At 46.1% G+C, this 60,948-nt stretch overlaps 2 long non-coding RNA genes across 2 annotated transcripts; one reads left to right on the top strand and one right to left on the bottom strand.

Moving 5' to 3' along the window:
* Nucleotides 1–6,145: 6,145 nt before the first annotated feature.
* LOC149337209 (uncharacterized) lies at nt 6,146–16,207 on the bottom strand. Its single transcript, XR_016284387.1, has 3 exons — nt 15,637–16,207; nt 9,898–9,992; nt 6,146–6,456 (listed from the first exon to the last, which is right to left on the bottom strand). It is a non-coding gene; the product is annotated as an uncharacterized LOC149337209 (long non-coding RNA).
* Nucleotides 15,542–23,654, top strand: LOC149337208 (uncharacterized). The gene is made up of 3 exons (XR_016284386.1): nt 15,542–16,513; nt 17,772–17,879; nt 23,486–23,654. It is a non-coding gene; the product is annotated as an uncharacterized LOC149337208 (long non-coding RNA).
* Nucleotides 23,655–60,948: the final 37,294 nt, after the last annotated feature.

The following is a 60,948-nucleotide window of genomic DNA, read 5'->3' as shown; positions in this document are numbered from 1 at the left end:
GGCGAATTACTCAACCACTGAATAGGAGTGCCTAGCTGTTGTGTGGGCGATAACGAAGTTTCGACCTTACTTGTATGTTCGCCCGTTTCGGGTCTTCAGTGACCACCACTCACTGTGTTGGCCCGCGAACCTTAAAGACCGCTCGGGCCGGCCAGCTCGTTGGAGCCTTCGCTTGCAGGAATTTGATGTTACCGTTGCCTAAAAGTCCGGCAAAAAACACAGCGATGCAGACTGCTTGTCCCGTGCTCTTATCCCGTTCAGCTCTGATGACCTCGAAGATGACCCTCTATTTATTGGTGCTCTGACCACATCCGCTCTCGCTAAACAACAGAGGGACGACACGAAATTGCGGCCACTCATTGATTATCTCGAAGGTACCGCCTCGTTACCACCTCGCCTATTCACGCGTGGCTTGTGGTGGTTTTGCTTGCTGGATGGCGTCCTTTACAAACGAAATTACGGCCCCACGGACACCGGATACCTGCTCGTGGTTCCAATGGCGCTCCGCACTGACGTTTTGCAGGCATACCACGACGAGCTTCCTTCCGGCCACCTCGGATTTTCTCGAAAGATGGCACGAGTTCGTCACCGTTATTACTGGCTCAGGCTTTATGCGGCTTTCAAGCATCGACACCATTTCAAACGGTTCTATCAGATGCTTCATTGGTGCTAGGATCGAAAATTATTTCACGTAACTGAAGCAATTGACAACCTTAAGGCTCCTTAGTTCTTGTTTGAACATCCTGTCGCCATGTGCCAGCAGGTAAACTATATCGAAGTGTAATGCTGTCACGGTTCTTGCGGCCGAAAGCAGAAGGGACTGTTTCTGCTGAGACAAACGGGAGTAATCTGAAGCATTCCTCTGTCTTGCGGTGCCAGTTTGGTTGGCCAAACTGGTCGCTGTATAAATGTTAGGTTGAAGGAGCATTGAAGAAACCTGCGACACATCTGCGTGCAAAGAAAGCTTCAAGACCACTGCCACAAGCGGAAACCTTTCAAAAAACTACAACCACACTTCTAAAAGACTCGCATTCTGTTGACGGGCAAGGATAGAGTTGGCAGGTAGATAGTGGCTGCTTTTTGTATAGCAAACACGCATGGCGGTTTTGTCATCACGCCTTCAACAGCGCCAACGTCGGGTAACACGCCATTAGTTGGTGAACAGCGAAAGCAGTTGATAATCGAAAATGTGACACGTGTGGCACCCTTTTCTTTATTATGCGTTTCCTTCTCAAATATCATTTCAGTGGAAAGTTGCTGAACATAGATTTGTGTATATACTGTGGTAAGGTAGCTATGTTCACTAAATAAATTTTTATATTATCTACTTTTATCATGCATTGCTCTTTGGTTTTACAAACGCATATCGAAGTAGATGCGCGAAATTGAATAGATTTTTTTCGAAGAGGTGGCAAAATAGAAATTACAATTCTCTAAAATTTATGCACGTGTTGTGGCAGCTTGCGATGCAGTGGAAATTTCGGTTATAGTTTCAGACAAACTGGTTAATGCTTTCGGCTTTAAAGATGCATTTGCAGGAACAAACGAAATTGAGAGGGCAAAGTTGCTGCACAGGCGCACAACTCTTTCTGAAAAACATTTGTAAACTTATCTCAAATGTTTGCTGTAATCGCAACGCCCACTCTTATACTAGCGTCTTCGGTTAAAGAAATAGAACACATCACCGGATGTAGTCGTTGTCGAGAACTTCAAGGGCCCTGGAAAGAGCAATAGAAAGAGTGTAGCCTGGATTACAAGAAGTAATCTTGGTCTCGGAGAATGCAGCACTTCTTCGCTCACAATCAGGCACCACTTTACCTGACCCTTAAAGTTTGATCTGCTCTTTCATAAATAGGATAGGCTCTTTCTAGCAGTGTAACTTACGGGCTCTCAGGGGTGAGCATGTTAGAAGCGAGTAACACCGATGAAAGCTGGAAACACACGTTCACCTACAACATTCTGCTAACTGAGCAGCGAAGACATCAGCTGCCCATGGAAGGCAATGAATAACCGTCACATCCAATTTTAACATGTGGCTACAAAGTCCAACCACAAAGCAAAGACCTATAAGCAGTCGTTTTAAGTAACAGTAAAAAAACATGAAGAAGAAGGCATTTTTACGGTCGGTGTTCTGCCTTCTTCTTCATGTACACCACCGACCAGACGGGTTTCCGTCCCACCATCGGCTTTAGTAAAAAAAAAAAAAACAGTAGCAGGTGATGTGTTCCCACTGCTTACAAGCACAATACTTATTTCTATGTTTGCGAAAACAAGGGTCTTGGCTACGCTGCCAAGTTTAGCTGTTTGGGGAGTGTTCAATATCTTAAATATATAAGGTAAGTAGCTTAAAGAAGAGTGTTCTGGCAGTATAGGGCAGTGGAAAGAGCGGTGGTGTCATCATGCTGACGTCACGAAGCCCGCTAGAAGCGCTGGTATCATCCTCCCAAGGAAATAACACCGACCGCTGGGTACCACGCTACGCCGTGCACAGTTCTTTGGAGGAGTAAACTGCTGATAAGTTAATTTCTTGCCGATCAAGTTATGAATGGTATCAGGCTGCAAAATGTATTGCCCTAGTGATTCCCTCTTCTGGATTCAGCACAGAAAAAAAGAACAAACACTGCTATTCTCCCAAATGCGAGAAAGACGGCCCTGGATTTTCGACGTAGTTCGACGTGAATTGTCTTTCTTTTGTACAATGGAAGTAGTACTATAAGGAAATTAACTGTTCTACATTGGCGACTGTGTGTTACCTGCGAAATTCCATGAGCTGGACGGTTAATGAAATATTTTATAGAAAGTACACAACGTCAACTGCGGCCTGAATGTGACTGAAGTGAATATAAGTTATAAATGGGTAGGTAACGAACAAAATATGCAGAATAAAACAGAACTCATTCCGCGTAAAGTTTTTTAAAGGACCTCGTTGTTTTATTATTTGAACTGTCAACCATTATATGCGGACACTGAGTACGACTTGATCCAGTTTTGCTTTTTGTAGAAATAATTCCTCTGGCGCTTTCTTGGCATTTTGTTGTTTGTGGAGCTGCAAAAAGGCATTTACCAGCAAAAAATGGCATTAAGAAATTATTTCAGCAGTGCATTCGAGCCTTCTACAGTATAACCACAAAGGATGGGTGGTCACCATTTCGGAGTGTATGGCGACGCGCCGTAGTCATTGTGATGCGTGTCAAACACTAACATCATTCTATTTGGGAAATCAGACAGGGATGGTTACAATAAATTTGTAATTTGTTATTTTCGAGCTTATAATAACGCCAGTTTCGATAGCGGTGGTCTAATTTCGGTGCAAACGCTAAACCCTATACAGGCCAACTTCTTTTCGTGATCATTGCTCTTTTAGGAGATACACAATTTTAAAGTAAATATATCCCAAGTAAACTCTGCATGATTAATTTTTACCCGTGCGGGAACGTCTTTATGCTTGCAAATCTTTAATTTCACGATAGATTTTCCAGGTTATTACCGCATTATTATTATTAGCCTGCATCACCGCCCAACTATTACCGAGCATTATTACCGTGCTTATATTTGTTTATTGCAAATCTGCATCTGGTGACAGAACGAGCTTACTAGCCATGAAAAATCGAAGAAATATGCTCATTTCATGCCACCTATATGCGTTAGGTACTGCAGGTAGTGCAGCCTGTATTCCTAGTGCATATCTGATGCAATCTTCATCATTGCATCGTGGTTTGGTTTGGTTTGGTTTATGGGGTTTAACGTCCCAAAGCGACTAAGGCTATGAGAGACGCCGTAGTGGAGGGCTCCGGAAATTTCGAAAACCAGGGGTTCTTTAACGTGCATTGACATCGCACAGTACACGGGCCTCTAGAGTTTCTCCTCCAAAGAAATTCAACTGCCGCGGCCGGGATCGAACCCCCGTCTTTCGGGTCAGCAGCCGAGAACCATAATCACTGAGCCACCGCGGCGGCTCATTGCATCGTGAGGCAGAGATGGGTCACGTCATGTATTCTTGCTGTGAGGGACGGACACCGAGGTACGGAAACAAGCAGTGGGAGCGAGAAGGTTTTCCCGATAGCCATCGGAAACATACATGCCAGGTTGCTGTTGGCATATATTGTCGTTTCCTTTAAGTTGGCTTTCGTGGGCGCTAACTACTGCGTAACACCGTACACAGGCACACCTAAGGCTGGTGCATATGTAGGCCACGACGCAGAGGGACTAGGGCTTACAAAATTTCTGTACCAAAGTATCGCGCCTCGATAATTGCGTTCCTAGAATTCATCTGCATTGATGTGACGTCAAACAAAGATTCCAACTGCCATGGAGTGAGGCGCTCTGAAACAGGGTGCTTTTCCAAGCGGCTGAGGTAAACCCAGGATTCTTGGACATCGTGAGGCAACTGTGGAATATTGTATCATACCGCTATGAAAATAATGAAGGCGATAGTCCAGGCTTCCGATGAGGAACAAAACCTTTCTTTTATAGTGTGCATCATTCGTATCGAGTAGTTACGAGTGCCATATAAAACGAATGGCGGACGCTTATGACGGTAGGAAAAACACCGAAAGCAAAAAATAAAAGCTTGTCATGTGGAAATCTCGGAATGTATTTATTGTTAGAGTACAATCTTATCCCATATAAAAAAATTGGATCATAAACCAACTGAAGATAAACACAGCTTTCGCAACCCATCACATCTTTAATTACATAGTAGAAAACTGTGCCACGTCTAGAGCTCGATTTCTGGAGATTGTATTCCAGGAATTACTTGACCTCGGAGTCTTACGCGAGCAATCGAAAACTGCAAATGAGGTCTCGGTTTAGAAAAGTTATGGCAAAACAAAAATCATCAACTACAGGCTAATATCCCTCACCAGTGTTTCATGCAGTGTTTCGTGCATTGTCCACGAACCGACATCCTCTTATGACAATGCTTTGCCAAAGCTTTTTTTCAGAAAGTGTCATGTAACCTTCTTTTTCCTGTATGCATCATGTACCTGCTGAGACGTGTGTAATAATAATATTCACATTCTCGTAAATACGTTCCAAGGTTAAACTCCGTCACATATGTACGCTCGAGAAGGATAAACTGCATTCCGATGTGACGTATTTAACATTCATGTTGAAAAAGCAGATGAACAGGTCAAACAAAATGCCTCGTATGTTTGTCCTGGGAGCGAAGATCCCCGAAATTCTCTCCATGCAAAGAGTATAACACTTCCTTCCTTCCTTCCTTCCTTCCTTCCTTCCTTCCTTCCTTCCTTCCTTCCTTCCTTCCTTCCTTCCTTCCTTCCTTCCTTCCTTCCTTCCTTCCTTCCTTCCTTCCTTCCTTCCTTCCTTCCTTCCTTCCTTCCTAATTCTTGACACATTATGCTAAAAGCTAATTAAATAACGAAGCTATGAGCGCTAGTTCTTATCTTCCAAAAAGAACATTATAGCTTCTTAATGTCGCTGTCCTATGTATCCCAACGCTGAGTGGTGATTTGCGGTTGCACTGAATTTTCATTGGAAACTCAACGTTCCTGCACACAAACGCGCCATTTAACTAGCTGTGCGACATAGCACATTTGATGCTGGGGAGAGAACACTCGTGCAAGTGAAAATAAGCATGTATTTAAAAACTGAATTGTGAGCATGCGCACTTGCTGCGGCCGCGACTCTGATTCGAAGGTAGTTGCCCGTGGGGTCGGAAAAGACCTCGAAGCTGATGGTCGGAGCACCATCTTTGAAAAAAAAAAATGCACCACCTCTTTCTCGACTTTTATTCTAGGTACGACTTCAGTGATTAGAGAAGTTCTGAAATGTATAAATATATTGGCTTCATCGTTAAAGTTTCTTTCATGAGTTAATCAAATGAATAATAACCGAGGCAATATGAAAGTTCGAACGAGATACTTTAGATGAAATCGATATGCCGTGAAAAAAAGCCCATTCTGTCTGTACTGAACACGCCATTCTGTTGCTTTGATTAAAAGACAAGACTTCCTCATGAATATTCACAATAAATATTACAGTTGGCTTTGTAGGACAAATTTGAAATGTAATGCGCTGCGCCTATCAAAATCGCTTAAAACCGTTACGGGCGTTCTCTTTGCTCACATAGATTTGGTATGTGTCGTTTGTAGGCTTTCGGACGACAAAGTAGAGCCTCTTTGCATGAATGCGATAGCCATGAGGGTTTGGCGTCAGATCGAAATATAAAGGTGTCATTAGGACAAAAACCTACTTCAAAGCAGTTAAGGACCACCAATATACTAGCTGGCTATCGAATGTCTATTGGAGCAGGACAAGCTGTATGACTAGTTAGTATTGTCTTTTTGTGTTCTGTCCTCTTGCTGCTACGCGATGCTGAAAACTACCATTGGAGCACTTCACACCTATCGCAGTGCTGATACACATAGCAGAGCATACTGAAAACGCATTAAAAATCCTCACTAGGTGTAGGCGGAGATTTCCGAATCAGGAATTCTGGAAAAAAAGAGAGAAATAAACATTTTTCACTGCAACATCGATTCCTGAACGCGAAAACAAAGATTTCTTTTGGAGCTCGAAATCATTTTCTAGTAGCGAAGAAAGTCAGAAAAAAAAAGTCCATATTCAGTGGAGAGTGCAGTCTCTCGCAGGAATTTATTCAATAAACCACCCCAGGTGGTGATGATGGATGAGAGTAACACACAGAAAGCTGGTGCACATACACTTAAAAGCTTCTTGTCCGCACGGAGAGCAAAATGGGCCTTGAGCGTTGCCTCAATGTCCAACTGCTACAAAAGTGAGGGTTACGTGTTCCGATCTGCCGTAAATCCCAAAGCTACCAAAAACGGGACAAATTATGATTTCATATTACAGATCATTACCAACAGCAGACTCTGTATGCTACCCGCAATAATGTGTCACTGCCGCGCGGCCAAGACAAGTTTGTTAAGGAAACTTCTCTTAGTAGAAAATTTAGATATAAAAGGATAGAAACTTGAAAGAGCAATTTTGTTTTCGCCCCGGAATGCTCCATTTCTTCCAACCGGAATCCAATAGGAATCCAAGAGTGAGCCTTGGCACTGGAGGCACTTTGGCCTGTGTTCGTTGCCATCTTTAAATGGAGGCCAGTAGCTTGTGTCAGCTTGCTTAAAATTAATCCCCGCGACACAACATGGAGAAATCTCACACAAAGATTCGAATTCCGTCGTAATCCTTCTTTATGCTCGAAATGTATCATGAGGCAATATGGGTAACGCTCCCAAGTCATGCGCCGGATATCGGGGTGCTCCCGTGCACAGCAATATTGAGGGGAAGGGGGGCTGCCTTCTCAAGCATATACTGTTTATGAAGCGCAGAAAAACGGTTTATCCGGATACCGTACAACTCACTATTAGTCATGGGCCGTGGTTTCGACAGCGAACGAGTACTGACGAAGTTTTAAGGCGTTGATCGTCACGCACCCTAAACTCCAAAAGGCGTAGAATTTCCACAGTGGTGTCTGCGTGGGTCACGACAGTGTTGTCAGCTACTGCCTCTAATTAACTCAAAAGTCACAAGACCTAGGGCAAGGAAACATCATCTGCCGGTCTATGTTGATTTCCGGAGATGGAAAGAATCAAATGAAGTTAAACCATTCAACTGTAGGCATTTGTATGGCACACTGTTTTATAATAGTTGCGTTAGCAGCGTTGTTATGCTGAGAAGACCTTCTTCAAGCCCCAGTCACAATGGGCATGCTTGAAACAATATCTTTTCACGCTCTTTCTAGGCCGGTGCGCCAAAGGTGAGCCAGGAACGTTGCTTTCAGGGATTGCAGTCAGGCGGCGTGGAATGCAAAGCAGGTTATCCGAAAGTGCAGCTATCCACTGGAACGTAAAAATTACAGCTACGCACAGAAGTGCCTTTTTATCTTCAAATGGTAGCAACGATGTCATAACCATTTCCGGTCTACCTATGGAGCACATATCTCTCCCGGACGGTTAGCGAATTATTTTTGTCGGAACACTCTCGCGTTGTGCAGTTGGAATTTGAGTAAAGGCGGAGATAGGAAAGAGTAGTGACGCGCAAATGGCCACGTTATCGCCGGCGACGCCACTAAAGCTACCCGTTACAATTTCGGTAACATCAAAAAGTATTCGATCTAAAATTATTTCGTCCTAACGACGGCAAGGTGCTCCCCGCCACTAACCCGTTGATCATTTATGATAAGGCGGAAGATTAAGTTATCTCGAAGAGCATGAGCAACTTAGCAGACTCAAGGCAAGAAATGAGTGCTGTTGGGACTGAGTAAACTGCATCTCCATGCGCTGTGATAAAGGAAACGTAACAAGGACAATCATAAAAATGACAATGAACAGGCTCCTCTCACGAAAATTGCATCGCGCTATCAATTTACTTCGTCCGACAAATCGCTTTCTTGTAAATAGGTCCTAACGCAAGGTTAGGGTGGCTTCCGCTACGATATATCGACAAAGTGCAACACAGTTCGCCTTGCGTGACCTTGCTTCATTACCTGGTCTAGCTGACCTTACACAATGGCCTGCGTTTTCCTCTGACATCCAAGAACATGCTCTATAAGGTCATCCGTTCCTACGATAGGTAGCTACTCTGTTCTTTGCTACTCTGTAGTGTCTGACGGCCAGGTGAAGACCAGGGTAAAACCGTTAAGGACACCTGAATGAGGCGAAAAGGTGTGGATCAAGAACTGTTTTTACTTTTTACTCCGTGCCGTACTCAATGTTCTTACAATAAAGATTGCAGTTGAAGTCTACGGTGTGCACGAAGTGGATGAAACGCCCCTTCTAATCCTTCCCTGTCGGGGAAGCCAAACGCCACGCGCGCTGAGTCGTTTTGCCCATTGAAAATGCCAAGACACCATGCGCCAGTGGGGATTTCATTCCAAAGCGTTGTAATGTGAGCCGAAACCTAAGTCACTAGGACAATACAGTACAACAGCGACCTTGGCCATGAAGATTTTCGCCTTATTACACTTTCTCATTAAACTTTGGAAACAATTTTCTAAAATAAGTCAGACATTTCATGACGTCAAAGCCTAACTGCTTTGTCCTGACACATTTCTCGCAAAGCGAAGCAGCATGCTATTCGTATGCTTGTTTTAACCAACGTGTGTGTGGCAGCTTTAAAAGGCACATATCCGCTTCCCGGCCACATCGCGAGCTGCGTGGAAAGTTTTCAGTCGTTCTTAAATAGAGCTTAGAAGAGAGCGATGTATTCTGGTATTTACCATCAGAGTTTAGACGCGCACCGTTTAGTTCCGCCTTGCGGTTGTATTTCACGGGCGCAGACTAATTCCAAATAAAGTTGTTTGAGCAACCATGCAAGCTCTCACTATGCGCATTCGTCAGCTCTGTGTAGTATCTCGGGTAAGTGCTCGAAAGTATAGGTTTTTTTGCATGTGAAGGACCAATGTTGCGTAATGTCTAGAGGGGGCTGCCTAGAGCCGCATCAGTATAATATTCTGCTGTGGCGGTGTACGATTCCAACACCCAGTAAGCTTCAGTGGCAAGGGGCAGGATTGCATACTCGGAGCTCCAGATTGGGAGCGCGGGGCTGTTGAGGGGTTGAAAGAGTACATCGCCATTAACAGAGATCGCAATGGAGGATCCATATCCACGCTACTGCTCTAGCCATTAAATAGTTGTTTTCGTTGTTTCTTCGCATAAAGGGAATGAAACAGGTTTTATAACCTTCAGAAGAAAAGGAAACGCGAGGTGATTGAAATTATGCACATAGTTCCTGTATCTTACTGCAAGAGAAACCTTTGAGGATGATGCGCCGCCTATCAAAATTGAAAGCCAACGTGTTTTTCTGGAAGTGAGTAAAGCGGATTAATTTATCTCGTTCCTTCAATTGCTCAACTATATAATTTTATTTCTTTCACAACCTAACACTGTCACATGCAGCAAGCATACTCACCTCGACCAATGTAGAACATGGTGGTATAAAAGACGACAATGACGACTACGCTGGTGATTCCTATGACGGCCCATACTCGCACAGTGTCGCCGATTCTACTGAAAAATAGGTAAAGATGTACAGCATTAACCGCCTTTATCCTTATCGCACTGAATATGAAACTCGTTTCAAGAAAGTTATACGCACTTTTGAAAAAACACCTATAAATTCATTTTTCTTTTAACTTGAAGGATACACCTGTACACCATGATAGCACTTTTCCTGGCTCAAACGTCGCCTTCGCGGACATAGAATCTTTAGCCGTGTCGATTTGTCGGAGCTCCTTACTGGCGTTTGTTCCTAGCGATTCTGACGGCATCACTTCAGGTTGCCTTGCGCTCATTGGTGCCAAAAATGGCCTCAAAGTGATACCTGAAGTTTTAAAGTTGAATCCGGGCGGCTTAAGCTGAACGGAAGGCCCGAAGAATGCTTACGAACAGAAACTTTCCTATTTTCTTAAAATTATTATCCCAAAACTGAATAATTGCTAATTTCCAAGAAGTCTGTTTGATAAATCCTACCTTGCTGTTAGAGAAACACGTTTAAAGGCGAAAGGCAGGCGACCAAATGACTGGTCGAGTAGAGTGGATCGTTGTAAGATAGGGCCAACATTTCAGATCAAAAGATAAATGGACCAGAACAAAGGGTCTTATTAAACAACCAGGCGCAGAGGGGTTGCAGTTGATTAGAATAAGCTTACTTAAAGCCGTACTAGGAAATGTTTTCACCAAGAACTTCTGCATGCACATTTATGTTCAATAGACGCAACATCTAAAAAGCTCTCAGCGGGGTAACTGAATACAGGAAATGTTGTAAAGTGGATTCACGACATTTTCAGGGTGTCCGGCAGTACACCTGAATTTTTTTTTGTTTTTTTTACACAGTGCAGCCTCAGTTTTTTGACCGAGCACTATAGCACTGCTACAAGTTATCAATTGCGAGCAGCGTTTCAAAAGTTTCAAGATCAAATGCCTCGAGATGCGCTCAATTCTGCTAAAAGGATGCCAATACACGAAATGATTTTCTGAGAGACGAAGATGGAGGACTTTTAGCTGAAGGGCAGCAGCCAGGACCGTCCGCTAACCGAATGAATTATTCAACATCGAGATGCCACTGTTTCAACCAATTTTATTCGGAATCGTTAAAAGAGCTTCACGCGGCAAATCACACTCTTGTAGATGATCGCATCAAGGAGCTTCCTACATATAAGTAAAAATGCCATTATTTTCAGGCAAAACAGTAAAAAAAACTTCATTCCTTTATATGAATGTAAGTAGCGAAAACATTTTAATCGTATGTACATTTTATTCCATCATCACCATCGACCTGACTACGACCACTGCAGGGCAAAGGCTTATCCCATGACTTTCCAATTAACCCTGTCCACTGCCAGTTACAGCCACTGCATGCCAAAAAACTTCTTAATTTATACGCCCACTTAACTTTCTGCCGCCTCCTGACACGCTTACCTTCTCTTCGAATCCACTCCGTTACCCTTAAGGATCAGCGGTTATCTTGCCTTCGCATTTCCCATTTCCTCCTTTTGATTTCGACCAGAATGTCACTAACCCGCGTTCGTTCCCTCACCCACTCTGCCCGCTTCCGGTCTCTTAACATTGAACCTATCACCTTTTTTCCATAGCTCGCTGCATTGTCCCTAACTCAAGCTGAACCCTTTCCAATAGCCTCGACGTTTCTACCTATAAGTGGTTACCGGTAAGATACAGGCGTATACATTTCTCTTCAGGGATCTAAAAACACTTAATTACATTTTTCGTTTACTAATGGACGCTTGCAGCTGTTGCTTGCATAACGCTTTACTTTATGAATTCCTGATTTCTAGGTTTGCTGAGTGGTCAGTTCAGGCGCTGCAGGTGTGGAAGTTTTTCACTGCTTTCATTATTCATGATAGTGAGCAAGTATCTTGAAACGGTTGATTATCTGAACACGTTTCTACCATCAAATACTCAGCGCCCACATTCATGCCGACCGACCCCAGTCGTGCAACATTCTGAAGTGCTCCCACACTCTGGCCATGTTAAACGCACTACACTAAAAAAGGTTGTAAGTTTATTGCCCGACATCTGCCCGCGAAAGGGTGCGGCTACGAAGGGTACATCTGCACCGTATGAGCTTCTCTGCGGACTTCACAGTAAAATATGTACTCGACTGTACTCCCCCAACACAGAAGCGAGTTCATGCGGTCGCCTCGCCACTCCTCGTCCTGCCGGAAGCACACATGCCAAAAAATGTATTGATTGATAAAGTACCAACATTATGTGACATGGCTCAGTGCTAAGGCGCTCGTCTACCGAGCCGGAGTACCCGGATTCGAACCCGACCGCGGTGTCTGCGTTTCGATGGAGGCGAAACGCAAGAGGCGCCCGTGTGCTCTGCGATGTCAGTGCACGTTAAAGATCCCCAGGTGGTCGAAATTATTCCGGAGACCTCAACTACGGCACATCTTTCTCTCTTTCTTCTTTCACTCCCGCCTGCCTCCCTTCTCTTAAGGCGCGGTTCAGGTGTCCGCCGAGATGTGTGAGACAGATATTGCGCCATCTCCTTTCCTCAAAAACCAATTTACCAATTCAGTTAGCCAAGCCAAATGCACCAAAATCCTCCGGGTGTATTGCTCTGATAACTACTGCTGGACGCGAAGAACAAAATCATCGTTCTTCTGAGGATCAATAGGAAGGGTAGTACTTACTCGCGTGCTTCGTAGTCTGTGTAAAAAAAAAAATTACCGACGATTACGTTCCTTCCTAATGCGAAATTTGAGCGCAGCAAATAAGCTGTTTCACCTTTTCGATAGATTGAGGCAAAGAAATCGAGCAACACATGTATGCGCTATCACAGAATTTTTTTTTATTTTTCGCAGGAAGAGGGGGGAGGGGGGCGGCGTGTACACCCAGCGGCAAACGATGGGGGCAGAAGCGCGCGCAGCAAGCGGACAACACAATAAAGGGAGGAGGGAAGAGATAGCAGCGACTGACTGATGCCGCTGACGCCGATAGTGAGTCAACCCCAGCTGCGGAGTTGGTTTCAGGGACAACGCCGCCGATGCCGACACAAACAATATGATACCCTCGCTTCCGCAGCGCTAAGAACCACCCTATTGAAAAAACTCTGCGTGAGTTTGCACGAGAACAGTGATTTTTGTACGATCACGTTCATTTTGCACACGAATGCGCAGAAATTGTGCATTACCTGTACGCATTCTGTGCGTCCTGTGTGTACATGATCGCGTACTGTGAGCTGAAAGACGTACACGCACACTCTTTGTGTGTAAAAAATCGTGGACTCTCGTGGAGAACTCTCTGTGCGTGGACATCTGCGTGCTGAGAGGGGGCTTGCCGAAGCTGTGCGTGCTTATGTGCATACTGAGCAAGCTCAGTGAGGCTGCGTGTGGCCATGTGTGCGTTTGCTTGCTTAGTAGCAACTTGTCGAGACTGTAAAGGCCCATTTAGGGTGAAAGCAAACAAAGTTCGAGCATTCAGTTAATGATTACTTCTCAATAATGAGCAATAAGCTCACGTTTTGCTGTTTTATAATTTTCGTCTTGGCGTAAGTACCCATTAATCATTTTCAACTTCAGCAAACAAATAACCAAAAAAATTATCTTTTAGTGCAAAATGGTTCCCTTCGATACTGCAGGGACCTGTACATGACAACATGCACACTGAGCAAGAACTTGTCAACATTGCAAGTTCATTGTAAAATAATGTAAAAAACAAGCTTCTAATGACTCTTACAGCATCCTTCAGTTCTTCCTTTAACCAATTCTGAAAGTTACAGATATCTTATAGATGCATGATGAAAGCCATCCAGAGCATTTATGTTGTCGCCCGTCATGCAGACAGCCATATTTCGAAATCAGAAGCAACACAACCATTTGTTGCTTGCACTCGAAAGGAGTCAATCAATGGAATAACTCTGAAAGGGCAACAGTGTTTGTTAGGTGCAACAAACAAGCTTGGGGATATAATCAGGTTCAATCAAACATGACGTGCAGAAAGTGAATTGTGAGCTGTAACAGGAATGTTACGAGGCAATTTCTAAAACCATTTCCAAAGCAATTTCCAAAGTCATTAGCATAAATTTACATACACGTAAAAAATCCATGTAAGCCTACATGAAAAGACAGTTTTGAATTCACAGTTGGTGTCAAAAGTTCAGAAATTAGTCCCCTCTCTCAATTTCAGTGACAAATCACAGATCGATTAATTAATTCGCAGTATGGTTCCAGAACAAATCCAATGAATCTCAAATGTGCGAAGTATATATACCACACATGTTGCCTGATTAGCACCAGCATTGCATGATGCATGACGAAGTATCACACTCTTCATTCTTCTTCAATCTGTTTTGAAATTTGCACTACCACAAAGACCATCTGGATGGACTATGATTCCATCATATTGCTGAGAGTCACATTCGGAGACCAAGAGCAACACAACAGTGTGCTGCACATGAGTGGATGTAATGCACTGGGACAACTGTGCACAGTAAGGAACGCTTGTAAGGCGTCAGGTATTTGCTTGGGGAATGTAATCAAGTTCAGTCATGTTTCATGTGTAGAAAGGAAGATAAAAGTTGTAGCAGAACTATGAAATCCAACATCCAATACTGAACTTCCCCAGGTGATCTACACACACATAAAAAGCACGAAAGGATAAGCTCAGCGGTACTGTTAAGTTTGATGCCCTTTGAGGTTTGACTTGCGCGTCTGTATGCAACCATCAGATACCATCTTGAAGTTACCAGAATGCCCAAAACAACTTTGTTGAACTGTTCTACTCTAAACTGAAATACTTTTCCTTAAAACATTTTTTTTTGCAACATGCTGTGTAGCTAATTATAAAATAAAGAAAAGAAGCTGATAAAATTTTCTCATCTCAAGCGTACTGATAAGTACACAAATCTGAGTGCTTTCAAGAGAGGTGACGCACCCGGTATTCAGTGTCCAGAAGCATACATAATGCTGCAGAATCCTATAGCAAGAAAATTTCTTTTAGTTGACAGATGGCTATGTCTGGTCACAAAGTCAATACCAAGTAAGGCGCATATCCTAACCTGCAATTACATGAAGCTGCATGTGCTTCATAGGCTGTAACTCCGCCAATAACTGCTACATATTTCCCACCTCTAGCACGAGTGCGGAATCAATATACAGCATGGAAACAGCAGTTTTGTTGCTTTAGCTTCTTTACTGTGCTGTTTAGGCAAGAGACGAGTTGAAATATTTGCATGGGCAGTTCTCGATTGAAGTAACGTAAAAAACATCCGCACTCCTTTCTGCTGAAGCGACTGGTGGACCACTTTTGCATGTCGCATCTCGTATGACTTGCTAAGGGTCCAGACTGACACACGCACTTCGTCAAACCTTCACACAAAACACTCTTCGCTTTTGCTATGAGCTCCGGCCACAGGCAGTAAGTGTCCCGTCACCGTTCACATCGCAAAAGAAGGCAGCGCTCGCAGGCGGTCAGTTTGAGCTGACAGCGACAGGCGTTGCAGGCACACCGCCGACTAAGTTTACAAGGAAGCCACACTGTAGAAGGGCGCCGTCTTGTAATCGAAACACACCACAGAAACAATGGCCACTGCCGCTGCTTATGAGCAAGGCATTTTTGCAACGAAGTTAGCAGAGCAATAGGCCGAAAGGTTCGACTCATCAAACGACGGCACCGCACTGCTGACCTCATTATCGTTGTCGACCAGACATCCATAACACATATGCCCCGACGGATCGCTTAATTGGGAGCTGCTACTACTCTTGGATGAGAGCGCGCCCACCGGCAGCACACACCGGTAATCCTTCTTCTTTTGCGATTCCAGCACAGTAACAGCGGCGCACAAGACCGCCCAGCAGCAGCACGAGAAAACAAGCGAAGCTCACGGCGGTGATCTCAGAAACCATGCAGCATGTCGGATAGGCTTTGGATTTGACGCGCTAGACCATGCCCACTCACGCACGCACGCACGCACGCACGCATGTACCGACACGCATATTCATGCGTCCACGCGTCACAAATTTCTCAAGTTTTTAATGCTAATATGTGCACAAGAACTTAATTATTTTTGTAACGAAAGTTTCATTTGGTTTTAATCCTTTGCTATCGCACTGCCCAAAAGCATAGAGCCCGAAAGAGACGACCTGGAGGAATGCCTGGAGGCGATGCCTTTCTAAACGGGCCGAAGGAAGCCGGAACTGGCCGAAGCGCTAGCCAACGAACGCAGCGTCTGGGAAGGGACAGCATGGCGGACAGCGTTGCTACGTTTGTCGTGTTCCTCCTTTGTGGTGCCGAGGGCGTGAACCATCGCTGGCATGAGCATTTGTCACTCTTCCGATATGTGATGTGCCGACAGCAGTGAAATTCGCTGGTGCGATGTACGAAAACGTGGTAAGGTGCTGAGTAAACCTGTGTTTATAGCGTGCGTCAGCGGGCTCGACGGATAGCGCGTCGTCCTTTGCGCGCCTGCACTGGAAACGCTATGCTGACGGCGGGGCTCATTTCCTCCATGGCGGAGCAGCTGGTGGGAGACCACTACCCGGGTGACATCTCGCATCTTGGGGGTAAGTTAATTTTCTTCGAACCTGTTCATTATTTCAAAGCCTTTGCGCACAACTGGCCACGTCAACACAGCTAGTACAGAGACGCGAAGACGCAGTGCCTATCGCGGCAGCACGCAGCGCTGAAAGGTTGTTTGCTGGCGGCACACGGGCATGAATGCGCGTGTAGTGTCAGTGGTCACACGGTCATGGTCAGTATGCCATGCAAATATGCACAGCTGATCCGATCGCGGGGTGCACGTTGTCGGCGCCGTACTGCCGCCGTACTGCCATTCATCTCTCGCCGAGAATGGAATATGTGCCCGCGAATAGATCTTCGGCCCGGGCTTTACATTCTCGCCGCATGTTACGCTGTAATTGAAGTAACAGCGCTCGAGTAGTATAACTACGTAGACTGCGATTCAGCTGTATGCGTTAGGATTGAGCTTCCTCCTCTTCCACTTGTATTTCACTTGTACTTTTATAAATTGTGTATTTAAGGTACGAAGCTCCGTATGATCCAGCTGCGTTCGTACTTATAGCCGAGCCAGTGTAGTCGAGCCTTGAATAGCAGAACGGTGAGATAAAAACAAATTGCTCTGAAGTTTTTTGCCTCTATTTTGGCATTCGCTTTTTCATACTTTGGCTCGGAGCTGAAATGGTACAAACAGCTGCAAAATGCACACAGGTGCCCTAGTCCATTTGGCCTAAATCCCGAAGTTGCAGTGAAATTTAAGGGTAATTGAGCCTTTAATATGTACGAAAAATAAACTTAATTGTTTCATGATTATAACCAATGGCGCAAATAAATCTGACTTTGACTTAAATATGCTGAGGTACCTCTCCAATACCTTATTTGATGTTAAAGGAAAAAGTGTGTTTTTCTGCAATTGGCACTATTAATTCATCATACCTGTGAGAATGTGAAATCAGTGCTAATCATGCCAGATTTCAAATTGAGGGACGCATGCAGAATTTGAAGCAAACCAGCCTTCTACTGAAAATATCGTTCTGCTGTGGTCTGTTCTTTTGAATGGTGGCATGTATTGTAGAAACGATGCTGGATATCGATATGCAAGTGATGTCTCGTCTGAGGCTAGCTTGTGAATGACTGCCGTGGTTATGAATTTCTTGTTGCCTGGCCCACTTCGAAATGTGGTTAAACAGTCGTGTTCCATTCTGCGACCGGCTCCTTTTTGTGCCTTGCATTTTGCCTTACATGCTTGATTCTAGTCCATTTTTTGCACTGTGCTGCTGTTAAATGTGTCTTTTTACCTTGCAGCAAGCTCCACATAGCTTTACCAGCAATGCCTCTTCCAAGCTCTCCAGTATAGCTGTGCCAGCCTTTCACTTGGTGCTAGGATGCCCAGCAAGCAAGCAGGCTTTTGAGGTAAGCACTGAAGACATCTTCCGACACAAGTAGCTTTTATTTTCCTAGTCCACTGCTACTTGTGTGACCCCTCGTTATGTTGATTTTGGCAAGTTAGGTTGCGTATTAAGGGCTCTCTTTTGTTTTTCACCTGCTGCTGTGGCCTACTGCATTGGTGTTCGGCTACTGAGCCCAAAGACGCGGGATTGAATTGTGGTGGCTTCGTTTCGACAAGGCGAAATGCATATTTGCTCGTGTGTTATGCAATGTCAGTGCATGTTAAAGAATCTTTGGTGGTCGAAATTTATGCACAGCCCTCCTCTATGAATGGAGCTATTCTTCAACTTTGAGGCATTAAAGGGACACTGATGGCAAGCTGAAGTTGACCTGTGATGATGAAGTTCCGCATCCTAACCACAAAGACGACACTTTTTCTGAAAGTGGAGCTTTATAAGCCAGAGAAAGCAAAACATACAATTGTCATCAGCACCGGCTGATATTGGAAATAAATTGCGATGCGCTGACTCCGTTTTTTTTTTAGCACAGATTCCAGAGGCTAGGCTGAACTGCCATTCACCTCAGAACGGTTATCATGGAGTCCTTTGTGTAGACTTCATGAGTTCAAATCGAGTGTCGGGAAAATTTTTAAATGTAATTTTTGCGCCAATCATTGTGTTGATGGCCTTTGCGCTGCTGTTAAAACCCGGGATAGCAGTATGGTATCCCATAAAACTAGGTTCAGGACTTGCAGGAAGTGGTTTATCACATTCCGCTAGCTTGTGCAAGAAACTACTTCAGGGATATGTGCAGGTGTCTTTAATGTGTTCCTGAGTGAGCACTAACTCGTTAGGGGGAAGGCAGCTTCTAATCTGGCACTACAGTGCCAATGTCGTGAGTGTAAATCATAAGATGACCCATCAGTGTGTACGCCTGATTTCTGTGACACTTCAGTGGTGTATAGAAGTGGTAAACAAATCTGTAAGGTATTTGATGCATATCTCCAAGGCAACGGCTGTATGAGTAGCGAAGCCATTAGTCAATCTTCAACGGAAAGAATTTTCTCTTTTAGATGACATGCATGTATATCAGTGACAGTTATTTGTTGTCCTGCCTTTCGCTGGTGTGGGTCATGTGTGGCGCATCTTAATGCGAGCCTTCTTTTCCTTCACAAAAAATTCAATTGATAGTCCAACCTGTTTTCTTCTCTTTTCCTGTGTTGCATCTTTTGGCTGGTTTTAAATCTGTAACTGAGCTCAGACCGTGATAATTACAGCCGGAAAACAGGGCTACTGAATGTGAGCTTGGCATACATGCGTACTGTATGTGTGAAAGTGCAGTTTACAATATTCAGAAATGCTTGATAGCCTTACAAGAATCTAAAATTTTGTTGGAATTCCTATTTGTTCTCTGTGCAAGTGTCGAGAGTTTTTCCGCTTCAAAGTGTGATTAGAGCCACTTTGGTACTTAAGCTGAAATCTTTTCTTTAGCCTGCATGTTTCTCACTTTTGGGACAGAAATGTGGAGGCTAATTAAAAGAGTTCAGCTTAAAAGAGTATAGACACCTAATCTTGGTGGCATGTTTTCTTCTCTATAATGCTGCGGAAGACACTACTATGCATGAATCACCATCTGGTATTCGCGTGAGACCGTTAAATAATTTATAATCAACTTTTTCTGCCATCCTGTTTCGGTGAACATTTTGACTATGGCTATGACATCAAAGAGAGGTTATAGGTCACGTGAGGCGTGGAAAAACTGCACTTATAATCGCTGCTTCATCATTTTAATTCGCTACAGCGCTGACACCAGCATTCCTTAAGAGCCAGAAGTAGCAATTGTATTGCAGTTTTTCATGCCTCACGTGACCAATAACCTCGCTTTGACGTCACAGCCATCATTCAGCTGTCGAAACCGAAACAAATACAGCAGGAGAAAGAAATTTGATTATAAATTATTTAGCGCTCATAGGAGGATGCCATGTGGTAATTCATGTATAATACTTTATGCCTTATTACAAAGAAAAAAACACGTGCCAAACGATAAGGACAGCAAAGTGAGCTATGGAAAGAAAAATGATAAGTCTAACATTAAGAGACCAAAAGGGGGCGGAGTGGGTGAGGGAACAAACGCGGGTTAATGACATGCTACTTGAAATTAAGAGGAAGAAATGGGCCTGGGCGGGGCTTGTAATGGGAAGACAACATAACCGCTGGTCCTTAAGGGTAATGGAGTGGATTCCAAAAGAATGCAAGCATAGCAGGGGGCGGCAGAAACTTAGATGGGCGGATGAGGTTAAGAAGTGTACGGGGATATGGTGGCCACACCTAGCAAAGGACAGGGTTAATGTGGAGACGTGGGTGAGTCCTTTGCCCTGCAGTGGGCCTAGTCAGGCTGATGATGATGGTATGTGTCGCACCTGCTGCTTCGTGCTATCAGCTGGCCCATGCTTTGCCGACCAGACTAGCCAAATTTGTGATGTGGGTTTTCTATTGCACCTGCATTTGTGTACACAGAGGACTTGAATGGTAGCAGGCGATCCTGTGCATGTGTTCATGCCACAGCACACATGACCCACACTGAAAGCTTCTCTGCCTTTAGTAAGACAGCTGCATCAGTCTGGGGCATAACGTATCCCAGTGCTAGAGTATGAGTAAATTGCTCTCGAATTTTAATCTGGTATCAGGTAGCATAGCGCAAAAGAAGGCTAGCGCGGCTGCCTAATATTCTCTTGGGCAGCTGTGTTGGATTTTCAGTGCCTGTTAGTGTAATCCGTGAAAGTTCACTGTAAACCATTCGTTTCGATGTAAATTAGGAAGTCCTTAGAGCCCTGTACTTTTTAATGATAATAACAAGGTAATGCAGTAATTCAATTGTACCTGTTCTCTTTCAACACAGTAAAGTGCTGCTGGGTCGAGTTCACAGTTTTACTTTGTAGGTGTGATCAGGCTGTCATCATCAGCAGCAGCAGCAGCAGCAGCCTGACTACACGCACTGCAGGGCAAAACCTCTCCCTTGTCTCTCCAATTAACCCTGTCCTCTGCCAATTGTGGCCACCGTATCCCCGCAAACTTCTTAATCTCATCCACCCACCTAATTTTCTGCCGCCCCCTGCTACATTTACCTTCTCATGGAATCCACTCTGTTACCCTCAAGGACCAGCGGTTGTCTTGCCTTCACCTTACATTCCCTGCCCGAGCCCATTTCTTCCTTTTGATTTCAAATAGGATTTCATTAACCCGCGTTTTTTCCCTCACCCACTCCGCCCGCTTCCGGTCTCTTAACGTTACACCTATCATTTTTCTTTCCATAGCTCGCTGCATTGTCCTTGAATTAAGCTGAACCCTCATTGTTAGCCTCCACATTTCTGCCCCATAGGTGAGTACCAGTAAGATACAGCTGTGTTAGACTTTTCTCTTGGGGGATATTGGCAACTGGCTTTCACGATCTGAGAGAACCTGCCATATGCGCTCCACCCCGTTCTTATTCTTCTAGTTATTTCCCTCTCATGATCCGGATCAGCGGTCACTACCCGCACTAAGTATACATATCCTCTTACTACTTCTAGCACCTCGCTACCAATTGTGAACTGCTGTTCCCTTGCTAGACTGTTGAGCATTACTTTGGTTTTCTGCGTGTTCATTTCTAGCCCCACAATTCTGCTCTGCCTGTCTAACTCATTCATCATGCTTTGCAGTTCATATCCTGAGTGGCTTAGCCAGGCAATGCCATCAGGGAATCTCAAATTACTTAGGTATTCTCCAGTAACTCTTCTCCCCAACTGTTCCCATTTCAGGCCCCGGAATACCTCCTGTAAACAGGCAGTGAATAGCATTGGTGAAATCGTGTCTCCCTGCCTGACACCTTGCCTTATTGGAATTTTATTGCTGACCTTATGGAGAACTATGGTAGCTGTGCAGTCGTTATAAATATCTTCCAATATTTTCACATAACACTCTTCTACACCCTGATTCCACAATGCCTGCATGACAGCTGTGGTTCCACCGAGTCAATTGCTGTCTGGTAGTCAATGAAGGCTATATATTGGGGTTGGTTGTATTCTGCCCATTTCTCTATCACCTGATTGATTGCATGAATGTGGTCTCTTGTTGAGTATCCTTTATGAAAGCCTGCCTGATCATTTGATTGATTGAATTCAAAGGTTGTCCTGAGTCTATTAGTGATTACCTTAGTAAATACCTTGTAGACAATGGATAGTAAGCTGATCGGTCTGTAAATCTTCAAGTCCTTGACATCTTCTTTCTTATGAATTAAAATAATGTTCTCATTCTTTCAAGCTCCTGATACGCTCGAGGTCACAAGGCAAGCGTATGCAGGGTGGCTAGTTTCTCTAGCATAATCTCTCCTCCATCCTTCAACAAATCTGCTGTTACCTGATCCTCACCAGCTGCTTTACCCCTTTGCATTGCTCCTGAGGCTTTCTTTACTTCCTCCCTCGTTACTGGCGGGTGTCCCATTGCTGTGCTCTACTGCCTCTCTCTGTAACGTTCTGATTACATTCACTACTGTAGAGATTTGTGTAGAACTCTTCGGCTACTTTAACTATCTTATCCATATTGCTTATGACATTGCCCTCTTTGTCTTTTAGCGCATACATCTGGTTTTTACCAGTGATTAGTTTTCTCTTCACTGATTTTAGGCTACCTCCATGCTTTAGAGCATGCTAGGTTTTCTCCATGTTAAACTTTCTTATGTTGGCTACCTTGCACTTATAATTAACTTCGATAGCTCTCCTAGTCCTATTCTATCTCTGAAGTTAGACGTCCTCATGCTTTGGCGTTTCTTCATCAGATCTTTCGTCTCCTGAGATAGCTTGCAGGTATCCTCTCGAATGATCTGACCACATACTTCTGCAGCACGCTGCAATGAATTTAAATATGTATTTAAAGATAACAGTTAAGGTGGGAGATTGAGCTTTGAGATTTGCACTTCAACTCGGGAGTTATGCCGCTGCTACACAGAATACTTGATCGCCGTAGAGATATTTCATCATCTCGCACCAAACTGCTGTGGAGCCACTGTCACAGTTGATAATTTTGCTGGGAAGCTGTTGTAGCACTCACGCAGTTTTGAAAAGGTGGTATTCATTGTTTTTGTGCTATTGGCAACAGTGATAATACGCTTGCTGCAGTGTTTTGTGGCCAGCCTTCTTTTTTTTCAGTGAAATAAGTTGTACATTTCATGTTGAGTATTCTTTCAGCGATTAAATTGCTTTGATTTTATTCCTTAGTGTAAGTTGCGAGTGCTCCATGTCTGAGTGCAAATTTCTACCACTGAAAAGCCTTCAAAATCTTGATAGATGTCCACACTGTTCTAGGGACTCTGTGGCTATTGGAAATGCCCATTTAGCTGCATTCAAGTGCCACTGAGTTGATGGCCATTTGAAAGCCTTCAAAATGCCTGTGTGACACGGTTATTAGATTTTGTGCAGGTTTGATGCTGAGCAGCCTGCGTGCTTGAGTCGGGTTTTCCAATGTCTGTATTTCAAACCTGATACTTTTCGAAATCATCATTAGTTCATTAATGGAAGAACTACTTGTGCCCTTTTCTGGAATTTCCAGAAAACAAATTAACTGAATTTTTTTGCATGTACTGCTACATTTTTGCAGGTGCTGCATAGTGAGAACCTGGATCAAGACGCCAACCTGCTGGACTTGGAGAAGCTGAAGAAATTGTTTAGCCACTGTGTGGCACCCGTCATGAGGGATGTGGCATTAATAAAGCCAGTTAAGGTGACCTTATCTATGTCCTTTTGCAAGCATGCTACACACATGAGAGCCATCCCATGAAGCACCATTGCTGCAAAGCTTGTTATCTCACAACATGCATGCTGAATGAGGCAGTGACAGACAGGTGAGGAGGCCTTTAGGTAGGGCATTGGCGTAACGTGTTGAGCAGTGATGTAGGAGCCTTGCAGCCATGCAAGGTATTATCGGTATCATGATGGTAACTCCATTTGACACTGTCTAGTGCTCTGTGAGCCAGACAAGGCTCTTGAACATTCTGGGACTCACCCTTGGCTCTCGGACATTCTGGAAGCCCCACCCGGCTTGCGCATATCACGCGAGGATGTCTCCTGCTGTACGAGCCTTACGCGGCTTGCGCACTTATGTGACAGATGTCTCGCATTTGCGAGCTTGCTCGGCTTGCGCAAATTGTATGAAATATGTCTCGCGTTCTGCGACCTCGCTCAATTGTCACAATGGGCGTGGCAATAAACACGCAAAGATAGGCACGCAGAATCCACGTTCAGTATTTTCAATAGGGCTGCAGGTCTAGCCGTGGGAAGGTGGTCACGTATTCGTCGACGTGCCGGGGCCTACGTGAAATAACCGGCGCGTCGGCAACTGAACAGCACCCTATCCGCCACACAAGAACAGGGGGGGGGGGACCCTTTCCTCCTCTTTCTGCATGGCGGCGACGGTGTTCTATGCAGTCACGTTATCTTGACTCTCTAGCGGCGTCAGCGGCATCCAGCGGTATCAGTCGGTCGCTGCTAGCGCTGGGGGGATGAAAGGGGGCGGAGCTGGTTACGAGGCCGACGACAACGCCGACGACGACGCGAAACCCAGGAACGGACGCCAAAGAGCTGCGCTCTAAAAAGAATTTAAAAGTTTTTGGGTTGTGTTCTGCATCTTTACGAGAAGTCACACGTTTCAGGATAGGGTCAGGAAAAGGTCGCAATTATTTTCAAGTGTGCTGTTTTATGAAATATCTTGTAATAGCTAATCTTAGCACTAACCTGCACTAACAAAAAGGACAACACAGCTAAAGTAACCCAGTTAACTTATCCTCGCCCTCGCCAGCCTCATTAAGAGAGCTTCAGTGTTGACAAAAAGTCTAGAAAAGGACAGAACAGTGTTCAGTATTTTCTCTCTTCAAAGCCGTTCAATAAAACAGACGGGTCGTAGACCACACCTCACTTCGTGTCATGTCGCTTAGAGCCACATACGGATGGTTCTACGACGGTGATTCCTGGACAGGATAAACGTGTCGGCTGCCCTTCGGTCACATTCGTTCGCTAAGATTTTTGAAGCGGAAGCTTCACTACGCTAGCTAAAGCCAAGGTCACCATGCTGGCGGATTTCATCTTAATTTGACCCTCAGATAAAGCAATGGAAAGGAAAGTGCATAACTGGCACGCTGGGACAGTGGACACCCACCTTAGTCGCACTTTAAGCTTCGAAACCGATGAAGAGCGGGAGCTTTAAAAGCAAAGGAAAGCCGCGTAACTGGCCCCCTGGGAGAGTGGACACCTTAGTGGAGGTTTGAGCTACGGGGCGGTAGTGATAAATGTGCGCTGCATGCGTTGGCATTGATAACATTCTGGTACAAACGCGGCAATGAAGCCATAGGCCGTCGGCGTTCATTGCCAGATTAATGTTGGCGTTGACAACGTTTTAGACTCCGATGATTTCAAGGAAAAAGTGGGCATAAGAGGCTTCCTAGGTCAGCGGACGCTTCAATCACGCTTTGAACTACGTGGGGTGGTGAGAGAGAGATGTGGCCTGCATGCGTTTGCGTTGATAGCGTTGTGGTAAACACGTAGCACTGCAGGAATAGGCCGCAGCGTTCACTCGGTGGCAAACTCTCGCATCAACCATTCACTGCCACCTGTCAGGGTGGCAGGGTTGGCCCGTTGCCTATCTTGTGTCCGGAACGCACTCAGCATTACAGGCACCAAGGTGCGCATAGTTGCCCGATACGCCATAGCTTTCGCTCTCTAACGAGGTTGAGCAGTCGTTAAGCTGCACCTAATTTTTCATTGCGTTCTATTAGGAACCTCGTCTTTCTTCTGTACAGTTCCGTGTTATTATAGGCGGGCCCTCCCCATTCCACCCTATTATTAACCCATTTCCTGTTGGGCATAGCTGTTGGGCATAGATCGTACTGGCACCATTTCCCGTGTCTTTAAAAACTTCCCAAAAGTTTCATTTTCACCTTCGTTTCATTGTATTCATCATATCTCCTGTCCACATTAAACTACCAATGGATCTTCTGCATTTGAATTCCTCGCTCTGTATCTGTAGCCTTCACAGCCTCTCTGATGTCATCCTTCCGGGCATTGTATTTCCATTTCGTTCTGCAAACCTATCTCTCTTGTTGACTTTATAGAATCAGTTTGCCACGACGCAAAACCATAAACGCTTACAGATCGCATAACATACCTCTGAGAGTTTTAGGCAAAACAGCCCAAGTTCGCTGCTCCATTTTTTTAATAAACATTCCCCTGGCCAAAGGCACACGGCTCACATGCTGCAACTGTCTCGAGTTACAATACTTGTGCAGTGATGTGGCCCTAAGTATGTGTGTTCTGGTAAGCACCACATATTCAGCATGAGGAGTGAGTCAGACAGGAATCGTATTCAAAAGGCAAAACCTACGCATCTGTTTTTTTTCCCTTTAGCGGCACCAGTTCCCTTTAGTGGCACGCAACATACACCAGAGCACGAGAAAACGTATATACCTACAGTTGCGCCAACACCTCGCGGAATTAGGGTTTGGCGGCAAAATGCGGTATTTTTTCCGCACTCGACTTGCTCTCGATGCCATCATGGACCAATCCAGATAACCTCAAGCCAAAATATACGCGTGTCTGGCCCTGGTGGAGCGGGAAGACCCCGCTCAGGACATTTATGGTTGAAGCTTATGCGCCTAAGCATGTAAGTCGGGAATGCAAAACAGCTTGCTTTTCTGCAGCACCAAAGAAAGGTAGTCAGTCCCCTCCCTCAAATGAAGCACTAGAGGGTAGTGCGGGATAACGCTAAATAGAACACGTTACACATTTCAGATATAAGCAAGGTATGGTGACAGCTAGCACGATTAAGTTCTTCCGCCGTTCGTTATAACATAACCCAGGTGGGCAAGATCTGCACTTTTCTTTTTCATGGCATACTACATTCGAGGAGAGAGATATAACCTACAATAAAATTCTTGGCGAGGAAACTCTCAGCGCTTCATGTAGGTCCTAGGCAGCGCTCTAAATCACACTAGTGGGACCAGGGTGAAAAATTAAGAGCCTCTTTGGTCTCCTTCCTTAAACAAGTTAACACTATAAAAATCCCATCAGTTGGTGCAGAGCGTCTCCTCAAGATACAAAATTATGCTGTTGTAAAAAAAAAAAAAAACCTGCGCGCAATAATAGAAAGCCACGAAGAACTGTGTTCCTAGAACCCGTGCTCATTTTTCAGCCTAAATGCCTTATAACTGAACTCTCCATGGCATCTTTCAGTTCATGGCAGTGTCCACATAGGCTGAGCGGATCTCAAGGAAATGAAACAGCATAAATTTTGATGAATGTGTTACAAGCGATCTAACCACGGCCAATACTCAGACGTCATCTCGTGGAGGTTATGTTTGGCTCTTTCCTCACAGATGCTTCTAGCAGCGCGCAGTTCAACATGCCTGGTAAGCCTGTAAGAAAAATTGACGGACGATTACAATGATTGGTAGTGAAAAAATTGAGCGCACATCTTCGCACGCCACCTGCAAGCGGTGGCAGGAGGCGTGTTGCGCGGCTAGCCGCTTTCAGGGACCTGCCTTTGCTAGCCACGTTCCAGCTGTCCATTCCTTCGCTCTCGCCGTGGCTGGCGGCGTTTCGCTGAGCTACTACCTGCCACTTGTGCCTGCCACTAAGCAGCACCTTCCTGATGGCGTTTCCATCTGCTACTGGAACAACGGTTGAGCTGACGAATCGGACGACTACGACGAAAAACGCAGAAACGGGCGCCTAAGAGCTGTGCTGTAAAACATCTGCATAGGAGCGCAGCACCCGGGTGCCTAACATAATACCCAAGAATGGTAGAATTCGCACGAAAATTGACCTTGAGGGTGACCCTACCACAGCCTCCGAGGACAGTCACACACGCATGCACAAGCTTACTTCTGGCCTCGTTTTCGGGGCGGGGCTCATCCGAAGGAGAGTGCTCTGAAGGAGAGTGAGAAAGTGTTAGTTCACAAATTTTCATTGCTGAAAAACAGTTTCCGTAGAAAAGTGCTGCAGTGAAAGTATGTATTGAAGAACCTCATCTCTGCACTGAGGCTTGTGGAGATGCCAAAACAAAGCATGAACGTGAGTGGCAAAAATCTCACAAAGCTCGCTTTGATCAAAGTTCACTATTGCGCATGAAGTTAGTTAAAAATAATGACAGCCCGCACACAAAGCTTGAGGCGCAAATAGTATTGGGGCATATTACTCAATATGGATTTCAGCTTTAGCGTTACAGCTGCTCCGAAAACGCAAGGAAGGACAGCAACTATCTGACAGAACAAAGTTTTCTGGGGCACGTGAGCCGTGAACAATACTACGCTAATATCCCCTAACTATTTAAACATTTATGCCACTTGTAATTAATACACATCTACACTTCCGTCTCTCGAAAATAGGTCGATGTGACGGCGCTGGAACTGTTCATGTTTTATGACATCTCGAAGTAAAATTTATAAACTGGCGCAAATGGTGCCTGCTTATGAAGAAATGGCGCAACAAAAATCGTCTACCGTATAAGCTGTTGCATTCATCTCATTATGAAAATGTAACGAATTTCTAACTAGCGACGCTGGCAGATGATTAAAGTAGTAAATTAGGGATACGTGTCAGTCTGCCAGATAAGAAATTAGTCTCCTGGTCCGACTGTTTGATTATTTGTCTAGGAAACTCCAAACTGGCGAAATAGAATTTTCTCAGCGAGAAAGATTCTATTTCTTTCCCATTCATGCATAAACATGTGTGGGAAATATTTACACGCAAAAAAGTGCGTACAAAATGAAATCAGTGCGTGAATTATACGTCAAACACGAGTGAAGGAGGTCTCCTACTGGAGACTTTTGTGCAAAAGTTAGTGGGACGACATCAAAATGGAAAGTTCTCGCCTTTGCATACACCCGCCCATGGGAGCATTGATGGAGAAATACAACAAAATATCTTGAGCAGTAACTCATACCGTGCATAAGTAGCGTTGCAAACAACATTTGGGCGCTCTGAACTAAAAAGAAAGGACGGCGTCTTGCTTTTTTGTACAGCAGAATAACTGAGCTGTGTGCGGCTTTACGTGACCATTACTGTTTCGCATAACGAACATCCTCACTGCACGCGGCACCGAAGGCATGCAAACTAAATTGAATGCTTTTAGCAGCGGCACTGCACTACATTTCTCCAGTGAAAATGCGGGCGCCTATAACTGAGCCTAACAAAGCAACAAAAGCAACAATAAAGTTTTCTCTCTTTCATCTCTCTAAAGAGGACACAGAATATCGTGCAGCTAAACCTCTCCATTCAACGGTGCATGTTCTGCCACAGCATTCGGAAACAGCACTGCGCTCAGCGTCAACTCCCTGGACGGTGAAATGCCGGGAAACCCGCCCGGATCCCAATTCTGCAGGCCGCAAACTTTCTCCTGCGAGCGTCCTTTTGACAAGCCCTGGTGCTGCGCCGCAAGGCAACGCACCCTAACGCTCCCTTGACAAGCCACAATGCTGTGCGGTAAGGCAGCGGGGTCTTAAGGAGAAGCATCGGCGACCAACATGCCTGGACATGCCGTAAGGTGCCAGACAGCGAGGCACCGATTTCCCTCTCCCCAGTATGTCTGCGCGTGCGGCAAAATTTGAAGCGGGCGGCCCGCGCAGTCGCTGGTTGGACCTCTCGAACTGCCGTCGAGTACTGCCTTTGGATTGGCAAGTTTTGAGTGATCACCGTTCCTCGGGCTTCATAAGCCCCGCCGCTGCAGCTTGGAAAGAAGAGACCGACCCACCGTGAGTCGAGTGCTGCTCACGAGTGGAGTCGGATGGTGTGTCGCGTTAGTGTCTCGCTGGTCGTCGCTGTGTAAGAACAGTCGCGTTGTGTAGCTCTCGGCCGCCGTGCCAGTGTTGTACTATATTACGCCCTGTACATAGGGTATAAAGCGTTTTCTTAGTCTTACCGACGCCTGACTCGGAGTCTACGCTACCGCCAAGAGAGCCGGCAGCGCTCAGTCACGAAACGGGTGGCGAGCGCTACAGGACGACATCGATGGCACAAAAACGGTCTCTTCAACGAGAGGCCTGGATATTTCGGCTGGGTGGGAAGACGCGAGGAGGCCGCGTATGTAAACCACTAATCTGGTGGAGTGTAAAACAAGGGACTTAAAGTAAGTTTAGGTACCGCTCCAGTCTGCGGGAGAAGCGACACAGCCATGAGGTAGGCATTTCTTCCCCGACAGTCACAGCTTCAAAGTGAATTTGCAGGAATGGGTGGTGTTCAAAGGCTAGATTTGTGCAAGTAACGATAAACGGGTTACCAGTCTTGGCTAAGGTCGACTTCAGAGCGTAAGTCTCGGCTCTTCCGTTCAGTTTGCACGTAGTACCTTCACGCTTACAGCATTCAGGAGCAGTATTAACGGGAGCAAGAAGCCAGCGCCTTTGCTTGAAGGAAACTTTTTAGGTGGATGTGCTCTTGAAGCAGCAAGCCACAAGACAGAGGCTTTACGTTGTACATTCTGTCAATACTATTTTCTTGGGGCTACCACCGTTTCAGGCGATTGGTGTGGCTTTTGGTTTGGTTTGGTTTATGGGGTTTAACGTCCTAAAGCGACTAAGGCTATGAGAGACGCCGTAGTGGAGGGCTCCGGAAATTTCGACCACCTTGGGTTCTTTAACGTGCATTGACATCGCACAGTACACGGACCTCTAGAATTTCTCCTCCAAAGAAATTAAACCGCCGCGGCCGGGATCGAACCCACGTTTTTCGGGTCAGCAGCCGAGCACCATAACCACTGAGCCACCGCGACGGCGCGGTGTGGCTATTGAGCTACTGCACCATAACCACTGAGCCGCCGCGAAGGCGCGGTGTGGCTATTCAGCTGCTTGGTGCCTAAACTGAGTTTAGGTACTGTGTTATATGCATCGGTTTAAGTATTACATTCCAAGACATTTCTCATCCCTTATGAGTGCATGGATTCTAAGGGTCACGTGAAGCTTTTCAAAGTTACGGTAGAAAATGTTTACTGCGGTGCTTAAGCCCCTTATTTTACAGAAACACATGGGCGGTGGATGTTTTTGGGCCCAGGCGACGGCGGGATTGTTCAGTTGATGCCTGTGAACCATATGAACGGATCGCATACAACGAACGACGCACCAGGCGGTCGCCCCAGCCTGTATTTAGCCCGGCTAACTCAACATGCACTCGCACTGCTCCTCAAAAACGCTTCTCCTCTAGTAACGACATTTCCAACTCACCCATTGAAAGAGGCCCGGGCTTCTGAAAGGCTGACCGAAGAGCAAAGAATAGCACAGACTTCCTCGTCGCCTTGGTACTTCTTCTGTCCCAGTAATACGAATGCGCGAGCGCCTCTATTAATATGCGGCTGCTTTTCTCTTCTTTAGCGTGCAAGTAGGTATGAAAAAATGCATTGCGATTTTTAATATGCCTGAAAATATCATACTAGAGCACGCAAAAATTTCGGGAAAAACTGAATTTGCCAGTGTACGTGGAGAACCCAGCGCAAAAAGTGTGCAAACTTCTAGTCATTGTTTTTCACTATTAGCACCGTTCCCGCCGCGCTCACTGCAGGTTAGTTTTGATCCCCCGGAAACAACACATCTGAGCGGCCAAAGAAGTTGACCTCCAACAACTTGTTTGCGTACCGAAAAACATGAAAACAGTGCGTACCGATATATCATGAAACCAAGGTCATTGCCAAAAATCGGGAAAAAACTGCGAGGGAAATTCTCGAGGCCTACAACATATTCAAGCAGGGAAATGCATGTATAAGCACTCCTTTGCTAACACTACTGCAAAAAGAGCTGTCACTCTTGGGGGCTGATAATCTCCGCTGATTTCTAGCGCGCTTCTGTTGCTGTTGTCACATTTATGTTTGGTTTTTGTGTTTTTTGTACTTTGCAAACCTTTCCCTCAGTGCCGACATCTATGTATTTATACTTGTGTGATCAGTAGAGACCGGATTTTAGGCAAATGCCTATTTTTTTCAACGCTTCGGAGACGCACAATTTTTACATATGAGCACGAATTAGGTGTTGACAATATGTTTAATACTCTTTTTATAGTGCCTATAAATGCCTATTTTGGGTGTCAGTGCCTATAATTGCCTATTTCCGACGTCGGTACCTAAAAATGCCCCATTTTACACAAAAGGGGCCTGAAATACGCCGTGGTTTCGCTTTCAGATTCTGTTTGCTTTCGAATCCATTTCGGTTTTGAGTAGAACACACACGTGGCAACATTAGACGACCTCGGCAGTTGGCTGTGGTGAACACTGCACCAAAGCCGGCTGTGTACACAATACCAACCACGTCAGCTAAAAATATCGAAGCAACCTTTTTCCTATTTTCTGCCATTTTATCGTGGCAGCTTGTTGATGACTTTGGCTGTTAAAGTGGTAGTTGACCAGATAGCACCACATTTCGGAAAGTATGCGGAGTAAGTTATAGGTTCGTCTAAATAATTCCAGTTGGTTCCAATTGAAACAAACTGTAAAATGTTCCGTAAACCTGCTGGAAACAGTTTAACTAATTAAAATTTCCACCAGCCGCCGCGGTGGCTCAGTGGTTATGGTGCTCGGCTGCTGACCCGCAAGACGCGGGTTCGATCCCGGCCGTGGCGGTTGAATTTCTTTGGAGGAGAAATTCTAGAGACCCGTGTACTGTGCAATGTCAGTGCACGTTAAGAACCCCAGGTGGTCGAAATTTCCGGAGCCCTCCACTACGGCGCCTCTCATAGCCTTAGTCGCTTTGGGACGTCAAACCCCATAAACCAACCAACCAAAATTTCCACCTGGGTAACCTGCCTTATTTTTGCTCCTTTTGCCCCTGATGGTGCTTGTCTGCTACTGCTTCCATAGCTTTAACAGTGCTTTCTAGATGGATGATGTTTATTTTACCATGGACCCTCGTGGATGTACGTAGGCCCGTGTAGAACTATGATTCTTTTCGGCATATTCCGCATCAAGCAGCACTGTGTGTAACATTTTCTAGCATTCCGTATTTATGGTTTCCAGACCCTTCTAATGGCAAGCACCATTTGATAGCCGCGTGGCTCGAGACACGTGAAGCCACAAACTATAAAACACTGTTTACACATATGACAACATATTTTTTAATGTTGAAGCATCGTGTATGCCTGCAATAAATAAGTTCAATTCCTGTGTGAGCGAAGACTGAACTCATTTGTCAGATGCTTTGAATTGACAATGCTTCCATCAATTTCTAAATAGATGGCCTCCTGCTAAGGTGTTCATTGTTTCTACTTTTGTACAGAACAAGTGAATCGTTTGTTTCGAGGTAGAACAAAGTGTTTTAAAAGGTTTGGTAACCGTCCCTTTTGCTCTGCTGAAGCACGTGTATTGTACGAAAAGTTGCGCGACAGCCTTAAAAAAACGGCTTTTAATGTTCGCACCTTGCTTAAGGTGCCAAATCATTCCTGCTGTGTTTTTGTTTTATTTTACGGCAGATATTACGCGCTGAAGTTCGGAATTGTGTGCACTTTTGATAAAGTTTATAGTGCCTATTTTCCTCCGTTAGGTGCCTAAAATGCAATTTTAGCCGCCTATTTATGGCGCCTAAAACGTGCTTTTTAGTGCCTAAAAATCCGGCCTCTAGTGATCAGCAATAAACCCTCAGTTGTTAGTCAGAGCTGTGTCGTCCGTTTTCTTGTCTTTTGTGCTCATCTTCGTTCGCGCTGTTTATTGAAGATGCTTAACCAACTAGCCCGCCAAGACGTGTTAACTCCAACCACTATTTTGCTACCAACATCACTTTTCTTGCTTTTCCTTTTTTCGCCCATTTATAAACCCACCGGACGCCTCTGATTCGAAGGCCCATGCAAAAATTGCCTCTCTCGGGCTACCGAGTCGAAGCGAAACCCTTTATCAATGGCTTAGCGCAAAGCTCAGTGAAACATGAGTCGAACCCTCTGACCTGCGACAAGGCAATGTGCTACAAACGCATCCTTAAGGAACACTACACACTGCTTCGTAGCTTCTTCCAGGCACTCCGCTAACACCCCGCCCCCCTCCCCCCAAGCTTAGCATCCCCCTTATTCTTACTCTGCTCCAACTTCTCAGCAACACGCTTCTCACCCTGGCTTGCCTGCGCCTCTTTTGCATGTGGTCTGGCCCCTCCTTCCCCAACCGCCCTTACCCTGTGCCAATATGAAGCACTGTCTCTTTCAGTGCCGAGTTTGTCCTGCGAACTGCCTTCTTTCCCTCCCGCTCCCATCTAACCGGAATATTCTTTTTCTTCGAGATGTTTGCCATTAGGCATAATGAGAAAGGGAGAGAAAGTTAGAAGGAGTGTAAACAAGGCAAGCCTCTTTTAAAAAGTGGCAAAAGTGTGCGATGAAGCGATTATCATGTGTCCACTTTTGACAGTCGCCAGCAACGTCCTATCGCAGGCCTATCTTTCTAAGGAAGCGCAGTCTCACGGAGGCTGTAGCCTGGTAAGTCCGCAGCAAGTGTTTTTCGTAACAGTTCTGGCGTAGTACCACAATGGGGACACTTGTCAGTCTATTCTAAACGTTTGTCACACCACCGATGACTCACAGAGGGAGTCGGAGACGCTCCTGCCCGAATGTGGCACACAAATACCTCATCCAACCAAGTAAAACTATGGGGGAGAGGGTACGAACATGGAGGAATTAGAGCGGTTGTTCGCTGATGCAAAGCCAGTTTCTCGCAAACAGGCGAGCTTTCGCATGTTTGCGATTTCGGGCACTCGGCTGTTCAACAGCAGCCAGAAGTGTGGTGCAAATACGTTAGAAAAAACTTCCCGTTTGTTAGAATTGAAGTATAGTTTGGATGAATTAATTTCATATTTCCGAAAATACACTTTTAATACACTGACAAGATGCTAAAACTGCATACATATTTTTTTCACGTATTTGAAAAGTGCTCGAAGTATGCTTTAAGTAAGGTATTTCTGGCACATTTTAAAGATATATTTCGAATACCAAGCATGAAATTTCAGGAACGGATTTCCTACATATTTTTAGTGCATTCACGAATACAAAATATGTTCAAAATACAATTTAAATAGCCCACTGTATATTCCAAACGCATTAGTTTTTGCTAAGGGATGGGCAGCGCTTTCGAAGAAGCTCTGCTTATTAAGACAGCACTTCTGAGCCAAATCACTGCGGGTGATTTCTGCGCAGGTCTGCAATGATACCAGGCGGGAGTTAACGTGGGACGCGGCCACCATGAGCGAATCCTCTTTCGACCAGAATGACGGCTGGCTCTTCACTTACGACGGAATAGAGTCGCTTCAATACAAGGTGAGGTTTCCTTCGTCGCAGCCTAGTCTTCCGCCACTTTCAACAAATGCAAGCATTTGTGTTTGCTCGGTCTGGCCTACTGCCTTCTTGCTGCGTGCTGGCGGCATCTGTCAGCGCTCCTTTGTCGTTGCAATTTTTTGACATAACCTTCAGCCTTCAAGGCACTCACTGGATATACCCGTTTGTGAATTAAAATCAATGAAGCTCCTAAGCATTTTTTTTCCGTGCCAGGCCTTTTAACCGGCATCTGCACATCAAGGAACTATGAAGCAAACTTTCGCGTCGCATAGTGCAGCGGTACTCACTCTCGCAACCTAAAAACATTTTACAGATACTGAGAATAAACTAGCAACAGAGTGGCAGAAGCGCTATGCATGTTTTTTTAATATGTAAGCTAAGTTTTCGCTATAACAGTTATGGTCATTCAATGTATTTTTGCTCGTCACGCTATTTCGACAGTAGCTTCATATATGATGACCAAAATGCCGATGGAAGCGCAGCTGCGACTCCGGAGTCAAGGAATGAACTTCGGGAGTGGGGGGTAATGGCAGAAACAGGTGCTATAACAAGCCCAGCTTTACTGGAAATTCCCTGGTAGAGCCATCTTCCGGCAGCCAGTAATAAACTCTGCGTAACACGTTGGCCAACTTTCTCCTGCAGTCCTTAAATGACTGCAGAATGTCGTGAGAATGTTGTGAGACACTGCGCAAACATTTTGATGATAGAGGCCGGTTCGTAATACCTTCAAGAAAATCGGGACTATAAAATTGTTCCGGCTCTAGAAGAGGCAAGTTTCCGTGGCAAATAAAAACCAGTGTGCTGTTCCGAACATTCCAGTTTCCAAGAGCTATTTTCAATCTTCAGCTCCATGCTGCAAAATTCTCAGCTATGCGACTACAGCCATTTGTACAGATGTCCTATAGGCTTCGTCACTCTTGCAACTCGTCGTACCTTGTCCTGAGGTTTTGTACCGATATGGGCAGCTGCGCGTGCAAAAGAAGTGTATAGTTAATTGTTTTTTACAGGAGCAGTGGCGTAAGTCCGCACAAATGTCAGGCGGTACTCTGCTGTCCAGCCCCCCCTCCCCCTCCTTCCTGACCCAATAAGTTCCAAAGCCGCCACCGTCACCAGAAGCCTAGCGGACCGGCGCAATGCAGAAAGCCAAATTTAAAAGTCCCCCGGACAGGGCTCCAAACCATTCCCTACCAAAAGGCCATTACCGTCGTGCTATACTCCTTTTCATACTTAGAACACAACGCTGCCAAACCTAGCGTGTCTGTTTGCGTAGGCTAAGTGCGAACGCTAAAACTAGGTCGCTTTACAAACAAAGTGAAAGCCAGCTCACTTTGTTGCGACTGATTTTAAGTACAATCTCCGACTTTCTTTTACCTCTTGCCACATTTTCGTCCTCCAACTTATTGAGACATCGAGGAGCAAGAATCAGTTTGGTGGCCTGATAAGTGGTTGGCCGTGCGAATCGCGCTTATTTCATCCCGCCTGAAAATTAGTTCTCATTGGGCGATATTTATAGCCAGAGGATCCCAGTACTCCGCGCCTCACAGCTTTGACCTTGATTTTCAGTGCTGCTGCTTCGTTTTATTATACCACCCTCATTTTTCCACCAAACACTCGCCGAGGTTACCGGAAGGGCCAATGGGAAGTGTGGGAGTAATACCGCTTCACAGACGAACTACTTCCGCAGCTTCCTCAGTGTTGCCTTCTATGCATGAAAACGAGTGCACAAACCCTGCATAGTGCCCCATGGGAGCAATTTAATGCACCGCAGTGAGTCGCGATGTTTCGAAGCGGTGTCTTCTGACCCGAAAACCTTCATTTTGACCATTACAAAAGTTTTTCACCGCCACCGCCGTCGCCGTCCGGAGGCGGTCCATCTACAGGGGCTCTCGACAGGAGTCGGTGTCTGAGTGCTTACGTCCAGACTTCTAAACAACGGTGACGTCAAACTACTGGAGGCGCAGGCTCCATCAAGTGAGGCGGCCGGTGGGGCCTTCACCCCGCAAGCCAGCAACGGTCGCCGGTATAGCTAGGAGCGGAATTCCGACGTAGCCGAGATGATCGCAAGGCAGTCCTCAGTTGACGAATATTCAGCTTCGGCCTTGGACAGGGAATGGCTAGCCTATGATTACTTCCTTCACTCATTGGGATTTCAGAACATAGACGGCGCATAGACCCAGGCTCCTTGCATCGGCATGAATTTCAGGGTCGGTGTTCTCATCAAAGTGAGCGGTGATAGGTGGGGACTGTAAACGACGCTGAATTTTCTTGAAGGCTTCCGCTTGCGGCACTTCGCATTTAAATGACACGTCTTCCTTTGTGAAGTTGGTCAGAGGCTCGGCGATGCGCGAAAAGTTTTTAACAATTTTTTTGTAAAACACGCATCGTCCCAGTATTCTGCGCACAGCTTTCTTATCGGCCGGTGCTGGAAAGAGTTCGAGAGCAGCTATTTTCTGGTGGTCTAGGGGTACTCACTCCTTGCAAACGATCGGGCCGAGAAACAGCAGCTCTTCATAGGCGAAGTGGCACTTGTCTGCTTTAAAATTAGGCCGGAAGTCTTGATTGCGTCTAGTATTGTTCGAAGCAATTTTTGGTGCTCCTTAAGGGTCAAGGTGAATACAGCGACGTCATCTAAATATACCAGAAAAATGTTCCACTTCAGGCTTGCCAACACAGTATCCATTACTCGATAAAACGTCGCTGGTGCAGAACAGAGGCCAAATGGCATCACCTTGAACTAGAAGAGCCCATTCTGAGTGATGAATGTGGTCTTCTCTTGGTCTCTTTAACTGGCGTCGTAGAGGCTGGCTTAACTTGTCTCGTTGAGGCTGAGGACTGCATATTGCAGTGGCGCAGACCAAGGCTGGGGCTTGTTTTGGAGGCAACGATGACAGAGCCAAGCCCAAGTTGCACTTCCTTGTAGATGATTTCTTCAAGGGTAGCTACTAGAGGCGGGTTGGAAGATCGTAACGGGCGACACAACTCTTCCCGTACAATTTCGCGGATGACATCCCCAAGGTGCCATCTGAGAAGGTTGCTGAGCACTTGAATCGGTCGAAGGAAATGGCGGGCTCGTCCTTCGAAGGTTTTCTCAATAGTGGCTCCTTCGCTGGTAAATTCATCCACGTTCTTCGGTAGAATGCGGGTTAGGCCAGCCAAAAGTGCCTCTTAGCACCATGCATCAAAAGTTCCACCTTCTCTTCCGTCAGGTCAGCATCGGCAAGGACGCTTCATGTCTTCTGCCGTATGGTGTCACTGTTTCATTTAGGTGCTGGATGCGTGACTGTAAAGAGAACTGAGCTCTTTTTTCCATGTGATGTTTGTGAATGCCTTCAGGAACTCCCACTTGAATGATCCCCGCCTTGCTATAGAAGCTTCGTGGTTTTCGAACGAAATTCTGGCTGTTCCATGACGAAGAAAACTGGCTCACTTTAGTCTGATCATCCCAAGTGTTGAAAATAGTGACACGGCCAAACTGTCCAGCCATTCTTCAGGATTCTTGCCCGGTGAGCCCTTGAACGTGGGCTTCAGTCGGGGCTGGTGCAAAATAATGGGGCCGGTGTCGCAGCCACAGCCGACGGCGACGTTCAGTAGTCCTGTCCTCGCGTGCGGTCCGGTACTAGTCCGTTTTCAGATTAACGCGTCATCACACGACGGCTGTTTGCACTTAGTCTTCGGTAGTGACGGCTTCTGCGGCTTTCACGTGATCGACTTCTTCGGGACGCTTCAGGCTGCTTTGGAGGCTCCCAGGGGGTGAGGGTGTGAGGGACATCCGTTGGCGCCTCCACCAGATATCACGTAGGGGTGAGTGCAGCCCGGGGAGCAGGAGGCTAGCGAAAATAGGTTCTGAACAAAACTCTTCATTTAGGCTCACTTGCGCCCGCGAACAACTGAATGACTCGACGGCAGCGTTGCAACATGTGTTATCGGCGATCTTCGAACAGGAGGCCTCCACACCCGGCCGTGCTGAATTTAATGCTTATAATTAACTTCCGAGATAGTGAACTTCCGAGAAAATTACAACATGGCCACACATAATTGCGGTTTTGAAAAGACTTGCGACTGCAAAGGGACGACACAATAATGGTGGGCAAACTGTCGAATGAAAATTTATTGCGATATGCACAAATATGTGAACTTCACATGTAATAACAATTCCCAAAAAACGAATTTATTAACTTTGCAATCATATCAACAAGCAACAAAAAAAAACTGTCCCAGCAGATCGGCTTACCTTCGTTAATAATATTCTAAGAATTGCTTTTCTCGTTTGGATAGCAAAACTCAAGGGTGACTCACACGAGTCCCTTTTCCCGATTCCATGCAGTAAGCTTCCCTTAGCTCCCTGGTTGTCTTATCTCTGGGTTTCAGTAGAACTGTAATCCTTTGGAAGGGGCGTTTACAGCTATCTCACCTGGCGCAACGTGACGCCAGATTTCCAGGTGAGTTAATCAGGTGATAGTGGCGGTTATGCTTATTCAAAATAAAACTTCAGCTTCAGTTTTTGCAGCAGCGTTTGTGTCGTCCCTGTGTAGTCCTAAATCTTTAGTAGCCCAATTTGAAAGCGTCTTAGAATTACGACATATTGAACAAAGTAGAATCACCTCCGCCTGTATGAGATCAATCGAAATAAATCTGGATGTGTCTTGCATCACACAGAAAGGGATAAAGCCGTGTACCAGCTGCTTTGAAGAATGAAAAAAAGATTACAAAGATTCGCACGAGTATGAACTCATCTGATCCCGTACAAGGTGGAAAAATTGGTCTCGTACCGTACTGGGCCATTCAAAGAATGTTCGATAATAAAGCGCCAGTTTCTAAAGATACAAAATCCTGCTTTGCCTTTTTTATGCGAAGCATATTGCTAGAGCTACCAATCACGCCGTCGCCGTGGGACCCCCACGTGACACCGTGACGTCGCACCACGTGACATCGGATGAGAGAGCCGGCCTCCACCTCGCGCCGTCGCCGTGGGACCCCTAGCCGTCACGCTACGTGACACCGTGACGTCACACCACGTGACATCGGATGAGAGAGCCGGCCTGCACCTCGCGCCGTCGCCGTGGGACCCCTAGCCGTCACACCCGCGCATTCCCGCGCATTTCGAACGCGCGTTCACACTCGGTGTAGGTGAAACGCTCGCTCCACTGGGCAGGCAGACGCGGCTTCCGTGGCAATCCAGGCGCTCACCCAACGCGCGTCTCGGAGTTAGTCGGCGTTCCGCTGTAGCCATGCCGTTGTCTTCCCCCACGACGAAGGCTTCTAGTGGTTGTATTAAAATGACCAAGTATTCAACCAAGGAAAGCCATGTATTACCAAGCCTAGCCACTAATATGCTTCGCATTCCCCAGGCTTAGCCAAGCTGAGCCTCAGCAATTTGTGCTCAGCCTCGTGCTGCTTGAAAATAGCCGCATTCAGGTTGGAAGCATAAATCAGGAACCGTTGCTTCCTATCGGAAGGCTTTTACCAATACTCTCATGATTACAGACCTGTGTCCGATAGAGCATTCAACTGCGTTAGCTGCAACTCATCCCTGTTTCCCCGCAAGCTCTCGCTCATGTCTGCACTCAAATGAAACAAGCACCATGCCGGCAAGTCCTACCCCTTTGTGCCTCATAAGGCAATTTCCTGGTCTGGAACACTTATTCGTACTAGCCTAGGCCAGCAAAAACACGCGCCTCTTTTTCGTTACACAATATTACGATCGCCGTGCTGAATCTTGGTTTCTGCACAGACTGTTCCTCGTGTACCTTTCTGCAATAGTGACTTGCGTCTTAGCGTTTAACGCCTGGTACAGCGATCCCTAATAGCCATTTTTTTTCCTACATGCACCGCTGTCTGAAGCCAAGGAAAACTAAACGTCGCTCAGATACACCTTAGCCGCCATGGACATCGACTACTCGTACCCATACTACGACAAACTGCGTTTTCTGTGGTTGCTGATGCTGTGCGTCCAAAACAGCACCACCTTACCAGATATGACAGAATTCACCCAATTTTCAGGTCATACATGTCATTTACCTACTTATGTGCCGCGCGCCCGTACCTCTGAGTAAAGAAATCTTCACAACAAACGCGCCCCTCGGCTTTGCAACTAATGAAAAGCTCACTGTGATGAAAGGTTAAACGTGAATATGGTTATGCACCCCGGGCAGCAGATGCATTTCATTAATTCTCCGCACGGGTGTATTATGTAGTCTGGCTTTGGCTCTTGGTCGGCTGAATCTTGATTCCATTTTATACTGTTGTCCTGGCTTGTGTAACGTGCAACGAAATGAAGCCAATCTATCACTCAAAGCCCCCAAGCTGTCTTACGGCCGTTAGCTAAGTTCGATATAGAGCTGAAAGTTATGGTTTCATGTCATTCTGGGCCTGCTTCACTTTCCGCGTGCGCTTTCCCTAGCACCCTGGCTTTTACCATGCTAGTGAATGTAGCGTTTATATTGTGGACTGTTGTACTCTGTTACCAGTCATTTCGATGTACAGGTGCCGTAAAAAGTAAATAGAAGGCAATATTAACAAAAAAATTTAATCATAGCCTCCTGAATTCACGCATCCTTGAATACATATGTGCAGCCGGATTGTGTTTGTGCGAATTGCACTGCGCGCCAAGAAACATGGACCATTAAGGTTTAGATTTAAAGGGTTAATTTTTTTTGACAAAGTCGCCTTCCGTTTACTTTTGGCGGCGAGTGTACGCAACCCCGTCCACATCGCGCGAAGAGAATCCCCTCCAGTTCGATGACAATCCTAGTACATATAAGAAAATCCTAAATCATTACTAATTAGGCCGAGCGTTACTTCCAAAAGCGTGTAAGCAGCTCACCAAAAGCGAAGAGTTTTGTGTGGCGTAAGCTACAAGCCGGAGTATTGCCCAACCACCAGTTGGAAAGCAAGTGGCACCCGGCGATTTTCAGCCCCACGTGCAAACGTTGCGAAGGCATAGCGAACATGATCCAGATGATATGGATGTGTCCTAGATTTGAAGAACCTGCCAGAACAAGCGAGACCTGGGAGGCACTGCTTCTCAAACAGGCAGATACGAGACAATGTGAAGTCACCGCTCTCGCCCTTGCCGCTGCTGAGATCCAGGAGATCCCAGTCGACGGCTGGAAGAGAGGACGAGCCTGAGACCGAACTGCGTCTGGGATCCTCGTGAATCTTTTGACGGGTGCTCTTATTTGTCATTCCTCTCTCTCTGTATCGGTACTCTATGGCAGTAAAATAAGAAATGAGTTGACTTTTGTGATTTTTATTGGGAGAAATTCGGTCCTGGATAGCGCCTGCTACTAAATCGCTACTTACCAATTATAATTTCAGGTAAGCGAAGTTTCTCGACGAATCAACCGTATATTCATACCTACGCAGGGTATTCTCGCACCACTTGCTACAAAGTCTATAACAATCTTGTATGTAGAGACCCAAACTGATGCACTTATGTTATTCTGAGCAATGCAGTACACAAGCTGCCGCGTTCATTAGAAACATGAATGTTTTTAGCTATGTATTCGCGGTACAAGAATGTGACAGCACAATATTTCACCGAATCTCACCTTTCTACTCTAAGTGGCGTTATGGCTTCCGAGTCACAGTTACCCAATGAATGTAGCTTCATAGTCAACAGGGTCTTCATGGCAAAGTCTATATCGAAAATAAAGAAAAAATCAACCGGTTTAAAATCCTTGGGCTGCATAGTGTTCAAGGAAAGCAGTATGAAATAAGCAAGAAAAAAATTCTGCATAAGCACTTCAGTCTGCTTACGTGCAGTGATGCGAAAGCATTTCTCTTACTACGCGCCTCTCCTCTCACGCGCTTCCGCCAACTCGCCTACACGTCCGCCATCTGCTGGACACGCATCGCACATTGCGAGGGGTGTTTCAGTTTCAGTGGCTCCCGCATGATGACGGTCCCACTGCGCTCCAAGTAATGCCCCTTGATAATTTGAAAGTAGCGTTTTTCTGTGAACTATGCCGCCGTGCCGCGCACCCTCGCCGATCCTCCTCTCTCACCTCTCCCATCGGCGCTTTTCTCAACGGTCAATGGCTCCGCGGCGGTGTCCGGGGAAAGCTGGAGGAAAGTTCGCTCTTTTTGTGTTTTCATTTTTCGTCGGAGCCATTTTTTTGCCAGCCGCCGCTGCTACGACCGAACTCCCTTGCATTGCGCGCTTGCACTTCGCGTTATTCGCGCTCTTTTATGCCCAGTTGCTGCGCATTTCAGTGAACAAGACGGCGTGAAAAAGCCTTTGTTCTTTTCGCGATTCCGAGCGGCAAGAAAGACAGCATTAGAAGACAAAAGCGGCTGCACAACATCGGCCGCAAGAACTTTACCCCGACGAAGACTGTCCACCTCTGCGAGCAACTGTGCATTTCTTCCAATCGACTGTGTATACTGAAACTGCATACATGCGCACCACAAAGCCAACAACCTCACTTAATTCACTGATCATTTTGTGTCGTTATGCGTGTTATTGTTGTCACTTCATGGTTCCGCTCAACGTGCTATAATAGCGGCGGCTGATGGATACAATGTGTGTGCATGTGTTAGCAAGTGTGGAAGCAAAAGTGTTGGTATGCGTGCAGCGGTATCCGCGGTACGGTAAATTTTTCGAAGCTCTGGTAATGGTGCACATCGCAGTAATGCGGCGCATGTCCCGAGCGCGATTTAACCTAGATTTTTTTTTATGAATACAACTTGTCTAACGATCTACGCTTATTTGTTGTTTTGCTGACCGTTACGCTTCTAGCAGGTGAGATTATCAATGCCACATTCTCGGAAAAGACCTCATATAGCATTCACATAAATAATTCATTTTTTAATCACTTCAGTGCTTTCCATTGTTGCCTGAATGTACTCAAGTATTGTAAACATTCAATGCATGCCATTTTTGTATATTAATTGCTACAGTGTGGGATCATTTGCTTTAGTTGAGCATGGTCGCGTAGTCTTTTGTTGAATACATCATCCGCTCAAAAACCATAGGCCTACATCTGAGCTGTTTCATTTCCCTAAGTATGTTTTTGTTTTCTGTGTTTTGTTTTGAGGACTGCACCCAACAGGTTACAGATGTCCACAGCTGGCTTATTCGCGGTTTTGATGTATATTTTCGGCGTAAAACTACACGACTCATCTGTAATAAACATTGCATCTGAAAAACTGTGTGTCATATTGTGACTGTATTTATACTCAAGACTTATATTTGTCAGGCACTTGCTTTAGGATAGCCTTAACTGTGGCTGACCAAATTGCTAAGACCCTATGACTTTCTCTTGGGTTTTGTCACGGTCGTTGCTATCAGTTTTTTTCTTTCCTAACGGAACATCTCTTTAAGCGGATTTAAAAAGGAATAGAATGTGGGCGGAAAATGCTTAAGTGCGCCAAACTTTGGGGGTGGTCTACCTAAATTCGGAAGCCAACACTGACTTTCCCATAGTCAAATTAGGTTGGACCCCAATGTTGGTAAAATATGGACGACGTCAAATTTATGGGTTCCAGATAGATAGAATTAGTGGGGATAGCCCACCTAATTTTGGAGCTTACCATTGAATTGGGCATATTAAAATTAGGCTTTATTTTATTGATTTATTTAGTGATACTGCAATCCCATAGTTGGAATTTTAGCAGGGTGGGGATACAGATTAAGCAGTTGAACAAAACAGGCAAAATTATACAAAAAGTAACATTGGAAGTTGAAGCTCTTCTGCACCGTTGGGAATGCAACAATTAAAAATATACAACAGAACAGTGAAATAGCAAATGCAATAATATCTAGGTGATATGTTGCGAGAACAACGTCAGCGACGGCTGCAGCACTTCAGTGTTGGTAAGGTTATTCCAATCGGAAATAGTTCGTGGAAGGAATGAGCATTTAAAGCAGTTATTTCGAACGCGATGAGTAGTTAAAGTTAGCTGGTGTCGTTGTCACGTCGCATAACGGGACTAAAAAACAAGCAATTCGGTGAGTTACGTTCTGTAGTGTCGCTTGATTAACTGATACATAAATTTAAGTCGTGCACAACGATTTCGCTCCGATATTGTCGGAAGGCCTGCTTGGATTAAAAGATGTGTTACTGATGTATGTCGGTAATTGTTATATATGTATTATGCCGCCCTCTTTTGAACCTTCTCTAATTTATACATGTTAGTTTGCGTGAACGGGTCCCAAATGATAGAAGCATAATCTAAGGTAGGCAGAACAATACATTTGTAAGCAAGTAGGCGCACAGATGGGGTAGACAATCGCAATGCCCGTCCCAAGAAAAACAGTTTACGAAAAGCGTTACACGTTATGAAGTCAATGTGTCTATTCCAACTAAGAGTGTTAGTGACACAGAGCCCTAGATACTTCTGTTACTTCTGTCAGTGTCATGCCGTTAATACAATAATTGAAAGGTAACACTTTCTTTTTTTGGGTGATTCTCATTAGTACAGTTTTTTCAAAATAAATGGACGTTTGCCATGCTTCACACCATGCGAACATTGTTTGCAACGCACTCAGTGCACGTTAAAGAACCCCAGGTGGTCGAAATTTCCGGAGCCCTCCACTACGGCGTCTCTCATAGCCTTAGTCGCTTTGGGACGTTAAACCCCATAAAACCAAACCAAACCAAACCAAGCACTATTAAGTAATAGCTGATTGGAAACATTTCTTACTTCTGGATAAATAACAGAATCATCAGCGTAGTCTTATTTTCACAGGAATGTTAGCAACAATATCATTAACATTTATTAAAAACAACAGAGGACCAAGAACAGAGCCCTCAGGGACGCCAGAGTGAACTGTAAGCCTGTCAGAAGAATGATCACTAAAAACGACGAATTGTTCTGTGTTTGAAAGGTAGGCTGAAATCCATTTTACTAATAGTTCGTTTTGAAGTACTGTGTCCAATTTATAAAGTAACTTTTCGTGAGTAACCTTATCAAAAGCGTTCGAGAAGTCCACAAATACGGCATCAATCTGCGTTCCATTGTTAATTGACGAGGCAAAATCATACATAGTTTCGACTAGCTGTGTACAAGTTGAGTAACCCCTCCTGAATCCATGCTGATACTTAGTAAAAAAATTATTAGCTTCGAGAAAGTTTGATATGTGATTGTGAATTATGTGTTCAAGTAGTTTACAAGAAGTTGATGTAAGTGAAATAGGGCGGTAGTTCTTGATCAATCGCTTGTCTACACTTTTATGAAGCGGTTTCACTCTAGCAGTCCCCCAGTCCCTCGGAATTTGACCTTCATTTAAGGACCTTGTAAATAAAACAAACAAATATTTAGATGTCCACTGGGCATATCTTTTCAAAAAGGCATTAGGTATGTTCCCTGGTGCAGGTGATTTCTTTATATCAAGGTTAAGTAATATGTTTAAAATGCCATGCTCACTAATTACAAGGTCATCCAGAGGTCATCAAATTTTGGAAAGATATTATTGTCATCAGTAAATACGGACTTAAAATGTTCATTGAATACATTAGATATCGTTTGTGCATCACTGACCAGAACACCTTTGATTTCAAACTCATTATTGATCCTTGAGGTTGGGGAGACCAAACGCCAGAATTTCTCGGGATACTGTGATATAAAGTTGGGCAAAGATTCATTAAAGTAACGCTGTTTGTCAGTGACAGTGTTCTGTTTTAGCTGAGAAGTAAGCAAAATGATTTTTTGTTCCAATTCTGGAGAATGACACTTTGCTTTGTTCTTTTTCATCCGTTTCAGTTTTCTTTTTAACTGCAATGTCGCCCGAGAAATCCATGGGTTTTTTGCTCTCTTTTTAACAATAACCGGCACGTGTCATTCAATGCATTCATGTATCATAGCTGTAAACCAGTCCCAAAGTTTGTCAACACTGTCATTGTTATTACAAAATATATCTAAATTGAAGGAAAGAATGTCGACAATGGAAACATCATCAGCTCGAGAGAAGTTCCTAAACTGTATTTCAGAGCAATTTTTATCAATAGTCAGGCCGGAAAGAGTTAGTAGCACGGCCTTGTGATCAGAGATACCGGGTATTACTACACGTTTAGTTGTATCTAAAATTCTGCCAGAAACAAAGAAAAAGTCTAGTATGGATTTTGAATTCCTTTGTATTCGGGTCGGGTGCTCTACAGATTGCGTCAAGTCATATGAGAACGCTATATCAAGCATGGCCTCACTTGACTCATCACTATGAGATTTGATCTCGAAAGTTGGCCAGTCAATATCTGGTAAATTGAAATCGCCTGCTACAATAATCCGATCGTTTGGCTTAATAAAATTTCTCATATAATCTCATAGGTTATTTAAAACACTGACCGGTGATCCAAGCGGTCTATACAAAGCTCCTACAATATACCGGACATTGTTGCGGTATGCCTTACAGAAAATGCATTCAATATTAGGCACTTCAGGCATGCTCAATATATTTAAATAACTTTTAAAGATTATGGCAACTCCTCCTTTGCTACCGCGGTCTTTCCTAAGTACACTGTAGCCAGCTGGTGCAAATTCGCTATTGTAAACGGTTTCATTTAACCATGTCTCCGTTAAAACCTCGATATCTGGATCTTCGCAAAGTAGAATTCCTTCTAACTCGCTAATTTTATTTAATATGCTTCTGCAGTTACATTTAATATTTTAGTGATTTAGGAACGTGCTTGTGTTCTCAGTTATTTTTACTGTTTAATTTGAAACGGGCACCCTTCACTTCATCCCAGCCGTACGTTACACTGGCAATGACACCAATTTTGACACCAATTTTGATGAAATTCGGACAAGGTCAAATTTCGGTGGTTGAGAGGGCCAAATTTTGGGGTGCGGACACTTTCCTTGGATGACGAAAAATCGATGCGCGGATCTTTGGCTCTCGGCTTCGGCTCGACATCACCTCAAGGTCGCCGACAGCTGGAGCTGAAGTCGTTTCATGCTTAATAGAAAAAAGTTCATATTCGTTTTCATGCCACCGCGAAAATTCTCAACTACCGTATTTTCCGGTGTATAAGACGCACCCTTGTATAAGACGCACCTGCCATATATGCAAGCTGTCACTGAAAAAGTTCGTATATAAGACGCACCCGTGTATAAGACGCACCCCAGTTTAACCAGTTAGGCTAGTGAGGCTTAATTAAACACGCTTGCGCTACTATCGCGAAATGCACCGTACCTGTGAGCAATTCTTAAGCAACGCTAAGTGATCGAAAAAGCAACGCTCACGCCATACCCGTCCACGTTTTAGCAAAAAAGAAAGAAAAAACGATACAGCTCCCCATATGTCCATAACAACATTTTATTTCTACTTGAAACCTTCGAAGTCTTCATCTTGAGATGCGCTATCAAAAGGTTCACCCATTTCTGGACGCAACTCGGCTGAAACATGCACTACGTACACGGAGCAAAAAAAGTTGCAAAGGGTGACTAAAAAACAACGCCGGCTTGTCTTGACAATGGCGAGAAGCGCGATTGTCACCATCTTTTAGCGCTTATCATTGCTTTTGCTTGGGGCCTCCGAAACTGCCGCGCGTTTGTGATCCCGGAAGTCGTCATCCCCGCCGTTTCATGATAAAGATCACCTAGAAAGTCGCGCACGGCGGTCCCGGTATTGAAGTATTAACCGTGTTACAACCGCGTTATTGGTAGTGATATTTTTTAGGTGAAAAAAGCTTGAGCATGAACCGGAGTAATCGATGAACTCGCAAAAAAAAAGAGGAAAAATTCGCATATAAGGCGCACCCTTGTATAGGACGCACCAGCAAGATTTTCGAAAAAAAGCCGCGTCTTATACACCGGAAAATACGGTACAAAAAAGATTAAGCCGTTGCATGTGCACTGCGCGGTGCCAAACTCAGACTGAACCTTAATGAAAAATTTTAGGACGGCCATCGAAGCAAATGCCCCAGCTTGTTCCCGGCAACCATCCCACTTCTGAAACTTCACTCGTGAACAACTTCATAAACTGTACTTAGCGATAATTAGTTCTAAGTGAATCTACATTTAACTAAACATTGGTATGCTGAAAATGTTCAGGAATGTTCAAATATATTGTAAATATTATGCTTCATATACTATGCCGTGTTGAGACAGACGGTATTGAAAAGTCAAGAAGAATGTGAGATGTATGCAGCAAGTGGTTTTGTTCGTGCCGCAAGCGCTCGTAATTGGTACTTTCATTGCGCGTACGACACACTAATTTATGTGGCTCGTGGTAGCCACGCGTGTCGCATGTCTTTCTCGTGTTTTTATTCAATAACAGAGCGTGGAAAAAGCGCGAACTTAAGAGCGCGCGCATGTGCCAGCCAACTGCCCGGACGGCGAGCGAGCGATGGCCAAAAAAGCGTGCCGTGTGCAGACGCGCAGCCGGCGGGCAAGGATATTCGAGGAGGAAAACGCCGGAGTGGAGAGTGTTGCTACTTTCAAATTATCGAGGGGCTTTAGCTCCAAGCGGGGACGCGCGCATCGAGGCGCCCTAGCTCCAAGCACGGAGGAAGTTTATCGGAAAAGTAAGTACATATACTTTAGATGCTTAACCGCCAGGCTGGATCATTGGTTAAGGCGCTCGTTTATTGACCCGAAGTAGCCGGGTTCGAACCCGACCGTGGATGCGCCGTTTCGAAGGGGGCGACACAGAAATGTGCCCGTGTGCTGTGCGATGTCAGTACACGTTAAAGATCGTCAGCTGGTCGTAATTATTCCGAGCCCTACCATACTGCACCTTTTTCGTCCTTCCTTCTTTCACTCCCTCCTTTATCTCTTCCGTTACGGTGCGGTTCGGAGGTCCACCGAGATATTTGATAGTTACTGCGTCGTTTGCTTTCCTTAAAAGCCGATTTTCAATTTTTCATTTAGGTGTTCATAATTAGTAATGTGCGTATGAGTATATGTCTCAAAGATAAGTTTGCGAGACATGTGTGCATTCACTATACTCGCCGTTATTAAAGTTCACACCTTGAACCATCGTGGCCTAGTAGAAGTGTTCGTAATAAGGGTTTAATAACTCAGTGAGATCCAACTAAGCGCAGCCTTGCGGCTACAAAGGAAAGCTATACTGCTTTCACAGAACCGTCGGAGTTAAAGGAAAATTTTTCCTGGTCCCTTAAACATTTGGCCAATTGGAAGCGTTCGCATCTCCCACCGGGGTACCGGGTTCGATTCTCACGTACGCCGCCGTTATCTTTAATCAATTTTATTCAGTTTGGACACGCTGAGACAGCAGCTTCTGTCCACAACTTCCGTCCACAGCGCCCGTACTAAGATTCCGTTCACGCCACTCATTAGCCAAGAAATGCGTTCGCATTAACAATGGATCCCGATTTGCGGAGATATTCGAATTCGAAATAGGTGCGATTCAACTGCTTACCCCTGCTATACTTTTATAAGCGACGCAAAGTGCAGCGGCGTTCAATGAGGCCGCTGCGCCTTCTCATCTGCAAAGACACGCGACGCAGCATCGCCACCGTCTCCGAGCTTCAAATGTGCTTCAGAGCTGCTCCGTCAAAGCAAATAAAGGCAGTCTTGTTGCCAGTCTAAATCGCGGTGTAAAATTTGAAAATGAAAATAGGTTTTGGTTTATGGATTATGGGGTTTAACGCCCCAAGCTACTCAAGCTATGAAGGGACACCATAGTGAAGGACTCTGCACAATTGTGACCTCCTGTGGTTCTTTAGCGTGCACTGACATTACGCAGTACATGGGCCTCTAGAATTTCGTCTCCATCAAAGTTCGACCGCCGCACTCACATCGCCGGGTGCACGGGCCTCTATAATTTCGCCTCCATCAAAATTCGACGGCCGCTTCCGGGTTCGAACTCGTATCTTCCGGGTGATAAGGCGACAGCCATAACCACAGAGCCACCGCGGCGGCTGAAAATTGGTTTTGAGGTAAGCAAATATCGCAGTAACTGTCACATCTCGGTTGACAACCGAACCGTGCCGTAAGGAAAGGGGTAAATGAGGGAGTGAAAGAAGAAAGGAGAAAATAGGGGCCGTGGTGGAGGTATCTGGCTTAATTTCGACCACCTCAGGATTTTTAACATGCGCTGACGTCGCGCAGCACATCGGCGCCTTTTGTGTTTCGCCTCCATCCAAATGTGGCTGCTCTGGTCGAATTCGTACCCGGGTACTCTGGATCAGTAGATGAGAGCCTTAACCACTCAGCCACTGCGTCGGGTAGCCACTGAGCCCTCTCTTGGTTTTGAGGAAAGAGAAGTCACATAGCTAGTTCACTTCGTCGGTGGACGCCTCAAGGGCTCCACGAACGCTCCCGCACTCTCTCCACCGTCTAACTCCCTGTCTATGGAAGCCTTTTCCCCATTTAGACTATCTGGCCTTTGCATTCAAACACATAATTGGTTACGGCGCTCTGCTGCTGACCCGAAAGACGCGGGTTCGATCCCGGCCGCGGTGGTTGAATTTCGATGAAGGCAAAATTCTAGAGGCCCGTGTACTGTGCGATGTCAGGGCACGTTAAAGAACCCCAGGTGGTCAATTAAATTTCCGGAGTCCTTCACTACGAAGTCTCTCATAGCCTGAGTTGCTTTGGGACGTTAAACCTTATAAACCAAACTTAACCAAACATCACAATTATAATCAGGAGGAACATCGGCGCCGCCCGGGAGCTTGTAAGGGACTCGATGGCGATGACGAGCGCGTCCTCATCAAAATTCTTAGTCTTCTGCGCCAGGCGTTGCTTAGGCATTTCAACAAATCCCTTGATGGCGCGTCCCAATTAAGTCGGGAAGCGGCCAGCAGCTTTCACACGTTTGTGCGTGCCAATCAAACCCGTCTATAGCGCTTGCTCATCAAAATTCTTACCAACAGTGTACTGTACCCGGCGTTGCTTAAGCATTTAAACAAATCTTTTGATGGCTCGTCCCAGATCAGTCCGCAAACGGCCGACAGCTTTCATATGGTTTGGGCATGCCAATCAAACCCGTCTGTTCCCCGCAACCCCAATCCCAACAGAGGACTGGGAGGCGGTCCTGCTCGGCCGTCAAACCTCAAGGTCCAGAAGGCCTTGGTTCAACAAACGCGGGCTCCATTGCTTGGGAATGGGGTCCCAGAATAGGAGTCCAGCTACTATTGTGAGGGGAAGGGGCCAATTGAACCTACCCGAATCACCTCCCTCTGAATACTTAGTGGATAATAAAGGTTTTTCACCACCGCCGACTAAAACATGGTGGGTTTTAAGGGGGTTTAGCGTTCCAAGGCGACTCAGACTATGAGGGACGCCGTCGAGAAGGGGTCAGGAAATTTCAACTACCTGGGGCTCTTTAACGTGCACTGACACAGCGCAACACACTCGCCTCTATAATTTCGCCTCCATCAAAATTCGACTACCGCAGCCGGGATCGAACCAATGTCTTAAGGGTCGGCAGCCGAGCCTGTAAACCACTGAGCCACCGCGGCGGGCATTAGTTACCAAGCTTCTAGTTGGCGTTCGTGGAGCGCACATTTTTCAGAAAATGAACTAGCTGTGCGCTGTTCCTATTTCAAAACCGTGAAAGGTGCTAGTCGGCCCTTTCTTCGGACAGCGATCGGCAACGTCCGCGACAGATGCAAGCAGTGCTACGCACTAAAACGGGGTAGCTGCACCTACTCGGAGGGTCAAGAGCACACGCAGTTGTTCCTACGTGTATTGAGCGAAAGGTGCAGCAGATGGCCTAGCAGCCTGCAGGAGGGTCAGCCTAGGGAGCGACGAATCCGTACCGTTTATTGGCGCCTGTAATTCGCTCAGTCCTTTGGAAGCCCGGACAATAGCCGCGCCTTGAAAGCGTCACTTCATCGCGGCTCCGAGTAGCGTACCCTGTCACAGTCCCTTGCCAAGAGTAATTAGCCATAGGAAACATGAAATGAAGGTGCAGGCCGAGCCCGTACCTAGGAAGGTGATACCTTTACCCCACAGCTGAAAAACCCTCACAGTATGCCTGAACACATGCTGGTGACGACGCTTCTCCACAGTGCTCGCAGCACACCCGCAAGGCACTGTTAATGACGACTCACCTTGTAACGTATTTTCGAACGAAAGCTCTACCTCGTGACTAAAGCCGCAAAAAGCCTGACTGTCGCTGAACATTTCCCCTTGACATTAAATAAATAAATTTTGCTGCGTCTCGGATTGGAACCCGTGGCGGCACGAACAGATCAGATTCGCTGGCAACACCACGAAAGCACTGCGCTATTAGCGCCGCCGATCAGGCGTCGTGTTATACGGGAACATGCACTCGCGTTTTACACTGGACATTGTCGACTTCTCGAGTGCCATCTGCGGCGCGAACAGATCACATCAGCTGAACCTAGTTAAGATCTTAACCTCAGTATAATATATTTGCCTGACGTGCCGACGATCAAGCTAATCAAAATCATGACACAATGAGGCTAAACACAAGTTTTCGCAAGTCTACTCCATTTAACCTGCTCGTTAAAGAACCCCAGGTGGTCGAAATGTCGGGAACCATTCACTACGATGTCCCTCTCAGCCTGAGTCGCTTTGGGACGTTTAACCCCCATCCCCGTGCCGCAGAAAAGCCGGTTTCGTCTTCGGCTTCGGCGGCGCTGGCCGTGAGCGAAAAATCCCAGTAGCATTAATAAATAAAACCGAGAATTAAATTGGTCGAGTTGGGGAATCGAACCAGGTTCTACGGAGGTTACCGGACGAACACGATAACCACTCCACTCCGCCACGCCAGCTTTTGTTTCTTTCATTGTATTTATTCTGCATGGTTATGTACAGAAAGGATATATATATATATATATATATATATATATATATATATATATATATATATATATATATATATATATATATATATATATATATATATATATATATATATATATATAATTATATATATATACAATATATATATATATATATATATATATATGACAGAAGCCAACAGCCACAGAAACCAAGGGGCACAGGGGATTTTTTTTTATTTATTTATTTCGTGGTGTTGATCAATTTAGAATATTACTGAACATGTTATCGTTTAAAGATAACTGATTAGAAAAGCAGAAGAAAAAACAACCACATGCCGCCGGTGGGATCCGAACCCACGACCTATATATATATATATATATAAGGGAAGGGGATTGAGGGTCCCTTGTTTGCTCAATTCCTTAGCGAAGGCCGCGGCTCTGGCAGCCTTGACGCCATAGGAAGCATAAGAGGGTTGTCACACAGCTTCCACCCTCGCCATTCGATGACGTTCCACGTCACACCTGCGGTAACTCAGGACGTACTGCGGCCGCCGCTTTTGAACGTGGGTGGCGCTGATGAACACTCTCAAGCTTAGGTCACTTGTAAACATAAATACCCCCGAAAGCAGAAGATTTGACGCCCGTCGCCGCTGCTCAGAGGTAGTGCACCGGACGCGTAATTCGGAGGTCGTGGGTTCGGATCCTACCGGCGGCGTGTGGTTGTTTTTTCTTCTGCTTTTCTAATCAATTAGCTTTTGCTTACTTAGCTTAGCTTAGCTTTGCTTACTTTGTGAATGCTTGGGCTGCTGTTTCTCTTTTTTTCTCTTTTTTTGTATTTACCTGCATTTATGTGCTGTGTTACTGTATCAACCCCCCCACTGTAATTCCAAATGGCGCTGTGGGTAAAAGATAAATAAATAAATAAATAAATAACACACTCAGTAATATTCTAAATTTATAAACACCGCAAAATAAATAAATTAATTAAAATCCCCTGCGTCCCTCGGTTTCTGAGTCTGTTGGCTTCTGTCATATATATGTAAAAGGCGCTGGCCCTGCAGCCGAAACGTCGCGAATGAAATCCTGTTATGCTTTTCAGTTTCTGATGACTTTATCTGACATTGGTCAATCAGCTGCCAAGAAATCTATATATATACATATGTATATATATATTTCACCTCTTTCTTGCCGCCCCCCCCCACCTCTTTTTAAACCCATGTGCAATACCTTCATCCCCAGACCTGACGAAGGCTAACTTCTGGACAAAACGTCGTCTTATATATATATATATATATATATATATATATATATATATAATAAAAAAATGAACATCGCTTCATTTCGAAAAATTTATTAATAGGCGTTTTGGCCAGAAGTTAGCCTTCGTCAGTTCTGGGGATGAAGGTACTGCACATGGGTTTAAAAAGAGGGGGGGGGGGGGACGGCAAGAAAGAGGTGAAATAGAAGAAACAAAGGGGGGGGGGGATGGGCGTTGAAGGTGGAGAAGAACAATGCACATGAAAAAAGCCGCGGTGACCAGGTTTGGACAGCATTGCTCCCTTGTGGCCGGACCAGGTGGGGAAGAAAAAAAGGAACGCGGTGGTTAGGCTTGTGCTTGAACATTTCATCCTCGCTCGTTCAGGTGCAAAGGAGGAAAAAAAAATTCCCGACAATTGCGTTACTTCCTAATACGAAATTTGAGCGCAGCTCGTCAGCTGTTTCAGCTTTTCGATCGATTCAGGCAAAGATTTCGAGCAAGACATGTATGTACACTTACAGATTTGTTATTTTTCACACTTAATCGTTCTTTAACAAACACTCCACTAACAGTTCTTGATTGTCATGAAGGAAGCTTTGTGGACGGTGAAATAGATGGATATATGCTCGACTTGCTGCACCAAAGCTTGGTCCTCAAAGACGAGGTCTGCGCAAGTATTTCTCGAGGTTGTCACGGCTGCGGGAGCCGTTACCAGCGAGAGGAACAGGACGTACTGCCGCATAAGTGGTAAGAAATTCTCGACTGTATTTATATCTACACTGAAGTCCCCACTTCGGCGGCGCGAACGGCAGGGTCTTCTCGGCGGCGGCACTTAGCCTATGCCTCAGCAACGCGCACTCCTGGAACACCTGGACGGCGGCGACGGGAAGCTTCCGCTTCGGCGGCACGCGCCTCTGGATTCTGGTGCAACGGCGCTGGGCCTCTGCTCTGGCATCTCGTTCAGCAGAGGCGGCGGACGAAGGACATTCGCCGGTTGCCTCTCTCATGGCTCACATAGAACTTGCAGAGAGTAAACTATTTATACAGGCAGGTGGTTTGCAGTGACAAACGGCGGCGGCTATGCGTTTCGGCTGGGGCGGTTGTCACCCAACTTCGCCCGCTTGTTGCGCGCGTTGCCAGACGCCGTTAGAGCGTGGGGGGAGAGGGGATAGCGGTCTCGGACACAAGCAGATGCCCTCTACTCAGCGTGGCAAATCAGCGGGGACTAGCTACCAAGTGACAACAGGTCTTCGGTCGTTTGGTCTCCAGCTTTCGCCGGTCGCAAGTCAGAGTATAGGTCGGAGCCAAAGCTTCACAATGTTTGTACAGCAATGAGACCATAGAGAGGATTTCACAATCACTAGTACAAGCACATACAAAGTGATTAACAAAACAATGCAACTCGTGCAAAGTTACACTTGAGAGAGATTACAATCCAGAAGAATTATTGCACTTAAAGTGCATTGCCACAAACGAGAGAGGCAAACAAACAAAGGAATTTGTTCACTGAAGCTTAAACGGTGGCTCAGGCGGTCAGCGCCCTTCTTATATTGATGCGTGGTGGCAAGCCAAGGAACAGAATGGCATGATGACCGATGAATTATGATTTTAATGGATGCGGGCCTAGCGCGAGCGCTCCGTCCCGCGCCATAGCCCGCTTCTTCGTCATCTTCTTCGTAACATTACGCGGTGCCACCGAGCGACCGTCCCGATGAATTACGTGAATTCTTAAGCATAAGCTGACGGTGTGGATGGTCAGAAAGGATATCAGAAGATGAAAGGCTTGCCACCACGATGGATGAGATGGTCTGATGAAGAGTTGCCCCCGGAGTTTCAGGGCCAGCGGTCAGTCGCCCAGAGCCGAAGGTCATGGTCTATGGACACGCTGGGCAGCTTGGGCGGGGGTGCCGTCTTGGTTCTTGTCGTCGTCGGGTCATAACGGGTCTGCTCCTGGTCGCCGTGGCTCATGTTTGGGGCTGGGGACGGGGGGGAAAGCGGCTGGTCCGTTCTGGTCAAGTAGAGATGGGGAGAGCTGGGCGGCAGAGTCGAAGTCCCCTAGTCCGACGACCAAGGCGAGCAGAAGGCGGCGGTGCTCCAGGGGCCAGGATGGCGATGTACCCCGCACCTCACAGCAAATGATACGTGGTGACCAGTCAAGGAAGAGAACGACATGATCACAGATGAATTACGATTTTAATGGCTGCGGGCCTAGCGCGAGCGCTCCGCTTCTTCGTCATCTTCTTCGTAACAATATAGGCTATCTCCACGTTTGTCCTTCGCGCCAAGGGAGGCGTGCACATACACAGTGTAGGCTGTGCAGTCGCCTTCTCTTTTTCGTGCTTGGCGCGTGTCCTCATTGGTCAAAGGCCGGGAGGAGCATCTGGAACTTTCTGTAGTGGCGCCCCTGCCATCGCACGAGTGAAGAGGTGGAGGGCATCTCTTAGCGCGCGCAAGGCTACAAGCTCTCCGTCAACATAGCGTAGAAACGACTCGGACAGTCTAGAACAATCGACGGCAAACCCCCCGCGCGCTGTGTCGGCGAGCGGTGGGAGAGGGGACAGCCACACACAAGGCTGGTCGCTCTGCAGGGGTTCCTTCTCCCTCGTTCTACGACGCGCGCAGGCGAGAGCCGTTTGCCGGCGCAGATTTTTTTTTATTTCTTTCTAAGGAGGGGAGGAGGTTGCACTTTTACTCTCTCCTGGTTACAACGGACAACGGCGACTGCGACGACTCGAAACGCAGAAAAGGGCGCCTTATAGCTGCTCTCTAAACTTGGTAGGGGTTTGACCAATGGCCATCCCGAGTAGAATTGCGCAAGCAACGGCTGCGCGGCAATCGCAGCGGCGGCGGGACCTCTGAGCCACCGGCGTAGCGGAGGAGTCGGCGGTGGCCCCAGCGCCACAGCTGTGCGCCGTGTGACGTCACTCCTCCTGGAGAATGCACTGCTGGCGCAGCGGCTAGGCCATCTCTGAGTCACCATGGCAACGGAGGATCGGCGGCTGCTCCGCGCTGGTCTGTCGTCACTCGCTCCTCGCACATGCTTAGTTGGGGATCTCCGGGACTCCGCGAAATCGCTCACAGTTAGTATAGTGTTGCTTCCGCAACAAAATGTGACGTAAGCGCCTCTTCTGTGTTCTTTCCTTCCTCCACGGTGGCCCCTATCACCATGACAATCGTGACGTCGCCAGAAGCAGTATTTTCCCTACACAATATTGCCGCGTCTACAACAATAGCCGCTCGGCGGCTGTTCGGCACGCAGCTCGTGCGCCACGCGGTTCGCTGCTGAAGAAGACGAAGCTCGACGTTCCATCCTGGCCGTCTCGGTGTGCGCGGGCATCATCTCGGTGTTGGCGTTCCTCTGCCGTCTGGACGCGGCGCTACCTGTACCAACTGCTACGTGACACTGGTGGAGGTGCTGGGTATCGATCCCAGTACCTCTCAATATGCAGACGAATGTCCGTGGTGTCAGGGTAAACCTACACTAAAACATGTCACATGGACCTGCCCTAAGGCAGACTTAGACCCAAGGATAAACAACCCGAGTGTGATGCAGTGGGAGCACTTGCTGGCCAGCGAGGACGAGGAAGCGCAACGATTCCTTGTGCGCCAAGCCACGATGGCAGCAGTCAAGTGCGGCATCCTGGACCAAGGATCGACCACGGCGCCCAGTGACCCGTAAGGGTCAAGAACACCAATTTATTAACAATAAAGTTTTTTCCATCCATCCATCCTATGGCCGCTACGTTCCGAGGGCGCCATGAATGTGTCGCGCGGTGAAAGGGCCTGCACCCGTCATTTTCGTTCTCTTTCAGTGCACCAGCAAATATTTTTGCCAGTTTTTTCTGTCTGTCTCATGGAAGCCTCTTTAGAGCGTCCTGCACACCTGGTGGTGTGCTAGCTTACACACACACACACACACACACACACACACACACACACACACACACACACACACACACACACACACACACACACACACACACACACACACACACACACACACACACACACACGCGCACGCACGCACGCACACGCACACGCACACACACACACACACACACACACGCACACACACACACACACACACACACACACACACACACACGCACGCACGCATGCCCAGACACATATTTACACACGCATATCAAGCAGGCTTTCGTAAAGGCTACTCGACAACAGATCATGTTGCAACTTAATCGACGGGTGACGATGTCATCATCATTTGCAAGTTCGCGTGGAGCTGCTGCTCTCACCCAGCAGCATTTAATATTCACAAAAAAAATAAAAAAGAACGCTTCCTTCCTTTCTGTACCAGCCATCTCGGCTCCGCTCCTTCCAGGCCTCCACGCAAGAAAAGATGGACCCTTAGGTCCATCACCTGGTGTAGAAACCCGGAAGCCTCGCACGACGCCCCTCACAGCGACGCAAAGCGCGGAATTAGTAAAGAGACCGGTCTAGCATGCGACAGTGGCGAAAAGGTCTCCTGCTCTAAACATGGAACGCTACCTGCGACGATGAAAAAGCCTCGCCGGCCATCTGGATGGTATTCTTGCTGAAGTGGCGGAAAGGTTGAGACGGTAACCAGAATTGATCGGTCCCGAGAGCAATGTTCTCCTCGACAGGACTGAAGCGTTTTGCCAAGAGACAAACAACCTGGACGAGACTATCTGATGTCGGATGGAAAATCTAAGAACCATGGATTTGCACGTGGCGGATGAAATCAGGGGCACAAGACGGCAAGGATCGACACAAAACAAGAAGAAAGAGCCCTTTGTAGTTGAAATAAACTTGAGCAGGTATGATGCTCTGCGAGTTGGTAGAGCATTCTTTTGAAACACAGCGCTGGCAGATAACGAACGAGAAAGAATACGCACAGAACACACACAATGCACTGAAGATGCTGTCGAAGCAGTCGGGCTTGGTGCTGCCATTTGGAGCGCAGTATCTTGCAAATCCGATTGCCATGGCCAGCCGATGGTCGAAGATAGTCCGGATAAATTGATCGCTGGAGAGCCTCCAGACTCGTACGGCGACAAGGTAGCGAAAACTACAGCGAGACTCCATCTCCGCCTTCGGGCCCAAAGGTCTATCCAGATGGCGCCGCAAGTCGACGAGCCGCGGACGTCCCAAGCGAAGTGTCGGTGACCCAATTGGACTACTTAAAGTTCGATAATAACCGGAAGAGCTGCTCAAGATTTCGTACTCACACGCTGCCGACGTGTGACAACGAAACCTGCCGTCGTCCTGTTCCAACGTGGTAGACAGATGCGCATAGAAAAACTTGACTAGAGGACATGTGCTTAGCTTTCCTATTTACCAGAAGGGGTGTGGTTTAAATAGCCCTGCTGTACTGCGCTTGCTCTTGATTATTACCGCGCGTGACCAGCAGAGGAAAAAAAAACACTCCACAATTCGAAAAAGAATACTGAATGGCACCATTCTATAGCACCCTGTTATTTTCTACGCACCCTGAACGTAGTCTGGGGTTCCCACTCAAGGTGAAGGCATAACTTAAATTTAAAGATAGGCTAGTGAGAAAGGTTTTTGCTGAGTGTAAGGAGAGAAGAAACGAACAAGATTGGCGCTGAAATTGTTAACGTGGGATGCAATCCCGCTGTAAAACGAAAGACATTGAACAGGGTAAAAGAAAATTTATGCAGTAAGACATAGAAAGAGCGACGTCTTAGACGCCGAAAATTTACAGATGTTTACTACATGAGAATCATAACGAAAACTCGGATTTATGCTACGCAGAATACCGTGAGCTGGTAGTGCAGTGGGACTAAGCGCTGGCGCGTCTTGGAGATATTCGGGCACCAGACAACTCTTCTCAGCTCTGAACCTCGATATTACTGCCGCTTAGAAGACGAC

This window comes from Amblyomma mixtum, chromosome 7 (assembly GCF_055824585.1).
Source record: "Amblyomma mixtum isolate Tamu chromosome 7, ASM5582458v1, whole genome shotgun sequence".
Lineage (NCBI taxonomy): Eukaryota > Metazoa > Arthropoda > Arachnida > Ixodida > Ixodidae > Amblyomma > Amblyomma mixtum.
Note: the sequence above shows the minus strand (reverse complement) of the source record. Positions and strands in the feature narration are given on the sequence as shown.